Source organism: Benincasa hispida, chromosome 4 (assembly GCF_027475165.1).
Source record: "Benincasa hispida cultivar pf3 chromosome 4, pf3_genome.v1.1, whole genome shotgun sequence".
In the NCBI taxonomy this organism is placed as follows: domain Eukaryota; kingdom Viridiplantae; phylum Streptophyta; class Magnoliopsida; order Cucurbitales; family Cucurbitaceae; genus Benincasa; species Benincasa hispida.
Window position 1 is genome coordinate 62,131,522 of NC_143481.1, and position 72,089 is coordinate 62,203,610.

Consider the following 72,089-nt stretch of genomic DNA (forward strand, 5'->3'; position numbering starts at 1 on the left):
TCCAAATCTTGTTGCAAAAGGAAAGAAACTTTCATCAAAATCCACATGCCTTGATATTAAAAGCTTACCAAATTGAGTGAGACACTTGTGTCCTTTATGAATGGGGCTAGGGCATAAGTAAACACATCTCTCTGATTTGTATTAGAACTTTTGTACATTGTATGGCCGTAGGTATGGGTAGCAAGCACAGCCAAATATTCTAAGTTCTAAGAAGTTTAGTTGCTTGTTGATGAGCTTTTCCATTGGAGACTTCCCTCTTATGAATTTTGAAGGTAAGCCATTGATTATAAATGTGGAAGTCATGAAGGCATCCCACCAGAAACGTAGAGGCATTGAGGCTTGAGCTAATAGTGTTAATCTCATTTCAACAATGTGCCTGTGTCTTCTTTCAGCCCTGCCATTATGTGCAGATGTATAGGCACAAGACAGCCTTGATTTGATTCCTAAAGTGGTGCATAATTGATGTATTCTTTTAAATTCTCCCCCATTGTCTAATTGAAAGGCTTTTATAGAAGTGCCAAATTGAGTTTTCACCATGTTAAGGAAATGAGAGAAAGTAGCCAGGGTGTCACTTTTTAATTTTAGAGGGTATATCCAAGCAAACCTACTCAAGTCATCAAGAAAGTGAACATAATAACGATAACCATCAGAAGACATTACTGATGCAGAACCCCATAAATCAGAGTGTACTAAATCAAAAGGAGAGGAGGCATGTGATAGAGAGGTTGAAAATGAAAGAGCATGAGATTTTCCATACTTGCATGCTTCATAAAAATTAAAAACTTCATTGACTTTCACTGGCAGTTTACATATCTTAACTACATCATTCATGATTTTCAAAGAAGGATGTCCAAGTCGTCTATGCAAAATTTTCTTGGACAAGGCAACATTAATACTACTACTTTGAGCAATAGTAGAGCAAGCCATTATTTTACCATCCATCCTTAAGCAGGAACCATTTGAGTTCAGGATATTGCCAGTGGCTCTTGTTGCTTTTAGTCTATATAGTCCATCATTGAGTTCCCCCTTCAGCACCACCTTGCCCGTATGGATATCCTTGACAAGACGACAGTCATCATGGAATTCAATATACATTTTGCTATCCTTAGCTAGTTTAGAAACACTAACAAGATTTTTTGCTATTTCAGGAACACATAACAGATTTTTCAGATTTATCAGGCCATTGTTTGTCACTAAGAAGCACGAACCAATATGAGAAATAGGAAGAGTACTTCCATTACCTATTGTTACTTTCTCAATACCTCCATATTCGGACAAGTATGTCATGTTGTTTGGGTCACCGACCATATGATTGAAGGCTCCATAGTCCATGTACCATCCAGGATCAGCAACTGACTCAGGGGTGACCATAAAAGGACATTTTCTTTGGGCTGCCATTGAAGCTTGGTTAATCGGTTGGTGTTGGTCATCGAACGTCTGCATTGAAGCTTGATTTCAACTGTTCTATTCTCCATTTTGATTAGGAGAGAAGCCCCGGTTCAGTAGCTTATAGCAGGTAAGGGCAGTGTGGCCTTGTTTGAAGTACACTTGACATGTAGGTCTGTTGTTGTTGCCACCATTCCAGCGACCACTGCCTCGAACCACATCCATTTCCTCTTTGTCCATTGTTTTGAAAGGGAGGATGAGTATTGGTAGTGTTCTGCTATTTGTTTCCGCTAAGATTAGTACCATGGTTGTGACTTGTGGCGAGGTTGACAGAGGAGAAGGCACTTCCAAGGGAGGTCGACTTGCTAGTGTTCTGTAGCTCGAGGCGTTTTTTGAAGCTCAGCAACTCAGAGTGTAGATCTTAGCATTTTGTATCTGTTCTTCCTTGGATTGTTGCTACAATGAGGTTATATTCTTCATCCAGCCCTATCAATACTTATGACACCAGTGATCGAAGTGAAAAAGGATTTCCAGAAAGTTCTAAGTCATCAGCATGGTTTTTCATGATTCGAAGATAGTCACACATTTTCATTGAACCCTTATGAGTGGTTTGGAATACCTAGCGGAGATAGTCTTCCTCAGCGCGGGATTGAATTCCAAAGAGCTCTTGGATTGCGCTCCACAGGCTTCGGGCACTCTCATGGCCCATTACTTGTGTTGTAACTTCCACGGTCATGGAGTTGTACAGCCACCCTAGGAGGAGCTAATCAGTGGCTATCCAAGACTGGTACAAAGGGCTCACCGCGATAGCTTGAACAGAGGAGGAGCTAGAGGCTCCAAAAGCTCTTTCCTGTTGTGGATCAGCCTACGTGACAACTCTATGGGTTGGATTTGTGACTGATTCAGCTGCCCATTGCCCAGTCATCATCGGGGGACAAACATCTTCTCCGGTCAAGTATCCTTCTAATCGATAGCTTTTCAAGATGGGTAGAGCTAAGTTCTTCTAGAGGAGAAAGTTATCGCAATCCAACTTGATCGTTGTGATCTGGTTCATGAGCTGGTTCAATGGTGGGCTGCTATAGGTAGGATTGATGAAGGAACTGCTGCCGTGAGAGGTATTTGAAAAGGCGTTGGCCATGGCTCTAATACCAAGTCAAAATACAAAGTCTATTTTAAACATCAGACATAGGGAGGAAATAGGCGGCAAAGATTGAGAGGAAAATTTACTCTTTTTGTATATTTTCGATGTATATTTTTACAAGTATGTAGGTGTGTATTTATACAAAAGTATGATGAGTTTTAGGCTGTACAATAGGACAAAAGAATGATTGGACCACACATATTCCAACTGTATTATATAACAGCTTGTACAAAGGAGAGATATTGGGCTGAAGGTTTGTTGAAGTAATTCGTTTCTTTTCATTTATAGGTGGGCAGTGACCATTTTCCTTCACAAACTCACAGTTGAGAATAGAAATCCATGTGGATAGTCGAAGATCAAGGGAGAAATGTGAGACAGTGCAGACAAAGGAGAGTTGTGGGACGATGATGAGAGAGACGGACGACCAAAAATGAAACTCACGAAGGAGGGTCAGGCGACAATTTTAAAAACCGATAGAGAAAAAGATCAATGTTAATGGAACTCACAAAATCGATCAACTGTTGAGGGATGACGGCGAGAGAGATGCCTTAGGAAGGAGATGACGATTTGAGAGATACAGGGCTTGAAGGATGTGTGAAACTTGAAAGAAATCGAAGACGGAAAGAGACTAAGGCATGAGGTTGAGCGACAGTACACAAAACCTTAAAATTTTAACCTTATATATTATTATTATTAATTCAGGTTGGGTTGGGTCAACTCAAAATTTTAAAAATGTAATTCAAGATTCAACGCAACCCGAAAAAATCATACAATTTATAACCCAACTCAACCCAAAATTAAAATTAACTCAAAATTTGGGTTGGATAATCCGAGTTGTTCGGTTTGTCGAGTTATTTGAACACCCATAGTTTAGCGTTTTGATGTTCGATACCTCTTTTTTACCTTTTTCTAGGTTTCTCTTTTTCACTTGAGACTACTTTTGACTCAACATCTTCAAATTGTTCTTTTTCTTCTACTTCATTCACATGATTTTTGGCCCAACACCTTTGTTACCTACACAGGTTTGAACAAGATTTTCTCCAAATTTATGTTCAGGATTTTCTATTTGAAAGTTTCCAACTATGATTCCTTTGTTTTTTTCTACAATATATGAAATCAATACATTCTTGAACTCTTGAAAATGAATTGATAATTGACCTATACTTTGTGACATTTTTAACAATGAATATTGGAGTTCTTTTGTTATTTCTTTATATTCTCCAATGATATATGATCAAAATAATTATTTTGTTGGATTTTTTAGTATGTTTCCACCTCATAATAGGTATAGGATTGATTTTTTTCTTCTAAAAATCTTGAATAGGAATCAACCTTGGTCGTGTTTCATAACCAAAAGAATAATTTTGAGCTTTGAACGTTCTTCTTAGGTTGTAAAAATCCATACTTGATGATTCTTTAATTTCCTTCTTTCTTGATTTGAATTTTAAAGGGTTCCCCTAAATGTATATGTGGGTTGTTTGGCAACAAGCACAACATCAAAGCTCCTTCTTGTGATCGGCGTAACCAATAGTTTTCCAATCTTCCACTGGTGACATGTCAACGTTGGCTCAGGCGTTGTTTTGATACCAAATTGATGTAGCCTAAGTATTCTTAATGAATAATCTTCCAAGAATCAATCTTGTGCATTTACTGAAGTGATAATAATTGTTTCATTCAAGAGGGAAAGACTTCTATTTATAGAGTTTTATTATAAGTGTGGTAAAAAGGGAATTAACCTAGAATATCACCTAGTTACACAATATAAGCCTTGAAAAGTGTGAAATACTAGTATACTACATGAGCCTTGAGCATGAACTTGACTAAAACTGGTTTCATGATATTAAATACTGTTGGATTTTATGTCCTAAAAGTCGTAGTTTGTAAATTAATAAACATATTCTGTTTTGTTTTTCGATAAAACTGTTATTAAAATTGTAATCTTGAATCCAATAAACAAAGGTCCTGAGGCTATTTAATGTAGTTTGAGCTTTATGTAGTGACATAAATGTGGATCAAGTTCAAATATATAGCCAAAATGGTTTATAGTATATGAATAAAGTTGGGCACCTTATTCTGGGGACACTATGGATACGGCCCATTTTGTAGTTAGTACAAACGATGTGATCCTAAACCGTTCATGGAGACATGAAAATGGGGACATCCTATGTAAAGAGTTTACATAAGACTGAACCATGAAATAGTCACTTTTTACGCTCTAAACGCCATTTTATGTATAAAACTAACTATTTCGTTAATTGATGACCTAGGTAACTTAATCTTAATCCTAAGCTAACTTTGAACTCTTGTTCACTCGGAATTATCCTTAGATCTACATAGGTGAGGGCAGCTCATTATCGCTGGCCCAATAAGCCTCCCATTTCAGGGGTAAGATTAGGTGGATAGCTGGGAACATAGGGTGCAAGAAGAAATTCACTCCTACCCATTATAGGGATAGTAGATAGGTTGTTTCTTTTAGTACTGAATCTAGGTCTTGAACAAGGGGCCCATCCTCTCCTTGGCCTGAGAGGGGTTCGGTTTATAGGTTGGACCTTAAACCAATTGTTCATTAGAGGATCAGTGGAACTTAAAGAACAAGATGTAGTCTTGGGGGTAAAACAGTTTTTATGACCCAGCCGAGATTACGAAAAACCTGTGAAGGATTAGCTTACTAATCATGGTTATATCAAATGGCACAAATATATCTTTAGTGAGGGGAGTGCAACTACGGGACTATAGCGGAATGACCCGTTAGTTAACGAATGTTGATTAGCTCCGTCTAAAAGAGTTTTAGCCAGCTAATCTTGGATTGTTGGAGCTCATGATCTATAGGTTCATTAGGTTCCCGTACTAGCTCATATGGAATAAACTTAATATAGTATGATAGAATAATTCGAATTGTTTAAATTAGGTGAAGAGAGAGAAACCGACAAGTATATGTGATATAGTGGTCGGTTTTTTAGTTTAGAGATACAACTTTAATATTTAAATGTGATTTAAATATTAAGAATATGAATACGTTCATATTCGAAAGCTCGAAAATAATGGTAATGGTCAAAGATGTAAAAAGTCGAAGAGTTGACTTTTTACTTTGAAAAGTCAAACTTTGACCGACCTTATATTCAAATGTGATTTGAATTTCAAGAAAATAAATGTGGATTCATGCTCAGGAGGTCAAAATTAGTAAACATGGAAAAAATCATAAAAAGTAAAAATATTGACTTTTCGGTCAAAGTTTGACTTTGAAAAAATGACTATTTTGCCCTTTGACTAAAGTTAGTGGGAAAATCCAAACTTTTGTTGAATGATTCCACTAACAAGATAGTAGGCTAGGTGTTGGCTTATATCGGAGACATCAAGCCCACTTAGATAGTGGATTTTGAGGTGTTGGGTTTTTATGAATTTGTTTCATGCAATTTTTGTTCCACTAAAATATGGGCCTTCAATTTGGATGGATTTTTTTTGACATTTTTACCAAATTTAGTTTTCAAGGCTGAAAAAAAACCCAAACCCTACCCAAAATCCATCTTCTATTTCCATCTCTTTCTCTCTCTCGGGTTTTTCATCCATCGGGTCCTACAATCTGGTTCTGAGTCTAGAGGATAGTAGGTCAGCTCTAGTGGTGGTCCGGGAGAGTTCGGATCGAGATTCAGTGAGGAAAAGCGTTTTTCGGGAGCTACAAAGATTGTATTCTATCCTTATTAATTTACTGTTTTTCTTTCATTTGCATGCTAATTTCCTTTTAATTAAAAGCAATTAGAGTGTAATTAGATCCTTATTCCGCTGCATATGTCTCGGGTTCGATCAAGTACTACATCAAATATCAAGAAAATCTACCGTGAGCATATGATAATAGTGAACGTATCATTATAATTGCCATGAGTTCCTTTATGAATGGAGAAATGTTGTATAAGAGGAATTACGACATGACTCTCCTAAGATGTGTTAGTGCTTTAGAAATCAAGAGAATTTTAAAAGAAGTTTGTGGAACAAATAAAAATGGGTACATGATGGCAAGACAAGTCTTATGTGGTGATTATTATTGGTTAACTATGCAATCAGATTTCATTAAATATGCAAGAAAATGTTATAAACGGCAGATATATACAGATAAAGTATATGTTCCAGTTTCAGATATTTCATGATTTAGTAAAACACTTATATTAAAACAATTAAAACCCTAAACATGCATACTATATATTATAATTCCTTATAACATACTTTCAATGCATGTAACATGCTTCCTATGGTGGGATTTTAAATCTACATGGCATACTATATGCACAAACAAGATTTAATTAATTATAACATACATCACATGCATAAATAATTAAACACAAACTGATATAGTTTAGTTGGCATTTTCAAGTAAACAAAATGCCTAAATTATTACAAAATTAGCGAAAATGACTTTAAAACTCTTCTGGATTGCACGAATCGACCTGAACCAGACCTAAATCGCCCGAATCGGACCTCTAGAGCTTCAAAAGTTACTGAACCGGACCTCAACTGGTTGAATCGAACCTCCTAGACCTAAACTGGCTGGACCAATTCACTTGGACCGCCGGTTCGGATTCACGCACCCGTTCTGGGCTGGGAGGAGCAACGTTGCAACACTCTCACTCTAGCGTTGCAATGCCTCGGGTTCAGATGAGCAACATTACAATGCTCTAAAGGCAGCGTTGCAACGCTGCTTAGTAGTGGCTACTGTTGCTAAAATATGCTGCTGACTTTCTTCACTTCTTTCTTCAATTACATCCTAATTTCAACTCTTATGACTCCATTTGAATTACAGATGCTAAAGCACACATTAAGGCTCATCAATCAAGGACCAATTATAAGAATAACAACATAATTGAAGAGAATTTGATGCCAAAACTAAGAAAAACCATATCAGTTCACAATTTTCCTACAACTTATGGAAAACACCCACCAAGGTAAAATTAACACAAATTGAGTGTTTAAATCATTCTCTAATACCAATTATTAGTTTTTAAAAATATGCAACGGAAGAAAACAAAATCACTAAGCAATCTAATTCATCAATTTTAGCTCTAAAATCAGCATGCTCATCAAATAACAATAAGGTTTCAAACATACCTTTGAAAATCTACTTCAAACTCGAAATTCAGCTGCAATTCTCCCTTCTTCTGGTCGTGAACCACTACTTGAGCTTCCCTATTATCCTTTAGGAGCCTTAGATTGAATTGTGAGACTCAAAATAAGCTGGAATGAAGGGAATTTTAGGAGAAGAGTACTTGTTTTTCACTGTTGAAGAACATCTTTTTCAACCTTCAGCTCTCAGCCAAATCTCATAATTTCCATGCTATTTTTTAGCTCAATCTGTATGTTTTGTATCTAACTTTCATGCATTTAGATTGCACACAAAACATCCACCTCCTACGTAGAGGATTTTGCATGAAATTGAAGTGAATAAGTGACTAAGGAACTTAACCATCAAAGTGGAAAAATCCCACATTTGGGAATTTTAAATTTTCAAAATATTTTACAAATTTTCTCAATTATAATTCTTTAATTAAATTTGAAATTTTATTAATTTTACAAAAATTAATTCAATAATTAATTTTCTAATAAAATTAATAATTAATAATTAATTAAATAATTTAATTAATTCTATTAATTAATATCAAATATTAAATTAACTTAACACTAATTCCACCACCGCGAATCCCCATTCATGAAATTAGTATTTAAATCATATTTAAAATATTAATTAATCATCCAATTTTGTTGAATTCTATATTAAACATGTAATTATATCACATATAATTACTAATTCCCTTAATTCGAATTTGAAAGATTCAAATTAACTTATCATGCTATTCTAAGGCTTATTCCATTTATGAGCTAGTAGAGGGACGTAATGAACCAACAGATCATAGGCTCCAACGATCCGAAATTAATTGGCTAAACTATTTACACCTAATTAACCCCTATTCATTAATTGTTGGGTCACTCCACTACCTTCACTCCCTTCATTGTAGATATATTGTGTCCACTCGATATATCCATGATTAGTAAGTTAATCCTTCACAAGTTGTTTATAATAACGGTTGGGTCAATAGCTGTTTTACCCTTGAGATTACCTCTTTTTTTTAAGTTCCACTGATCCTCTAATGAACAATTGGTTTGAGATCCAATCATCAAATCAGATCCCTTTCAGGCCAATGGGAAGGAATGCCTATTGTTCAAGACCCAGAGTCAGCACTTGAAGGAACAATCTCTCTACTATCTTTGAAAGCAGGTAAGAATGAATTTCTTTTTATACCCTATGTCCCCAGCTATCTATCTAGTCTTACCCCTAAAATGAGAGACTTATTAAGTCGGCACTGTTAAGCCAACCCTCACATATGCAAATTTAAGGATACTCTCGAATAAATAGGAGTTCATAGTTAGCTCAGGATTAAGGTTAAGTTACCTAAGTCATCGTTTTGAAATAGTCAGTCTTAAATAGTAAATGGCGTTATAAAGTAAGAGTGATTTATTTCTTGGTCCGATCTTATGCAAACTCATTTCACAGGACGCTCCCACTCCCCATGTCACCACATAAATGAATTGGATCATTTCATTTGTAGCACTTTAAAACAAATTGTAAAAACTACTGAGTGGGCTGCATTCGATAGTGTTACCAGAATAAGGCTCCCAACCTTATTCGTATACTATAGATCATTTTGACTATTTACTCGAACCTGATCCACTCTTATGTCTACACATAAAGTTCAAGTAGTCATATAATAGTCATGGATCTTTTAGTTTATTGGATTTATTTCTAAAACGACATAGGCAATTCATATATTCAATAACAACTTTATTGAATCAAACTTCAATAACAACTTTATTGATTTACGAATTAAGTTTATTATTTACAAACCATGAGTTTTAGGACATTAAACCCATCAATCTTTTACATTGCAATGGTTATGGACACAAATTGCACAACTCCTACAAAAACATCTCTTTGTAAAACGAAATTAACAAAGAAGAAACCCTAAAAACACGTAAAGTGAAACTACTGAGAATTCCAAGCTCAGTTGGAGGTTGCATAAGGTAGAACAAACATCCCGATGATTTGCATCATAAGCAACGAGCTTTAATCTCATTTTCTCTGGCTAGTTTTTTACATTAAAGGAGCTAAAGCAACCTTCAGCGTAGGAAAAACCTATAAAGATTCCCCCAACAACCTTTATCTCTTTAAAACTGTTAAACATTTTTTCTTTTTAACATTATGATATTTTATTATCCCTTTCATTTATGTTCTATTTACCAGCTTTATTATGTTTATTTACCATGTCGTCGGAGGAAAGCCACCACCACGGCCTCATACTTATGCTTTAAATCAATAGTTTATTCTCATTATTGTTATTAATCATTTGTATATTTATATTTTATTTTCTATTTGATCTTCCCTTCCCCCTCCCCCCACTCATGTTGTCTTGTTTCTCACTATTAAGGACAAAGAAAAACAAGCCCAACCAGCCCATGTTAACAGGTGATGTGGCCCTATCCCAGCGAACCAATTCTGTAGAAGGGCCTCCTATTGAAGAGTGACACATGTCACTGACATTGTTTATTCATTTACTATTTTGCCCTTGTGTTTAGGGCTCTATACTATAAAACATAAGCAGTTGTATTCTTTATTGTGTGTGTTGAAAATAATCGAAGATAGACTGCAGTAGTTTGTGCTCTCTCCCTACCTCTTGCTCCCTCCTTGCCTTTCGCTCTATCCTTGCCTCTCGCTCTCTCATTGCCTCTTGCTCTCTCCTTGCCTCTCGCTCTCTCCCTGAATCTCTCTGCCTCTTTCTTTCTGTGAGTTTCCTCTTCTCTTACATTTTTCATTATCTTAACTTGGTATCATAGCAGATCTAATGGCCAACGCCAATTCCAACACAAATTTTTCCCTGCATCCCACGAACACTACTTTCAGCAGCCCTCCATTAAATCAACTCCTTAACCAAATTACCTCCATGAAACTCGATCGGAGCAATTTTCTTTTATGGAAGAATCTAGCCCTGCCGATATTTAGGAGTTACCGGCTTGAAGGCCATCTCACCAGCTAAAAGCCATGTCCTTCTATGTACCTTCAACCTGTAGGTGGAGATACAAATCCTTTAGATGCAGCAACTCTTTGTGAATTTGTTGTCGGAGTCTCTATTTCTGATGGTTTTTCAAGTGGAAGCACTAGGAGCTCGAGCTCAACCATAGCTGCAATCCTCAGTTTGAAGCCTGGATGGCAGTTGATCAATTACTTCTTGGATGGTTGTACAATTCTATGACCCCTAAAGTAACTGTCCAAGTCATGGGATGTGAAAGTGCTGAGATGTTGTGGAAAAATATCAACAAACTCTTCAGTGTTCAATCACGTGCTGAAGAGGATTACCTTAGGCAAGTTTTTCAATCCACTCGAAAAGGAAATTTAAAAATGGAGAAATATTTGAGAATAATGAAAGGTAATGCTGATAAGTTAGAACAAGCTGGTAGTCCAGCCTCAACTAAAGCCTTGGTGTCACAGGTACTTCTAGGGCTGGATGAGGTATACAATGATGTGGTTGTCACGATTCAAAGTAAAGCAGAAGTGTCTTGGTTAGATATGCAGTCGGAGCTACTTCTTTTTGAGAAATGGTTAGATCATCAAGCAACACAAAAAGTGTCAATTGGTTTCAGTCACAATGCCTCAGTTAATCTTACCAACACAAGAAGCTCTCCTTTCGATCCAAACTCAAGAACCCAGGGGAACAACAACAACAACAGCAACTGCAGTGGAAATCAGAGAGAACGTGGAGGTAACAAGGGTCGAGGTAGGGGAAGAGGGAACAAACCAACTTGCCAAGTGTGTGGCTGACTTGGCCACACAGCCTACTATTGTTATGGTCGTTTTAACAAAGAGCTTGCACCACCAACCTTTTCTCAGAATAGGGGAGGTCATGTCAATCATCAGCGAAACAAAGGGCCTTCTCAACAAAACCAATCTACCTTTGTGACTTCACATACTTCTCAACCGTACATGGCAGGTCCTGAAATTCTTACTGATCTGAGTTGGTATACAGATAGTGGTGCATCAAGCCATGTGACAGCAGACTACACCAATCTTGGTAACCCAAATGAATATGGAGGTAAGGAGTCAGTTGTAGTTGTAAATGGTGACAGTCTTAAGATTTCTCATATAGATGATACTTCTCTTGTGAATGAACATGAATTTGAAAGATGTCTTATTTGTTCCTAACATTACTAAAAACCTTGTGAGTGTACCCAAGCTTACTAAGGATAAAAATATACTTATTGAGTTTCATAATGGTTTCTGTCTCATCAAGGACAAGAACACGGGACTAATCATGCTGAAAGGATAGCTTAGAGATGGTCTGTACTAACTTGAGGATGTGAAAGTCTGTTCGAGAGGGAGTTCAACTGAAGAGTCTGATCAGAAGAATATAATGCACATAAATAATCACATACCTACTTTGAATGTATCAAGTTTGAGTCAGTCCCCTAGAATGAAAGTGTCTAAGAATGTATGGCACAAACGGCTTGGTCATCCTGCCTTGAAAACTCTAGAACTTGTCATTACTCAATGTAACCTTCCTACTATTATTAATGATAAAGTTTCCTTTTGTGACTACTGTCAGTATGGGAAATCTCGTGCATTTACTTTTCCAACTTCTGAGTCAAGATCCACTAACATGTTTGATTTAGTTCACATTGATCTATGGGGGCCAGCACCTCTCTTATCATCTGAAGGGTATCGTTACTATGTTATATTTGTTGATGACTATAGTAGGTACACTTAGATTTACCCTTTGCATCTGAAAAGTGACACTGTAGCAACCTATCAACATTTCACTTCTATGATTAAACAACAGTATAATGGAATAGTCAAAATACTTCAATCAGATAATAGGGGAGAATTTGTTAAAGTGCATTAGCTTTGTGGGAAATAGGGGACTGTTTCTTATTTCTCATGCCCTTATACATCGGCACAAAATGGTAGGGCTGAAAGGAAACACATGAATATTGTTGAGAAGGGACTTACCATGCTGGCTCAAGCATCTATTCCTCTTACTTATTGGTGGGAGGCCTTTGCCTATGCTACCTATCTCATAAATGGTATGTTGACCCCGACTCTACAAGGTAAGTCCCCTATTGAGTTATTGACAAGTAAAAGACTAGTGTTTGAAGATCTAAATTTTTTTGGATGTGCTTGCTTTCCCTGTTTAAGACAATATAATAGTCACAAGCTACACTATCGCACGGATAAGTGTGTTTATCTTGGGCCTAGTTCTAAGCATAAAGGATACAAATGTCTGACCCTGGCTAGAAAAATTTGTATATCTCGGCATGTAGTATTTAATGAAGATGATTTTCCCTTTCAGCATGCTTTCACAGGTCCACCGGCAGCTTCAACACAACCAACAGCCTCTATATCGTGGCTGCCTACTGCTACTGCCTTACCCGAATCTCTCCAACCTTCCCCTCCCTTGTGTCCTAGTGACCCTGCTGCTACCTCCAGTCCTGTTCACTTACCAAACCCAAATCCATCAGTGCTCAATCCTTCCGCAAATGCTCTTGCTCCAATCTCTCCTACATCCCTCTGCCCTCAATTCAGAACCACCCCTCTGCCCTCAAACCAGAACCCACTGCCTAGCAGTTTGCCAGCTGATCCAATACCCCACCTTAACCCCCCTTCGCCCCTTGTTGTACCCAATACCCCGCTTTCACCACCCATTCCCACACATGAATCCTCACTCGATCCTATCCCATCTCCCCTTCCCCTTCATCTTCCTATGCATCCTATGATAACCAGGGCAAAGGCTGGAATTTTCAAGCCTTAGATACTGAACACTCAGACAAAGAAAGATTGGTCTATGACCGAGCCTACACGGGTGTGTGATGCTCTTACCACACCACAATGGAAATGTGCAATGGATGAAGAGTATGCGGCCCTCATGAAAAATGGTACATGGAACCTTGTTCCTTATTCTCCCTTCTTGAATGTTTTCGGTGCCAAGTGGGTCTTTAAAATTAAAAGACACCCTGATGGAGTGATTCAACGCTACAAGGCACGGTTGGTTACAAAAGGTTTTCATCAGACTCCAGGTGTTTACTTTTTTGAAACGTTTAGTCCAGTCGTTAAAGCTTCAACCATTCGTATAATGCTTACCCTTGTTATTGCTTATGGATGGAAAATGAGACAACTTGATTTTAACAATGCCTTCTTGAATGGTAAGTTAAACGAGGATGTTCACATGAGTCAACCACTCGGGTATGTTGATCCTCACTATCCTCATCATGTATGTAAGCTAAATAAGGCTATTTACGGTCTCAAACAAACCCCTCGGGCTTGGAACAATACACTTAAAGACGAACTTCTAGCTTGGGGGTTCCAAAATGCCAGGTCAGATACTTCCCTCTATATTTTTAAGCAAGGACCAACTATTCTATTGCTGTTAGTTTATGTGGATGATGTGATTGTTACTAGAAATGATTCTGCTCTTATACATCAGCTGGTTCATATGTTAGATACTCGGTTTGCTCGTAAGGATCTTGGTCCTCTTCACTACTTTCTGGGTGTACATATTAAATATCTAAACAAGGGCTACTACTCAGTCAAGAGAAATATGTTGATGATCTTTTGTACAAGCTTAACATGTTCGATCTCAAGGCTGTCCCTTCCCCAAGTGTAATGAACAAACACCTATCAATTCATAGTGGTACACCTCTTACTGATCCTTTCTTATATCGAAGTACAATCGGGGCTCTCCAATACCTCACCACCACTTGGTCGGACATTACCTTCATGGTAAATCAACTTAGTCAAGTTTTAAAGTGTCCTACTGAAACGCACTAGGCTGCTGTCAAACGTCTTCTTCGCTATCTAAGTGGTACCAAGCACTATGGGCTTTGCATCCAACCGAACTCTGATTTATCCATTTCAACATTTTCTGATGCTGACTAGGCAACAAACTTAGATGACCGTAAATCTGTTGCTACGTATTGTGTCTTTCTTGGTGGCACACTTGTATCATGGTCATAAAAAAAGAAGTATGTTGTGGCTCGTTCAAGTACTGAATCAGAATACAGGGCGTTTGCTCATGTCTCTACTGAGATCATTTAGATTAAACAATTTCTTGGAGAGATTGGAGTTCATCAATGTACCAAACCAACCCTGTGGTGTGATAATCTAAGTGCTGGTGCGTTGGCAGTCAATCCTGTGTTTCATGCTCGAACGAAGCATATTGAGATTGACATACACTTTGTACGTGATAGAGTTCTCCAAGGCCTTCTAGATGTTCGGTACGTTCCCTCTATTGATCAAGTAGCTGACTGCCTTACTAAAACTCTTACACATAGTCAATTCTTCACGCTTTGACGCAAACTCGGCATCGTTGAACTACCGCCTCGTTTGAGGAGGGATATTAAGAACAAAGAAAAATAAGTCCAACCAACCCATGTCAACAGGTGATGTGGCCCTATCCCAACCAGCGAATTCTGTAGAAGGGCCTCCTATTGAAGAGTGACACATGTCACTGACATTGTTTATTCATTTACTGTTTTGCCCTTGTGATTAGGGCTCTGTACTATAAAACATAAACAGTTGTATTCTTTATTGTGTGTGTTGAAAATAATCGAAGATAGACTGCAGTAGTTTGTGCTCTCTCCCTACCTTTTGCTCTGTCCTTAACTCTCGCTCTGTCCTTGCCTCTTGCTATCTCCTTGCCTCTCGCTCTCACCCTGTATCTCGCTCTCTCCTTGCCTCTCGCTCTCTCCCTGTATCTTGCTCTCTCCCTGAATCTCTCTGCCTCTCGCTTTCTGTGAGTTTTCTCTTCTCTTACGTTTTTTATTATCTTAACTCTCACCTCTCTTAGTTCCCGCTACTGTTATTTATTTTCATTTTCTTTTTTATTTTTCTTATGAAAAAAAAGAAAGAAGTGAAAAAAGCTTGTGAATATTATTATCCAAGAAACTTCAAAACCTAGATTTTTATGCCAGGAGATGACCAATAAAAATAGAGTTTAATTAATTAATAAGCTAATATCAATTACTCATTGTTATTAATTTTAATTAGTTATTAAATATAAATATATTAATTAGACTTAATAAATTTTAATTTTCAACTAATATCTTCACAATTAATATTTTATGCTATCTTAACTTTAACATGAATAATTATTATTATAATGATTATCGATATTCTGATTAATTTATATTCTAGTAATTAATTTTAATTAGTTAATTACCTTTAATAAAGGTTTATTATAAATGTATTCATTTATTTTTATTTTAAATATTTAAATAATACTAAATTTATTTAATGACTACCATAATTGATCTCTTGTATTTAATTAAGTAGTTATTTAATTTTGATTTCTATATTCAAAATTGGTAAATTAAACACACATATTTAATTTACAGACATTAATTATTCTACATATCTAAATATAAACATTAATGATACTAAATATTCAAATCTCAAATATTCAATATCTATATCGGGAAACAATGTCAAAGATTTAATCGGGTTCTTTTAGAGTAGAAGTATGTTGGTTGTTATATTGGTTTTATGAATGTTTATCAATTATTAAAAAAAAAAAAAAAAAAAAAAAGATGTGATGTTATGCTACATAATGCGCTGCCACCCACACACTTCCATCCCATCAAATTTTTTTTTCCATTTTTATTTTGTAAGTTTATTTTTTTAGTTCTTTATATTTTTAATTATTCTTCTTTTCTTAATGCCATATTTCTATTTTGCATTAGTATTTATTTTGGGTGTTGTATTTCACTATCTTTTTTACTCCACATTTACTATGTTCTCTCTCTCTTTAATGTATTTGTGTTATGATATGCAATATTATCATTTCAATATACGTAGTCCTTATTGGTATTTTGTAAAAGAATCGACAACAAAATTTAAGAATATTTAAAAGTTCAATTTTTTAAAATTCTTGAGGTGAAAAGTTAATTTTTTAAAAATTCGATACCAATATGTTTTTATTAAATCTTTAATATACTCTTTTATATTGTTTAAACACATCGTTATACTTCTTAAATTGTTATTTTTATTTCACTTTATTATTGATTATTTTATTCTTTGGTTTTATAACGTTCTCATTAATGTAATTTTCATTTCTAATTTGACATTTCTCAATGCTTTTGCATATTTTTTTCAACCTCTACAAAAATATTATTTGCAAAATCTTCTAAGTCACACTTTTTTTACTTTTGAACGTTTAAAAATTAATGTCTTATTAAAAAAAAGCTTTCTAACCATTTTTTCTTACAATTTGGTTTTTAAAGAATCTAGAAATATCTAGAGTATGATCTCCCAGAATTATTGAGATGAGAGATCATAATATTTGAAAGTTTATAAGGAAAAATGAACTTAATTAATGTTTAAAAAACTTTCTTTATTAAAAAATTATTCCTATGACGGATTTGAGAAATTTTTTCACATTTTTAGGTAAAGAATTTTTCTCCAATTATTTTATTGAATCATGACTCCAGATATAATGAGAGGTAAAGTAAGACATAGTGTTTTTTGAAAAAAAATAATAATAAAAGTTTCTTTATATAACATTTTCAATTCAAGATAGAAATTTTGGCAACCGTTGTTTAACAGATGTTGTGAGGTGCTAACCCTTCACATATAAATGATTTCCGAACTCAACTCTAGCTTTTGTAAATTCCTTTTTGTCTATTTTTTAAAAAATTTTGTTTATTTCATGGTGACTTCTTTCTTTTTTGAAAAATTTATCCCTTTTGAAGATGTTAGGCGCTATTGTTTTGAGCACATGTTGAGAGGCTATAAAGTAATTTCAAGGTTTTGAAGTCTTGTACTTATTATAGTTATCAATTTTTTTATTTTTGTAAGTTGACCGTAGTTTGTGGAGGGATGAATAGTCATCTTACTTTGTTGGAGTGAATATTGCTGTATCTATTGAAAGTTGAGTAGTGTATACAAATATTACATTACTTTTATTATATGTACATAAATATAGTTGGTCAACCACGTGTGGACCAATTTTTTTTTTAATAAAACAACGATGACGTTTTATTGTTACACGAAAACAAATATTTAATGACTGCAAACTACTTTAATGTCGATCCCTGACCAACATTGAAGAATGTGTTATAAAGATATTTAATATAGGTCAAAAACCAACATTAAAAGCGATCGATATTAAACACTTTTAATATCACCTACTTCAATATCGGTCACCCATTCGACAATGCTATAATGTCAAGTTCCTAATTTTGTACTAATGAAGAGGTATGTTTTAACGAGTTGAACATCAGTATCATTTAACAATACTTTTGCAGGTAGGGTAAGTGTAATCAATACTTATTAGTGGTATATTAAACTAAAAAGAAGAAGTTTAAGTATTATTGCACATATAACACATTACAACTCCAATCCCCTCCCACACCTGACACCCACTTCTAAATTCTTTAAACAAGAAAAAAGAAACATAGCCAAAAAAAAAAAAAAAAAAAAAAAAAAGTAAAGTACAAAACAAACTTAGAAGAAAGCACTCACAAGACCACACTTTACAATACAATATAGCTTATGGCACATTGGCTTTGGCCAAACACTTCTTTTGAAACCATACTTTTACAAAACACAACCTTTATTATTATTATTATTATTATTATTATTATTATTATTATTATTAATATTATTATTATTATTATTATTTATTTAAGTGATAGTAATTAGCTCATGAAATGAACAATATTATTGTGGAAATTATAGGAGGTTTAATTTAGCATATATGGTGATGCTTCTTTCCATGAGTCTCTTCATCTTGCTCCTTTGCCTCTTCTTTCTCATGGTGCTCATGAAATGCAAAGCCACCAGCTCCGATGGCGGCGACCGCCGCTATCTCCTCCTCTAACTTGTGCCTGTGCCCATGCTCTGAGTCCTCCTTTGCCTCATGCTTCTCATACGATCTCAGCGAGAGTGAGAGGTGCAGTCCGTTTGATGAGAGTGAGATTTCTGTGAAGAAGGGTTCTGCAACTGGTATGTATCTTCTCTCTTTGTTGTTTAAAGTTTCAAAGTATGCCTGTAATTTTTTGTTAATGCATAACTTGTCTATTTGATTGTGAATGCGTTAATTCTATCACAATGAGTTTGGAACGATCTTGCTTCCACTCAGAGGTACTCTTTGATAAGAGTTCCTTCAAGTAGGATTATGATCAAGATCATTAGAGGGATCAGTGGTACTTAAGGATTTAGATGTAATTACAGAGGCAAAATAGTAATTTAACCTAGTTGTACTTACGAGCAATTTGTGAAGGGTCATCGTACTGTTGATTGGTTATATCCAATAGACACATAAATATATTTGTAGTACGAAGAGTGTAACTGTCGGTTTTTAGTAGAGTACTTGACAATTAACGGATGGTGAATAATGTAATTAAAGAGTTTAATTAATTATTCATGTAACGTTAGAGCTTCAAGCTATAGGTCTATGAGGTCCCCTTGGTAGCTCAAAAGGATTTAGTTGAGAATCAGTTTTTGGATTAATTTGAATTGTTCAAATTAATAGAGGGATTTAATTATATATGATATAATTAAATTATTTCAATTATATATGATATAATTGTCATAATATATTTGATACATTATAGCTTAATGGGAGGAAATAAATATTTGAATGAGATTCAAATATTTTTTCTATGAATGAGATTCATAGTTGTTAAATTTAATATAAATGAGATTTATATTAAATTTCATATTATAGAGAAAAGAAACTATAGTTTATATTGTATATGATACAATATTAAAACTATAGGTTATATGTTATGTTTGATATAATATAATATATATATATATAATATGATAAGTTAGTTATCATATTTATATTTATATTATTATTATTATTTGAATAATAAGGAAGAGAGTTACAACTCCCTTCTCCATCTTTTCTCTCCACCCCCTTTAGTGGGGTGGTTATTCTTTATGGTAAGAAGAATAAAAGAAAATCGTTTTCTTTTTCTTCATCAACGTTGGTGTTAAATGATTGAGAAAGTTTACAGAAAGGTTTTGTATCTTTGAGTGTTCATGTGTAAAGCTCTCAATCTTCTTCCTCCACTTAAACTTTCCCTCTAAACCAAAATAGTCAGAGGCCACCACTCCTGGGTTCTCACCCTGAGAATACCAAGGTGACACTGTGATAGTTTTCGGGTTTTGGTTTGAGATAAATTCTTGAAGAAGGTCTTTAAGTTGTACGTGACTGTTCGAGGGAGGATTCATGAAGAAAAAGGTCTTCAAAGGTGAAATTTTTGAAATCGTTTTTCTTGAATAGCATGCTGTAATTTAATTTAAATGCATATCTATTTGTATGTTTACTGTAAACTTTGTATTCAATAATTAAAGGAATTTGGTCCATCCGTTTCCGTTCAAGGTTCTCTTCATAGAGTTCCTTCAAAACCCACGGAAGACACTGCATGATGTGTTGACACATATCTTTCACCCACTTACTATAAACTACTTCTCTCATCCACCTTGATCTTGACCCATACAAACACTTTCTGAATGGAGGTCATTCCCAGGGTGACACGAAGCATCATATGAATCTCTCGGTGTAAACTTTCTAGGGACGTGAGAGTTGAAATCAATATATCATATATTTGATTTTACATTGAACAACTTCCCCTCATTCACCTTGATATTAACTTATGCAAACACTTTTCGAATGGAGGTCACGCCCAGAGTGACACGAAGTGTCGCATGAATCTCACGGTGTGAAATTCTTAAGATGTGAGAATCAAAATCAAAACATTGTTGGGATTGGTGCCCTAATTCTCCTAGAGTCTCGTAGTTTGTAAATTGTACACATTGTTATGAATAAAATAAGAGTTATTTTATTTGACATTTACTCATATCCAATAAACAAAACTCCATGGTTATTGTATGTAAACTTAATCATGTATCTGAGATATACAAGTGGATCATGCCTTAAGTGATAACCTAAAAAGGTCTGTAGTATAAGGATTAACATGGGATACCTGATCCTGGTGACACTACAGATACTGCCCACTTTGTAGAGGTTTGCAAGTGTTGTGAACTACTACAGATGGTAGATCCTGACCACTCATGTAGAGACATGCGAGCGGGGATGTCCTATACAAAGAGTTTGTATAAGCCCGGGCCATGAGATGACTAGTCTCTGTATATAACGTCGTTGATACTTGAGACTTACATCTCACCTAAATAATCATAGGTGACATGACCTCAATCCTGAGTGTTTTAGGAACTCCTACTTTTGAGGACGGTCCTTTGATTAGTATGGGTGAGAGTGGCCAGATTGCCAACTCAACATGCCTACCTTTTTTAGGATTTGTCTGATTTGGGAGCTGGGAACTCGGTTACAAAAGATGGAATTCACTCCTTCCTCAAAGCAAGGGTAAGTAGATAGATTGCTCCCTTAAGGGCTGATTCCAAATCTTGAACATAGTAGCCACAGCTTCTCTTTGGAAGAGAGGACTTAATCATAGTAGGATTATGACTTATGTTCATTTGAGAGATCAATGGTACTTAAGGAGTTAGATGTAACTATAAAGGTATACGGTTATTGGCCCAACTGTACTTACGAGTGATCTGTGAAGGGTTATCACACTATTGATTGGTTGATATGGACATATAATATATCTGTGGTAAGGAGAGTTCAACTGTCAGTCTTTAGTGGAGTGTCTGGTAGTTGTTAACGGATGGTAGATCCCGTACTAAAAAGTTTAGTAAGTTATTTACGTACCGTTGGAGCTTCGATCTACAAGTCCATAAGGTCCCATTGGTAGCTCAATGGATTCAAGTTGAAAATCAGTTCTTGGTGCTGGTTTGAAATGTTCAAATTGACAAGAGGAATTTCGATTATATATGATATGATCGGTGTGATGTATGAGATACATCAAGTGGAGGATTAATGTAAATGAGATTTACATTAAGTGCCATAGAATAGAAAAAGAACTATGGTTTATATGTTTCACGAGATGAAATATTAAAACTATAGGTTATAAATATAGTATGGTAAGTTGGTTATCATATATATTTATAATAATATTAATTATTTGATAATTATTTATTTTTCTCTAATAACCAACTGAGTGGGAAGTTATTGGTAGTTTTCATGGTAACCGTGAGATAAAAGGAAAAATGTTTTCCTAAATTTAGGATGATTAAAATTTGAGATTTTTTATTCTTGAAAAAAAAAACTCACGGAATCGTTGTAAAGTGAATAAGATTCACTAAATGATAGCTGAAAAGAGACTAAACGATCATGGAGTGACACTACACGATAGTTCACTCAGCTGGCCATTAGCTAAACGATCGCGAAGCATTTGTTAAATGATTGGGCATTCATCTATACGATAGACCTTGTCATCTCCCACTTCCTCAATTGTTTACACGATTTTTATTCCTCCAGTCTCTTCATCTAACCAAGTCCACACAAAGCCCACATTTCTGGATTCTCACACCGAGAATACCAAGGTAGCCATTGTGGTGGTGTCGTACTCAACTCGACTAAGTCAAGGTTTTTGGAGGTTGTTCGCAGTGTTCGTGATCTTGGAGATCGTTGTGTTCGAGTTCGCTGTTGATTGTGCTATGTTCGATCGTTCATGTGTTGCTAGCTTGGAGCCGAAACAAGTGTTCGTGATCGAGGGAGTTTGAACATGAGTCTTCAAAGGTATGATACTTTATCCCTTGATCTTATTGAAAGCATGTTGTAATTTCGTATTATGCATGACCAGTTAGTTTCTATTTGTGACTGGAATTGTTTATGTTCAAATACAAATGTAATTTGAAACGATCATTCCACTACTCATGGAAATCTTCATATCCGATTTCCTTTAAAAATCACTTTTGATTTTACTGTGAACAACTTCCCCTATTCACCATAATCTTGATTTATGTAAACACTTTCTGAATGGAGGTCACTCCCAGGGTGACACGAAGCGAAACATGAATCTCGATTGTGAACTTTTAGGGACGTAAGAGCTAAAAATAACATATCACATATGTTATTAATCTCCCACTGAAGCGTTTATTAAATTTCCACTAAAGTGTTCTAATAACATATCATATATGCTATTAAACTCCCACTGAAGTGTCTTAACATTTATTTGGGTATATCTTTACTCAGGTTTGTTCTGGCTAATTAAACAACATAAGTTTAGATGTTTATCCAAGTATAATGTTTATATTCAGATTTAACCTACGATGTCTAGGTGATGAATCAGTTTTAAAACCTCAAATCACTCACGCCTTGCTCATAAAACTAGTTAACAACGCTCAATTATTCGGCCATAATACCCAGGTAGGAGGTGTTCCGTAGACCGTCAACTTAAATACCTCCAGCCTTAGACAGGATTAACCTACGTGAGCATGCAACTTATTTGTTATGGGTTTTAAATGTCTAACCCAACTTTATAACAACTTATAAAACTTTAGACATGGTGTACATCCATAACATACATCAGATATCTCATGATTTAATATAACACTTATATTAAAACATCTGAAACCTTAAACATGCATGTTATATATTATAGCACCTTATAATATACTTTCAATGCATGTAACATGCTTCCTATGGTGGGATTTTAAATCTATATGACATATTATATGCACATACAAGATTTATTTAATTATAACATACACTACATGAATAAATAATTAAACAGAAACTGATATGGTTTAGTTTTGACATTCTCAAACAAACAAAGGTCTAATTATTACAATAATAACCAAAACTGGATCTAAAACACTTTTGGATCGCTTGAATCGCCCTGAATCTGGACCCGAACCGGACCTCCATTGCTCAAAATTGGGCTGAATCGAACAAAAAACCATTGAGTACCATCAAGCGCCGAGTACCATCGAGCATGCCATCAAGCATCGAGTATGTCATCGAGCATCGATTATGCCGGTTGAGTTTGGCATATCTGCTTATCTTCCGAGCATGCCATCGAGCATTGAGTATACCGATTGAGTTTGACATATCTGCTTCTCTTCCTAGCAAATTAACAAATGGTAAACAACCCACACTATTCACACTATTGTATTTTCTTGTCACCGCAAGAAGAAAACAGGAAATAACATAGAAATTAAAATTACATGGAAATCTCCAAACTTGAAAAAAAAACCACAAACCAAAAAAAAAACAATATGTAAAAATTTGTTACAATCGCACCAAATAATTCTCTCCCAACCTCAATTACGATAACACTCCTTTAAACCAGTCACCTTTAAAGTTTTTGACTACACACACCTTTTTCAACTCTCAAACTAGAGAATATAAAAGAAATTTAATTAGAGTTAGCATACTAAGTTTAAAATGTTTCTAACTGGGCGACTAAAAATTAAGACCATACTCTTTTTATAGACTTGGAGTCCATCCTCATTCTTCAATTTAACCAATATGAAAATTTTCAATTCCAATAACTTTTCAAAATCTGAACAATTCTAAACATGAAATTAGGTTTTAAGATGAAAATAAAGATTTGTATAATCAATTACTTCTTTAATTTGCTCTTTACTCGACCCACGTGAAAAAAAAAATAATGGCTATGATTAAGAGTCACATTATCACCTTTTTTGGAAAGATTTTTTTTGCTTCCCTTCAAAGAGATGTCTCATTTAGTTTGTTAAGTTTCATTTTCAATAAGTGAACAGTATTTTTTTCCCCAACAATTCTCAGCCAAATTATCCCCCTAATTTCCCACTTAAATATTGAAGATTAATTCTATATTCATTACATTGAATTTATCCCTAAATTAAAAATCACATCACTTATTTAATTAATTTAATACTTTTAAAACCTTTTTTTAAAAAAATATTCCTCAAATTCAATCCAAGTGATTAATAGAAGAAAGGAATAACATTAGGAAAAATAAAAAATAAAAAGAACAAAAAATTCTCTTTGCAAGATTCATCAACAACAATGATTTGTCTTTTGAATCATTTTTTAGAATCAAGCATATCGTTTTTATAATTATATTCGAAATGTTTTGTACTATAAATTTAGAAAATTGATATATTTTTGTATGGTCACAATTTTAATCAGTTATATAAACTTTATTTTTTAAGAGGGAGAAAATTATAATTAACTTGTGGTACATGAGTACAGGCATTGTGATGTACTTTTTTTGGTTGATTGGCTTTGTCACATTCCATGAAGAGAATGACAATAATGATTCTCTTAAGAAAATATTGACATTTTCACACATAATTATAAAAATTTATATTCATCTCAATTTTCCCATTGATATATCACCATTTTTTTGTTTATACATATCACAGTAATTACAAAAATTACAAGTTGATTTATCAAATACTTACAAAACTTATGATCAAATATTGTACATGTGACTTCAAATATTTATTTATATGAGTCGATAACACGTATGATGTTTGTGAAATTTACAGCTTTATTTTAGTACATAAGAAAATTTAAATATTGTAATTAATGAAATAATTATTTATATTGTTTTACCCAAAAGAGACAAAATAAGAATTTATGAAAATTTTAAAGGTAAAAGGCGCAGGTTCAAACATAGCTCTATTATTAGATGTCGTGAATTTTTCATTTCTATTATCTATATCACATTCCACACATGAAAAGATATACACTTCAACCCGAATAGCTGTAATGGGACAAAGAACAGTAGTGTCTGCTCAAACATATCTCCACTTTTAGATTGTGATGTTTAATATCTATCTATAGATTAGATCATACTTATACACAAAAGAATATACCAATTTGTTGTGTAAACCACTCCAACCTGAATATGATTGTTCTTTCAATACATCTCCACCATTTGATTAGTTTTATTTTTATAGTCTAGATCATATCCATCTATGAAAAGATGACTGACTTCGATTTGAATAATTGTAAGAAAAAAGTATGAATTATTAAAAAACCGTAAAAGTAAAATGAAAATATAAAGATTCTCTCTTCGTAAAAATCATCCCTTCCATAAATATATAAAAATACATGTTTATATTAGTATTTTGTTAAATAATTATTAATCTAATGATAATGACTAAAATAAATGTTTGGTAATTGGTCTGCCAATGAGCACTAGAAATAACAAAAAAACCAAAAAATGCATGGAAAGATATTGATTTTAAGTTCCTTTAATTTGGTAGTTTGCCTTTCTCCTTTGGTTAAGAGAAAGAGAAAGAAGTATATGGGTGGAATTGCCTTTCTCAAATAAAATCCATCATTCAATGGTATCCCATTTATTAAATTATATCTTATAAAAGACACATTTCTACTCACCAAACCACATTAAATTCAATTAATTGTATAACCCTATTCTATTTTAATTATGTGTACTAATCAAGTTTATTTGATAACAACGTATCATATCTTAAATCAATTTAAAAATTTTCATTATATCTTTTGATCGACCGAGTCTAAACATAATCCAATTATCATTCATCATATATATCGGATGTTTAAGTCTATATATCAACTTAAATATAATCCGATTAGTTAAATTTTAAATTTTATTACGGAAGCTATTAATTTTAAAAATGATAAAATAGCTTGTCCCATTAAAATATGGTAAATATTTAAATTAATCAACACAAGATTATGAATTTTGACTTTCAAGGACAAAAAACCCATGTGTTCTCCATTTATTATTTTTTATTGCCCACAGAATCCAAATGATCTTTTCTTAATCCATAGTCTAATTTTCTTGAAAATAAAATTCCTTTTTTTTTTTTTTAAATAAGATAACTTTTGTTGAGTAAAACTAGATAACAAATATACATCTATATATACTTTAATTGAACAACCACATATTAAACTTTATGAATTAAAATAATACCTAGTCTATTGAAAATGTATTTAATGGTTAGATTTGGTTGCAATTTAAATAAAAATAATATGAACTTTAATCTATAATATGCCCATGTGTACTAACGACCATGACAAGTCATATAGTATCGTTATGATAAACTTTAATTTATTAACATGAAATATTTTTCAGTTTATTTTGATTTTTTTAATTGATCTCAATATTAAACGTTATTTAAATAAAATCCAAACAAAAACCAACCACCATAACTATTAAATACATGTGCAAGTATTAAGTATGCCTTGTTGGTGAAGCAACTCGACAACGATCATCAATGTCAAAACATTTATCTATAATGGGATGATATTTAAAGTTACCATGGCATAAAAATGTCACTAATAAATTTACTAATTATATGTTTAAGTTAACGAAAGAGATGAAAATATACTTAAATAATTCTAAATAGCATATTAAATAAATTTTCACAATCACATTTGTTCTTGCTCGAGTCGGAGATTGAAATCTTTATTTACATATTTATTGTACAAAAAGTTGAATCTAAAGACTTGTAGAGAATTTGTAAACAATAAATTTAATGAAAATGATGTTGTATTTCATGCTAGTAGATTCAGAAGTTGGATTTTAATTTAAACAATGGTTTAAAATATTGATACTATATATTCACAAATCATAAAAACTAATTGCAGTCACTCACTAATATTTAATTGACAATAAATTATTATTAATTTAATTATGAATATGATTTACGTTGAAAATTATATAATTATTATTTTGTAATACATTACATAATACATATTATAAATTTTTAAAAAATGAAATGAAGTTTAAGATAATTATTTTAAATGACAAAACTACTAGAAATATTTTTAAATATAGCAAAAAATGTCATTGTTTATCACTAACTAATAGATATTTATGAGTATCTATCACTAATAAAAAATGACATTTTGCTACATTCTTAAATAAGTTGGCTCATTTTTTTATATTTGAAAACACAAATTTGGTAACAGTATAAAATAAAATATGAATTCTCTGCCAAACCGCTCTAAATTTCTCAAAATTTGCAAATTAAGCGGTTATTTATCATACATAATTTGTAATTCAACAACTAATTATATTAATTAGTGTATAATCCAGATTATTACTAATAAAAACTGCTAACAAATAAAGAATATTTATGTGCAAATGAAAACAAAATGTAAACCCTTGAAATCAGGTAATTTCATCTACGGTTATCGAGATCTCACCTTGGCCGCTAGCCGATGAATTTCCGGCGGGTGGGTTACCGGCTTCAGCTTCCGCCGATTCAGAAGCCGACTGTTGTTCGAGCAGTGATTGACGACATGTCGGACACGACGAGTGGGAAGCCAACCAGGTATCGATACATCGAACGTGAAATCCATGGTTACATTTGGGGAGTACTTTGATTTTCTCACCGGCGATGAAATCTCCGAGGCAAATAGGGCAATCCGTTTCTCGTATCTTTAGACCCGATTCCGACCCGTATACGGCGACTGGAATTTGGCGTAATGCGCTTTTCTTCAGCCCTGTAGCGGCGAGGCGCGAGGCTGTGCCGCCGCCTGTCTCGAAGGCGAACCGCCGGCTACAGCGAAGTGCGCAACGGACAATCGAATTCAGTCCTAAAGCGAAAATCAGGGCGCAGAGTAACGCAGCAAGAATTATCACCATGTTCGTGTCGAAATTGGCTTCGTTGCTATATGAATTTCGCGTTCTGCTTCCATTGGACGGCGCCGCCGTGGTGTCGGCGTCGAGGAGGAGGCGGTGGGGACGGGGACGGTGATGATTGGACTCCATCGTCATAGGAGATGCTAATTACTTCAAAACAACAACAGGACTGATTCTGTCAGGTAATTTTACTTTTAGATCTTGAACCTGTTTGATGAAATTCCACAGTGAAACTTGATAATTCAGAACCCTATAATTCTTTGAAGAGTGATCACAAGCGAGATTGAAAGTAGACAATTCATATCCGCTCATGTACCAATCAAATCCTTGTGTTCTCTGTTCCCACCTTCTAGCTCTTTCTTCTCCGGACCTTAATCAAAGCTCAATTGTAAAAAAGGGGCTTTGCTTTGATTCTTCCTGATCTGCCTTCGACTAGAAAGGACGATTAATGATGATTCTTTGAGAGTTAAATCAAACAGCTTTTAGGATTCTAAAGAAGTTTCAAAGCATCTTACTACTCACTCAAGAAACTAAAATACAAGAGAAGGTCAAAGAATAGTATCCATGGCTGCAAAAAGCTTGGTTTCCCATGGCGGACCTTCTGAGAGAAACCAGGATAAAACATCAAAAGAACTGAAAACCCAAGCCCCCTGTTAGAAACTGAGAACTCCCAGAAAGAATTTTCTTCTGGTGGCCAAACAAGAGAGGAGGAAGAAGATTATAGAGGGGAGGTGGGGGTATTTGAATAGAAGTAAAAGAGAGATTTTTAGTAGAATTAGAATATGGACAAGAAAATTAACAGCAAAAGATGGGTATATTATACATAAAGCTTAAAGAGGGTGAGATGGGCTAGATAATAATTAGAAGAAAATGGGATTGCATTATTAATTGAGAAGAAATGAACAGAGACAAAAATTACCCTGTAATGGTACCTGATCCCTGACTAATCAAAGATTAGACAATATAAATAAATGCTGATTCTGAGCACAAAATCTTTCTATTACTCTTCCATTTTCCCCCCCTTCTTTCTTTCAGCTTCAAAAGTTAAAGTAAGCTGTCACTTTGGTTTTGAACCAGTGGCAAATGCTCCAGCCAAAAGCTTTGTCTGGGTAAGATTTGATGTCCTAGGTTGGTTCATATGGTTTTTTAAGTTTACAATGCCTTTCCTTCCCTCACTTTAGTCAGTAATGGCCTTAATTGACATAGTACTTTGGTTCTTGTATTTTGGGTTCATTCCAATTATAGTTGTAGTTGTACATCTTTCAAATAGTCAAATTTAGTCTTTTACTTACTTTATATGGTAAGTGATCAAATAAAAGCAACAACATCCTTAAAAAAAATTAATTAAAAAGAAAGAGAGATGAATATGTTAACAAAACTTATAGATAATGCTAATGTAGACCAAAATATTTACAATATGGTAGGTTTGGCTTCACTTTCTTCAAATTAAAGGTTCTCAATAGATGGAAGAATTCTTACTTGTCATTATTAAAAGGAAAAAGGGATGATGTAACTGATTATCTTAGAAGTGAGTTAACTATTACTTCATTGGAGAATATAAAAGTTGTATAAAATAGTTAAATTTATGGTGCTATGCAACTTTCTTTGTGATGTGTTTACATTGAACAAAGTTGTATCAATTCTTCGGTGTGCTAATTCATTTGTGCATTATATATTGACTTTCCTAGTTGGTTCGGTTGTTAGAGGCTTACAAACTTGATTGTTCTGTTGTTGCCCATGGACTTGTTAGTTCTAATCAGTAAAATTTTCCTTGTCTAAAAAATAAAGAAAAACAAAAACAAACAAACAAAAACAAGTGGTATGAATCGAACGAGCTTGGAGAGTCATACTCACTGATTGTCCTCCTTAATTTAACTATTAGACATTGAAGTGAAATTTTCCATAGAAGGGCAGTTTAAGTTCTATAAATTTTAAGATTTAAAATAAATGGTAACACTTTTTTACTTTATTTTGTAGCAAAATTGTGAGAGGCAATTGAGTTTATTGGATGGATGATCTAAATTTTGGGAAAAAAATGAGATTTGTCCCACTTTGTTTTTTGTTTTTTGTTTTTTTTTAACCATGTTCTAACGTCAAATTCTGTGAAATTATCAAAAATGAAATTTGTACACATGGAATGGGCGTTCTTGCTCTTGCAGTCCCTTTCCTCTCACAGATTGCTCTCTTCTCTCCCTTTCTCTCACAATCTCGCTCTTTGGTCTTGTTCTGCAATGTAATTTGAAAAGAGGGAGAGAAGAAGAAGACAATGACGATCGGAGCTGCTCGTATAGATTCATCGGAGCTGGTGGTGGTCTTGTTGATGTTGGTCACACCGGAGAAAAAGAATACTAGAGGAAGAAGAAGAAGAAGAAATAAGAGTAATTTTGTAAAATTGCAGATGGATGAGATAACGAAAGGCCAAAATTCTTAAGTTTACAAAAGTAGGGTAAATTTTACTTTGGACCTTGAGAATGAGTTTTTTAATCAACTTTCTCAACGTAATTTAAGGGGGAAAGGATGATCTAGAATCTTCTTTTCAAATCTAAAATTGTATATGAAAAACATGTGGAAATATAAGATCAATAATGATAATATTGGTAAAGTTAACATGCCAACGAAGATAGCTGGAATTTTTGTAATAGAAGTATATAATGGGATAATAATGACTTAGTTGACAAAGTTTAATGGTAAATTTGAGTATAGCTCAATTGATTAGGACATCATATATTCTCGACCAAGAGATTGACATTTGATAGGTAATTGAACTATAAAAGAAACTAAATTTTGATTATTTTTTTTTTTTGGTCATTTAAAAGTTAAATTCTCTCCGCTGTCTAACTTTTAAGAAATAAATAGAAAGAAGATAAATTTATTATGTGATTGTGACATGCAAATTACTTTCTTAAAGATGATTCCATGCCTTTTGAAACATTATTTTGCTACAAGAGTTTATACAATGTGTAACTTGTAAGGTTCATCAATTGCAAGGTTTTGGTAAGCATCTACTCATGGAAATTAAAAAAAGAAAAAAGAAAAAAATCAAGAGATTTTATCTAATGAAAAAAAAATAAAAATAAAATGGCCTGTGAAGTGAGAAGACAAAAATCAGATAAGGATAAAGGAAGTCAAAAAGTTCTGAGGGCTATTACTTCCTCAAGTTTACAAGTCTTGAATGTTCCAAAACTTGAATAACAATGATTCTATTCGATGATCTTTTGGTTTTTGAAATTTATATCACTTTAAATATTAAACTATATTTTCAAGCTTTTTAAACTTGAAAGAAATCATCAATTATTAATTTCTTATTTAATAGTCTAATGACGTATTTAAAACTTCATGATTTTGAGGAATTTTAGTTCATGATAGATTTTCAAATAAATTTTGTTGTTTCTTATAATAGGACGATTTTAAAATTAGAAATGACTTCAAATCTCGTTTTTACTTAAAAAAAAGGTTTTTTGAGAAGAAAGAATGCTCGGATTTTGTAGGATTTCATAGGAATTGAAAATAAATTTTGTAATTAACCTTGTCAGATTCTAATTTTCAATTAAGATATTATAGTTAAAAGTCTATATTAGCAAATTCTTAATTTTCTTTTCTTTTTCACTAACCATTCAAACACTTGATCTTAGGAGTGTTCATGGGTTGAGTTGGATTGGGTTGAAAAACTTTTTAGATCCAATCCAATTGTTCGGGTTATAAATTTCTTCAACCTAAATAATCCTTATTAAAAAATGAACCCAACCCAACCATAAAACATTTGAGTTGGGTTGGTTCGGGTTGATCGGGTCATTTGTTTAAAATTTTATTCTAAAAAGAAGCACAAGTAAAAATCTTATTTAATTATTTTCATATATTGAATTAAGATTAATAACTAAATTTCAATTTAAATAGTAAAAATTTTCTTTCTAAAGTACAAAGAAACTACTTTTAAGAGTTGTTGAAAAATAAATTATTAAAAAAGTATTGAAATTAAATAAAATTAAAATCAATATATGTATAAATAATTGTATTATAAGTAATAAAAAGACATATTTTAAAGGTAATAATAAATTCGGGTTGGTTTTGTTTATATTATGTGAACCCTTGAACCAATCCATAAAATTTTAATTTATTTGAACCCAACGAAACTCAAACCGCGCGGGTTGGGTTGGGTTCATTAGATTTTTTGAATTCTCCTACTTGATTTTAAATACATTCATTTCAAATCCATCTCGTTTCAAACAAAGTGATCAATTTATGGTGTGTTTAAAAAGTAGAGTGTTTGGCAACTATTTGAAATAATGTGAAATATATTTTAATTAATTTTTTTTAATAAAAAATATCTAAATAAAAATGATTTTTTTAAAAAATATTTTTCTCTCGAGTCAATCTAAACGAATGCTTAAAATCATATCTCGAATTTCAAATCCCAAGAATTAAAAACATCTTTTTAGAAACTCATAATTAATGAGACAATATTTTGTTGATAAGGACGGATGTCATGTGGGAAAGGGAAGATATTTGATGAACGGCTGTGGGGCTTTGTTAATGAAACTAAGCCAAAAGGCACATGGAGGTCACGTGGCTGAGGGAAGCTCATCCTTTCTTTTGATGGGTCCTCCCTAATTTGTTTACTTCCAAACAATAAAACCTCTTCGCCCTTTAATTTTAAATTTATTATAGAAATACTCAAGTAGAAATTAAATTTAAAACTTATTAAAAATACATAAACTATAATGACATTATATTCCTTTTATAATTTACCAAAGTTGATCTAAGCAATGCCTCATCCAATATTCACTTGGATTTTCCACCCACTTAAAAATAAGTAAATCTCTAACTTGGTTTGACGAACTCCACTAAACTTCTTCATCATCATGAATAAATTACTTTTGCCCATTTTGATTATTTTGATTGGCTTTCAATGAAACTTGATTTTACTTTGGTCATAGTTCAATCCTTGCAACAACTTGCCATGATTCTTATGTTCATTTGTACATATGGCCTATCTATGGTTATATTATTATATAAACAATATTTTTATATACTTTTGAATTTACTCTTTATAATATAAGCTTTATGTAGTAGCCCTATACATACATAACAAAGTATATGGAATTTTCTTTGCAGTTTTCATATGCTCTTGGGGCCACAAGATTCACTCCTTAATTATATGCTTTATTCTATTTAGGACCACTTAAAATAAAAGTAGGAGGAAACAACCTCAACCTAAAAACATTCAAACACAAAATAGTGTAGTCATATTTTGTAGTAGGGAAAGGAAGTAAATCATCCTCATCTTTAAACACAATTGAGAGAACCAATCTATTGAACAATCTCTTTTTCTCCGGCCTACACTTATCCATAATTTTGATTGGAAGTGAAAACTTGTTATGAAATTGGTTTTGATTTTATCTTAATTTAATTTAGCAAAGTTGTATTAAGTCCAATTAATTTAGATTTATTGAGTTTAGTTCGATTTGAAAGGTTTATTTAAGTTTATGTTATTAATTTTTTTTAAATAATATATACCCAAAAGTTGGTGCCATTCATTGAAGCCCAAAATTTATCTTTCCTTATGTGAATCACATTTTGGGCTAACAAGAGAAATAACATATTTTAAAGTTTCATTTTGAAAAAAAACAGTCAAATGTTTTTAGGTTATGGAAAATAGCAAAACTATTATCTAACCTCCTAACAAACGAAAGTGTGTAATGTAAACATTTCAAAATAAAAGGCTGACCTAACAACGCCAAAAATATCTGGCAATTAAGATCATGAAAAAAACTCATTACAATGTATCTTCAAGATTCATTAGTGTAATTCTTGTCCCTCCAACTATCTCCACAATGATATGATATTGTTTATGTATATCTAAATCCAACGACCCCTTATTTTAAATATTAGTTTTATGTTATTCTTAGCTAATGTAAACTGATCTCTCTTAGCTATAAAAGCGAGCTCTCAGTATTCTTTAGAGATACATGCAAAAAAAAAAACTAGGATTGTACTCATCTGTGATCTTTTTTTCAAGAAATACTCTTCCCGTGGATGTAGGCTTTGTGTGGCTGAACTACGTTAACTCTCTTGTGTGTCTTCTCCTCCCTTTCGTTCATCACCTTTTCTCTTGTTCTTTCTTATCTTTCACCTCCTTACAACAAATAACAACCATTAGAGAGAGTTTTTTCTTTCAGAGAAATTTTGCTCTCTGTAAGTTAGTGAAAGAAAGAATTGAGAGAAGTTTACCGTGTGAGAGTGAACAAACAGGTGAAGATCTCTGCATGCCATCTCGTCCACCCACGTGGAAAAGGATTAGCTTCTTGTCATGGCTGCTTAAGCAAAACTCGGGCCAAAAGCTTTCTAGTGGGCCTCTTCCACACTTTCTTGCAAAAGGGGTTTCTCATTTAGGCCTGTGGTGGTGGTCATCCTAAGTTCAAAGCCCAACAAAAGTGGTATCAGAGCATTCTATCAGCAAGAAAGTAAATCTTGGAAGTTCAAGATTTTGATTCTTACCTAAGATGGCAATAGCTAAAGTGGAGATTGAAAAGTTCGATGATAAGGATGATTCTGCCTTGTGGAAGGCAAAAATCAGAGCCTTGCTTGGTCAGTAAAAGGCTCTCAATATCCTCTTAGATCCATCAAAGCTTCCAGATACAATGATTGCACAGGAAAAGGAAGACATGAAGTCATAGCTTATGGAACACTCGTTTTGAATCTGAGTGACGGTGTCCTAAGACAAATTATTGAAGAAGAGACATCATACAGAATCTGGACTAAACTTGAAGAATTATATGCTAAGATGAGTACAAGAAACTTGTTACAGAATTTAAAAGTCTTGGAGAAAATTCGGGTGAAGAAAATGAAACATTTGTACTTCTTAAATCCCTACCTTAAGCTTACAGAGAAGTCAAGAATGCATTGAAATATAGTAGAGATTCAGTCCCAACTGACAATATTATTTCAGCCATTAAAACCAGAGAAATGGAAATACAATCATCTAAAAATGAGCAGCCCTATGGAGAAGGTTTGTTTGTTAAAACTCAACCTCAGTCAAACCAATAGAAGAATGGAAAACAATGGCAAAATGAAGATAAGAAAGCTAAACGGAAATTGAGATGCAAGTACAGCAAGAAGAAAGGTCATATTATTCAAGATTGCTTCATTTTTAAAAGAAATAACCAAAAAAGGAGAATAATGCCAAGGGCAAACAACCTGAAGTATCTATTGTCCAAGGCTCTTTCATCTACTATGATGTCCTTGCTTCTACTCAAGATCAAGTTAATTTGGTGAGTCCTTTGGGGAAACATGATTGGATACTAGACTCGGGATGCACCTGCAACATGACACCTTTCAAGCCTTGGTTCAACACCTATAGAGAAGCCAATGGAGAGTTAGTGTACATGGGAAACAATGAGGTTTGTCAAATCATTGGGATTGGATTAGTTTCATTAAAGCTAAAGGATGAAACTGTGATACTCCTTAGAAATGTGAGGCATATTCCAAATCTTAAACATAATCTAATTTTTCTTGGTATGCTTGACTCCTTAGGCTTTGAATACAGGGGTAAAGGTGGCTATCTAGAAGTCCTAAAGGACTCTAAAGTAGTTCTAATGGGAGAAAGGTGAATGATCTATTCATTGACAGATGAGTAAAAATTTTAAATGAAGCCAATGCAATAATCACTTCTGAATTGGCAGAGGTAGACTTATGGCACAAGAGGTTGTCTCACATAAGCTTTAAAAGCCTTGAAGCTTTGTCTAGACAAGGTATTTTACCCAGAGAGATCAGTAGCAAGCTGTCATTCTGTGAGCATTGTGTGCTAGGAAAAGCAAATAGACATTCTTTCATTAAAGCCCAACATACAACTAAGGGTATCCTTGACTATATCCACTCAGATTTATGGGGGGGGGGGGGGGGGGGGGGGGGGGCTCAAGATACATTTTATCCTTCATCGATGATTTTTCAAGGAAAAGCTGGTTGTATTTTCTTAAAAAAAAATGACCAAGTTTTTGGAAAATTTAAATAATGGAAACTAATGATAGAAAAACAGACATCTAAAGAAATAAAATATGTCAAGACTGACAATGCCTTGGAGTTTTGTGGAGAGGGTTTCAACTCTTTTTGCAGAGAACATGGCATAACAGACACGGGATAGTCAGACACACTCCTTAACAGAATGAGGTAGCTGAAAGACTAAATATAACTATCATGCAGAGAGTTAGGTGTTGGGGTTGATGCTCTAAATCTCGTAGGGTTCTATAGTTGTAAACATTATTGAACAAACTCATTGTGTATTTAATAAAATATATGATATTTTAGTTGCATCAACCACAAACCAATAAACAAACATCCAAGGTTATCTTTGTAACTTAACCATGTATGTAGAGACATATGGGTGGATCATGTAGTAGATGGATAAGGTTGGGTACCTTATCCTAGTGACACTATAAGTATACCCGCTTTGTAGGTGTTACAATTGTTGTAAAGTGCTATAAATAATTTAATCCTGATCATTCATATATAGACATCAGAGCGGGGATATTCTATACAAAGGAATTTGTATAAGACCAAACCATGAAATGTTTAGTCTCATTATATAACACCGTTCATGAAGGATCTCTTACTGAAGAGTTCAATGAGTGCGTTCGAATCGCTCCAATTTGACAGTGACAGAAATACATCAAATACGTTCAAAAGCACAGTTATGCAAACAAACAGTAATTATTGGCATGCTTTGAACAAGAAATTACAAGGGAGAGAGTTATGCAAACAAACAGTAATTTAGGCGCAGAGCGACTATCGTATAGGCTCTCGAGATTAAGCAATCGATTACGATTTTAGACCAACGCGCTCTTCGATCTTTTTTTCAGACGATCGATTCAAAATTAAAAAAAATTATTTTAATTCATCGGTTACAATAACCGACGCTCTTCCCATTAACGCACGTCCGAATGTAATTTTGGGTTAATTATCATATAATTAACCAATTAAAATATTAATAAATATAATCATATTATATTTTTAACCTATAGTTTGATATCACATATCTACTATAATAATTTCTCTTCCACTTGATATAAATCATATTTATATCTAATTTCCTCCATAATAATATATCTCATACATTTAACCAATTATATCATATATAATTATTTAGTCCAATTATATCATATACAATCGAACTTCCTCTTGTCAATTTGAACATTTCAAATTAACCCAAATACTGATTCTCGACTTTATCCAAGCTACCCAGGGGACCTAATGGACCTGTGGCTCGAAGCTCCAACGGTTCGTGAATAGCTGACTAAACTCTTTAGCCACGAGATCCACCATCCGTGAATTGTCAGGCATTCCACTAAAGACCAACAGCTGAACTCTTCTTACCACAGATATATTTTTGTGTCCATCGGATATAACCAATCATGAGTATGATGACACTTCATAGATGCTCATAAGTACAACTGGGCCAAATTACCGTTTTTCCCCTGTAGTTACATCTCACTTCTTAAGTACCGCTGATTCCTCTAATGAAAAATACAATATAGTCCAACTATGTGTGAACACTTCTCGAGCCAAGAGAAAGTGTGTGGCGCCACATTGTTCAAGCCCCGGAATCAGCCCTTAAGGGAGCTATCTATCTACTTACCCCTGCCTCAAAGAAGGAGTGAATTCCATCTTGTGTAGCTAAGTTCCCAACTCCCAAATTAGACGAATCTCCAAAATGGTAGGTTTGAATTGAGGACCTGGCTACTTACACCCATACAGATCAAAGGACCACCCTCAATGGCAGGAGTTCCCAACTCACCCAGGATTGAGGTCATGTTACCTATGGTCATTCTAGTGAAGTGAAGTCTCTATCATGAACGGTGTTATATAACGAGACGTTAATACTTCGTAGTCAGATCTTATACAAACTCTTTATATAGGATGCCCCCACTCGCATGTCCCCAACACGAATGATCAAGATCAGATCATCTTTGACAAGTCACAATACTTGTGACCATTCCACAAAGTGGGCCACATCCGTAACGTTACCAGGATAAGGTTTCCCTCCTATATTCATATACTACAGACCATTTTGGTTATCACTTAAGACATGATCCACTTGTATGTCACCACATACATGCTTCAGCCACATACAGATAACTAGGGATTTTTTTTATTGGTTTGTGGTAAAGCAAATAAAATAAGCAACTGAGCAAAATACAAGATGTGAAGTAAATATCATATATTATACAACACAAGCATTCGTACAAACTGTTTACAAACTACAGGACACGAGACTTTAGGGCATCAACTCCAACAATCTCCCACTTTTCCTATAGCAAAGTGGGGTGTACAATAAACTAGGGCATAAAAGCCCAGTACAAGAAAATCTCCCACTTGCCCTAGTCCAGCCGCGGGCGAACTTGTAGACCCATGCTCCGTAGGTGACTCTCAAACACCTAGAACAAACTGAGCCTCTCCCAAATCTTTCATTTGGAATTGGGTTGCTAGCCAGTCCTTAACTGTAGTCAGTAGACCTACATCATTCCCAATGAGTAGGATATCGTCTCTTCAAGATTGCCTTTCAGAAAGGCCATCTTGACGTCCATTTGCCAGATCTCATAATTATAATAAGCTGCAATAGCCAGAAGGATGCAGATCGACTTTAACATGGCAACAGGCGAGAAAGTCTCTTCATAGTCGACTTCCTCTACCTAGGTATAACACTTTGCCACAAGTCGAGTCTTGAAGGTCTGTACCTTCCCATCAACACCCTGTTTGCGCTTGTAGATTCATTTACAACCTATAGGTCTTACCCCATTAGACTGATCTACAAGATCCCATACTGAGTTGAAGTACATCGACTCCATCTCGAGATCCATGGCCTTGACCCATTCATCTCGATCAACATCCTCCATTGCCTTCTTATAAGACAATGGATCCTCAACGTCGCCATCTGCTACCATAGCAAGGATTTTTGTGAAACCCAGATAGCGAACGGGTGGGTTCGCAACCCTCCCACTACGTAGAGGTTCCCTCAACTCTTAAGGTGGAACCGACCTATTGAATGAACTCCCATCAACAACTCTTGCTGATGTAGCAGGCTCTTCAACAACTCTTGTTGAAGTTTCAGTAAGTTCATTGGAAAGCTCACGCAACACGACTTTGCTTCATGGACTGTGCTCCCTTATATGATCCTCCACCCGGAAAGTAGCGTTTGTTGAAACAAACACCCTATTTTTCGTCGGATCATAAAAATAACCCCATCGTGTGCCTTTAGGGTAGCCAACAAAGAGGCATAACCTCGACCATGGTTCCAACTTCTTGGAATGAGCCTCAAGCACATGTGCAGAGCAACCCCAAATGCGGAAGTGACGTAAACTAGTTTTATGCCCATTCCACAACTTCAGAGGTGTTCTTGCAACAATCTTGGAGAGAACACAGTTGAGTATGTAGATCGCAGTCTCCACTGCGAAACCCCAAAACGAGTCTGGTAAGGAAGCGTAACTCATCATCGAGCAAACCATGTTCAACAAGGTCCTATTTCTCCTCTCTGCTACACCATTCAGTTGAGGTGTACCCGACGCTGGGAGTTGGGAAACGATTTCATGTTCTATCAAATAGTCCTGAAATGCCGAATCCAAAAACTCTCCACCTCGATTCGATCAAAGTTTTTTAATCTGTTTATCCAATGCGTTTTCAACTTCAGCCTTGAACTCTTTGAATTTTTCAAAGGATTCAGACTTCCGTTGCATAAGATATACATACCTGTACCTTGAGTAATCATCAGTGAAACTGATAAAATACTCATAGCCACTTCGGGCTCGCACATTCATAGGACCACAAAGATCAGAATGTACTAACTCAATAGGCTCCTTGGCTCTATAACCTTTTCCAGTAAAAGTTCGTTTAGTCATCTTATCCACAAGGCAAGATTCGCACACTAGTAAAGAATTTTATTCTAACTCACTTAGAAGTTCACTCTACACCAATCTCTTAATCCTATTGAGATTGATGTGCTCTAAACGAAGATGCCAAAGTTGAGTTACGATAGTTCTAAATAATTCAGTATTATGGAGGGAATCGATGGCTAACGGCCTTAGCACATATAAATTCAATTCAAAATTTGTTGTGCAAATAAAAACACCATCTTTATAAATAAACACTTTATCCACATTAAAAGAGATAGTATATTTACATTGCAATAAACACTTTACAGAAATGAGGTTCCTTTTTAGTTCGAGAACAATATATACATCATTTAAAATAAGAAACCTATTCTATAAAGCTAACTGGAGTCCTCCCACCGCCACAGCTGAGACGACATGCCCGGTGCCTACTCGCATCATCATTTCACCAGCCTTCAGCTGTCGCCAAGATCTAATCCCTAAAAAAGAAGAACAAACATGGTTAGTGGCGCTCAATCAATTATCCAGGCTGAATCATAATTCTCCACTAAACAAGTTTCAAAAACAAATAAATCACATTTACCTTTATCGGGCTTGGCCTTAGCCTTGGCTGCTTTCTTCTCTTTCAGATACCGAAGACAGTTCCTCTTCCAGTGTCCATCTTGGTTGCAATGGAAAGGATTTCCCTTAGCAACCTGTGGACGCCTCCTTGGGGCGATAGGAGGTGGGTTAGCAGGTGCCTTCCCTGTTCCCTTACCACCCTCCTTCTTCTTCCCCTTTGCAGAGTTAGAAGTAGAAGGTATAGACTTCATTCCTGAGGTCGAATCTCTATGGAACGTCCTAGAGGATGAAGCAACATTTGCCTCACCCTTGTTCTTCTCCTTACTTTTCAGTAAAGATTGGTAGGTCTGCAACTCGTTGAGGAGAGTTGTAAGGTTATATTTCACTTTGTTAAGAATCACATTGCTAACAAAGTACAGGAAGCTCTCCGGCAAAAAATGCAAAATTATGCTAACCTGGCTGCCCTCATCGATGGTAGACCCATTCAACTTCGCCACGTTAAAGTGGACCATCATGTTAAGCACATGTTCACGAACAGAGGCGCCTTCTTCCATTTTGGAGTTGAATATGTATTTAAGAGCCTCATGCACAAGCTGTTCAGATAGTTGTCTAAACATCCCCCGCAGAGACTTCATGATCTCACGCGCTAAGACCATAGGCTCATGTTTCTTGGCCAAGACTTCAGAATGACTTGCCAAGATGTAGGTTCGGACCTTCTCATTCGCCTTTTTCCATCGCTCGAATGCCTCCCGAACATTTCGAGCGGCATTAGGAGCTGGAATAGGAGGACAAGCCTCTGTGAGAGCGAACATGAGATCCTCGATGATCAAGATCGTCGTGATCATGTGTTTCCATGTTGCAAAATTATCGTCTGTAAGTTTTTCAGCGCTTAGTAATGCCAACGTGGCTGTTGCCATTTTGAAAATGTTGCTGAAAAAATACGAACGGAACTTTATTCGATTTTGCTAAACCACTTTTAAACCAATCAATTTTGCAAAACAGTTTCAAGTACCCGAAGATATAGACTTCTATTTTGCAATGATGCCCCAATGAGGCAGGACAAACGTCACCGGTGGGGTGATCAGTTGCCCCTTCGCTGGGATGAGACATTCTCAACCATGAGCTAGAACCAACTCTTGGAACTGAACCTAACAACCACCATTTTTCGGTCCAGAACTGTTAACCTTTAACAATTCCGTTTAAGTGTGACCCCTCGCTTTCGGTTCCAGAGTCCCACCCTAATGAGCCCACCGTAGGGAAGAAGCAAATTAGAACAAGAGACTAAGTTACCTTATCCTCTTACAGGAGATCAAATAAAGAAATGTGCAAAACTGCCATCCTTTAGAGGGACACTCCCAGGGTGCCTCGAGGCGATGTGCAGTAACTTTATTCAACCTAATGAGGGAGACCGAGGGGTATGCTGTCGCACTTCCCGCGACTACTTACTATGAACACTTTCTCCATCCACCTTGATATTAACCTACCCAAACACCATCCGTTAGGGGGATACGCCAAAGGTGTTGTGAGGCCGAGGGTAGATCTCACGGTGTAGACTATTTAGGAGAAACGTGAAAGGTTTAAGTGAAGCATTTCATGCCTCAAGTACCTCCCACTGAATGTTCTACCTAGGGATTCATTAAACTGGACAATCTGACTACTGATTTTAGTCTAAGTCGTCTTTTTAAACTCTGCTCATAAACAACGTTTGTCTATGAAATATGAACAAGTTCAAGTAGTCACATTTAAACACTTTAATGGACTGTCCTTAACATGCATGCATGCATCAAATCTATCTAATTCACCTTTCTAGGTAAGTTCCCAGGTAGGAGTGTTATGTTTCCGTCAACTTAAATACCCCAGCCTAGATAGAACCCGCCTTAGACAAAAGGTCCCTTATAGATAGATTTATTACACTTTAACCTTTTATTAGCCAATTTAATCCTATTAAACTGATTAAAAGATTAAAGTGTTAAGGTTTCTAATCGTATTAGAACCATGATCTTAGGTCTATGTGATCAAAGTTTTAAACACTTTAAAACCGTGAACTAAACCTAAGTGTGCATGCATGTCTTTCTTATTTCTTTTAGTTCTAATTTCTCTTTGACTTTTAAAAAGAAACAACTAAAACCATTGCGCACAACGAGGCGTTTATAACAATTATAAAGTAACCTATGTATCATGCTTCATGCAATTTTTGGTCATTACTATATATAACTTTTATATAACGTGTAACAACCAAGCAAACATGCTATCATTCGCCCTTATACTATAACAATTATAATATAAAGATGATACATGTCAATTCTTTTTCTGCATGCATAAATATAACTTTTATATTATATGATGCATGAGCATGTTCTTACATAAATTAAATCATGCTTCTCTAAATTATAACAATTACAATAAAGAGATGATGCATGAACATTGCATAACCTAAGGTGGGATTTACTATATGTGCATACCATATGACATATAAAAATCATACATCACATGTAATAAATAAAGGATTAATAAACCGGGATGAGCCTTTACAAAAAAAAAAAAAAAAAGGGAATGAAATAACCCTATCTATTACATTTTTCATCGAGCAAACCGATTCACAGGCGAACCGGGTCTTGAACCGCCAGAACGACTCCATCGTGTAGTAAACACCATAGGTAGACGATCGTCCAACACGCACTAGATGATAGAAGCAAAATTAAACGATCGCGTAGACGGAAACGAGGCTGCGAAGCTTGATCTTCTATGCGATTGCTTAACGCAGCGATAGGTAAACGATTTACCTTGCATTACTAAGCGATCGTTTAGTCAGTTACTAAGCGATGAAGCTTGCTGTCCTAAACGATCATCCAGTGCACGCACGCGTTAAATGATACGCGAGCATCCCATCGTCTACACGACCCGATACTCTGCGATCGCGTACCCAATCGTCAATACGATGCGATCAATCCTTGATCGCATATCCCATCGTTTAACCGATGCGATCGACAATGATCACGTACCCCATCGTCTACAAGATGCGACCAATAGCAATCGCATACTCCATCATCTGCATGATGCGATCACCTCTTGATCGCCTCCTTCCTCGAAGAACCGCAATGCTTGCTCCCATCTTCTTCTTCGAACGACTCAAAACTTCAAACATACTTTAAATATAGACTCGATAACGATTATTAATGCCCAAAAATGCAGGGGCCTTTACAAACAACCACAAATGTAAATGATTTAAACAAATTGATGCTAATCATCCACAAAAACATCCATTAATTCGCACATCCATAGCAATTTAACAATTAAACAGTGTAGAAATGCACCCACCAAGAACGTAAATGTCATTTCGTTGAAACGTATGAAATCGGAGTATCAGAACCTAGCTCTGATACCAATTTAAGGATCTCTTACCGAAGAGTTCCATGAGCGCGATCGGATTACTCCAATTTCACAGTGACCGAAATACATCAAATATGTTCAAACGCACAGTTATGCAAACAAACAGTAATTATCGGCATGCTTTGAACAAGAAATTACAAGGGAGAGAGTTGCGATACCAGTTGAAGACGGTCTTCAAACTTAAAAACTCACTGCAGCGGAAACCTGATCAATAAACACCCAGCAGATGCATCGACTGCAGCAGCAAGAAAAACCGCACAAACACGAACGCCGTGGGGACGACACCACCAGAAAAGAGCCCCAAGTATTCTCGGAGTGAGAACCCAAAGCGTGGTCTTTGGTATCATATAGCAAGAGGACGGAGGAAGAACAGATCATGTAGGTGATAAGCAAGTGGGGGGGAAAAAGACGCTATCATATAGCAAGATGCTTATCATTTAGGAGAAAGTACACGATCGTTTAAAGAATAGAAGGCGGTCATTTAGCAAACACGACACACTATACGATCGTATAGGTAAGCTAACCGATCGTTTAGGACTTAGTGTGCGATGGTTTAGGCGCTAGGTAGACGATCGTTTAGGCGCAGAGCGACTATCGTACAGGCTCTTGAGATTAAGTGATCGATTACGATTTTAAACCAACGCGCTCTTCGATCTTTTTTTTCGGATGATCGATTCAAAATGAAACAAATTTCATTTTAATTCATCGGTTACAATAACCGACGCTCTTCCCACTAACGCACGTCCGAACATGATTTTGGGTTAATTATCATATAATTATCCAATTAAAATATTAATAAATATAATCATATTATATTTTTAACCTATAGTTTGATATCACATATCTACTATAGTAATTTCTCCTCTATTTGATATAAATCATATTTATATCTAATTTCTTCCAAAATAATATATCTCATACATTTAACCAATTATATAACTAGTCCAATTATATCATATACAATCGAACTTTCTCTTGTCAATTTGAACATTTCAAATTAACCCAAACAGTGATTCTTGACTTTATCCAAGCTACCCAGGGGACCTAATAGACCTATGGCTCGAAGCTCTAACGATCCGTGAATAGCTGACTAAACTATTTAACCACGAGATCCACCATCCGTTAATTTTCAGACATTCCACTAAAGACCAGTAGCTAAACTCTTCTTACCATAGATATATTTATGTGTCCATCGGATATAACCAATAATGAGTACGAGAACCTTTCACAAATGCTCGTAAGTACAGCTGAGCCAAATTACCGTTTTGCCCCTGTAGTTACATCTCACTCCTTAAGTACCACTAATTCCTCTAATGAACAATACAACATAGTCCAACTATGTGTGAACACCTCTCGAGCCAAGAGAAGGTGTGTGGCGCCACATTGTTCAAACCCCAGAATTAGCCCTTAAGAGAGCTATCTATCTACTTACCCCTGCCTCGGGGAAGGAGTGAATTCTATCTTGTGTAGCTGAGTTCCCAGCTCCCAAATCAGACGAATCACCAAAATGATAGGTCTGAATTGACGACCTGGCCATTCACACCCATACAGATCAAAGGACTGCCCTCAATGGCAGGAGTTCCCAACTCACTCAGGATTGAGGTCATGTTATTTATGGTCATCCTAGTGAAGTGAAGTCTCTGTCATGAACGGTGTTATATAATGAGACGTTAAAACTTCGTGGTCAGGTCTTATACAAACTCTTTGTATAGGATGCCCCCGCTCGTATGTCCCCAACACGAATGATCAGGATCGGACCATCTGTGACAAGACACAACATTTGTGACCATTCCACAAAGCGGGCCGCATCCATAGCATTACCAAGATAAGTTTTCCCTTCTATATCAATATACTACAGATCATTTTGGTTATCACTCAAGACATAATCCACTTGTATGTCACCACACACATGCTTGAGTCACATACAAATAACCAGGGATTTTTTCTTTATTGGTTTATGGTAAAGCAAATAAAATAAGCAACTGAGTAAAATACAAGATATAAAGTAAATATCATATATTATACAACACAAGCGTTCGTACAAACTGTTTACAAACTACAGGACACGAGACTTTAGGGCATCAAACGCAAAAGTTCATAATAGAGACTTACATTTCACTAGGATGACCATAGGTAACATGACCTGAATTTTGAGTAAGTTGCGAACTCTTGCCTATGAGGGTGGTCCATTGATTTGTATGGGTGAGAGTGGCCAGATCGCCAACTCAACAAGCCTAGCATTTTGGAGATTCGTCTGATTGGGGAGCTAGAAACACAGCTACACAAGATGGAATTCACTTCTTCCTCGAGGTAGAGGTAAGTAGATAAATTGCTCCCTTAGAGGTTGATTTTGGGTCTTGAACAATGTGACGCTACACCCTATCCTTCCCGAGAGGGGTTTAGTCATAGTTGGACTATGATCTATTATTCATTAGAAGGACCAATGGTACTTAGGGAGTTAGATATAACTACAGAGGCGAAACAATAATTTGGCCTTGCTGTACTTACGAGCAATTTGTGAAGGGTCGTCGTATTGTTGATTTGTTATATCCAGTCGACACGGAAATATATATGTAGTGCGAAGAGTGCAGCTGTCGGTCTTTGGTGGAGTGCTCGACAGTTAACAGAGTTTAATTAATTATTCATGTACCGTTGGAACTACAAGCTATAGGTCCATGAGGTCCCCTTGGTAGCTCAATAGAATTAGTTGAGAATAAGTTTTTGGATTAATTTGAATTGTTCAAATTAATAGAGGTATTTAATTATATATGATATAATTATGTTGATTCAATTATATGTGATATAATTGTTATAAATATTTTAATGAGATTCACAATCTCCTCCACAACACCACGAACGAACTCCTCTAAAGCACCACGAACGGCCTCCAGAAAACCTCGACAGTGTCGAGTTGAGTCTAACACCACCAAAAAGGCGGCCTTGGTATTCTCGGTGTGAGAATCCAGAGGGTGGGCTCTGTTAAGACTTGGTGTGAGGCAGACGAACGGAGGAAAGACAGTTTGTGTACACAACTAGGCAAGTGGAAGAAGTCAGAGACCTATCGTATAGGTCGATGCTCAATCGTTTAGATAAATCTATGCGATCATTTAGCTCGACAGACTCTACAGATCGTGTACCTTGGGCCAGTGATCGTTTAGCAAAGCTATGCGATCGTTTAGTAAACACTGCACGATCGTTTAGCTAGCACCTGTACAATCGTTTACCTAGCCCAACTGTCGTTTAGTAAATCTGTATTTACTTAACGACTTCTGTGAGTTTCTTTTTGACGGAGAGAAAACTCAAAATCTTTTCAAAACTTTTGTGAAAAAAACTTTTTTCAAAATAGGAAACTGATTTCCTTTTAAACTCACGATTACCATGATCAATAACCGCCCACTACATTTGGTTATTTAAAAGAATAAAATATTAATTATCTAATAATTAATATTATTATAAATATAAATGATAACCAACTTATCATACTATATTTATAACCTATAGTTTTAATATGTCATCTCATGCAACATATAAACCATAGTTCTTTTTCTATTCCATGGTAATTAACGTAAATCTCATTTACATTAATCCTCCACTAGATTTATCTCATACATCATACCAATTATATCATATATAATCAAAATACCTCTTGTCAATTTGAACATTTCAAATTAACACAAAGAACTTAATCCTTCAACATGAATCCAAGCTACCAAGGGGACCTCAAGGACTTGTAAATCCGAAACTCCAATGGTACGTGAATAACTGACTAAACTCTTTAGTCATAGGATCCACCATCCGTTAACTGCCAGACACTCTACTAAAGACCGACAGTTGAACTCTCCACACTACATATATATTATGTGTCCATTTTAACCAATCAGCAGTGGGATAACCCTTCACTGATCGCTCGTAAGTACAACTGGGCCAATAACCGTTATGCCCCTATAGTTACATCTGTCTCCTTAAGTACCACTAATCCCTCTAATGAACATAAATCATAGTCCTACTATGACCGAGTCTTCTCTTCCAAAGAGAAGTTGAGGCCATTATGTTCAAGCCCCAAAATCAGCCCTTAAGGTAGCAATCTCTCTACTTATCCCTACTTTGGGAAAGAAGTGAATTTCATATTGTGGATTGAGTTCCCAGCTCCCAGATCAGACAAGTCCCCAAAAAGGTAGGCATGTTGAGTTGACAATCTGGCCACTCTCACCCATACTAATCAAAGGACCGCCCTCAAAGGTAGGAGTTCACAAAACACTTAGGATTGAGGTCGTGTCACCTATGGTCGTTTAAGTGAGATGCAAGTCTCTAGTATTAACGGCGTTATATACAGAGTCTAGTCATCTCGTGGTCCAGGTCTTATAAAAACTCTTTGTATAAGAACCTCCACTCCACGTCTTCACATGAATGGTTCGGATCAACCATCTGTAGTAGTTTACAACACTTGCAAACCTCTACAAAGCGGGTCGTATCTGTAGTATCACCAAGATCAGTATCCCACCTTAATCCTTATACTACATACCGATTTATGTTATCACTTAAGGCATGATCCACTTGTATATCATATATACATGCTTAAGTTCACATAAGATAACCAAGGAGCTTTGTTTATTGGATATGAGTAAATGCCAGAATTAAATAACACTTATTTTATTCATTGAACAATGTGTATCTTTACAAAACAATGAGACTATGGGAGAATTAGGACACCAATCCCAACAATCTCCCACTTGTCCTAATAACTCGGGAGACTAATGTACAATACAATATAAAAATGTACAATATACAATAAACTAGGGCATACCCTAGTATCATCTCCTACTTGCCCTAGACAAGATGCCGCATGTCCCGCAGACCCAGACTCTCCAGGTGACCTTCGAACACTTTAGCCGTTAGGGCCTTTGTAAAGGGATCAGCAATGTTGTACTTCGATGCGATCTGCTCAACATCACATTACCGCGACACACAATCTCCCTGATCAGGTGATATTTTTGTTCAATGTGCTTACCCCGATGATGACTCTGAGGCTCCCTCAAATTTTCCACAGCCTCTCTGTTATCACAATAAAGAGTGATAGGAAAATCCATATTTGGAACAACTTCCAAATCTGTAAGGAACTTCCTCAGCCAAACAGCCTCTTTAGCTGTTTCACAAGCCGCTACGTATACAGCTTTCATAGTGGAGTCCGCGATGCATCCTTGGTTGATGCTTTGTCAAACTACAGCCCTTCCATTCAGAGTAAACACTGACCCTGATGTCGATTTGCGAGAATCTTGATCGGTCTGAAAGTCAGAGTCTGTGTATTCTGTAAGGATCAGATTCTTATCTCCATACACAAGCATGTAGTTTCTCGTTCTTTGAAGATACTTGAGGATCTTTTTGACCCCCATCCAGTAATAAAATCCTGGATTGGACTGATATCGACTGACAATCCCTACTGCATAGCAAATGTTGGGTCTGATACACAACATTGCATACATCAAGCTTCCTACAGCAGAAGCATAGATAATCCTTTTATCTCCTCAACCTCTTGAGGTCTCTTAGGACATTGATCCTTAGACAGAACGATTCCATGCCTGAAAGGTAAAAACCTCTATTGGAATCCTATATCCTGTACCTGATCAACATTTGATCAATGTACGATGCCTGAGATAGGGCTAACAGTTTGTTCTTGCGATCCCGAATGATTTGGATCCTGAGGACATACTATGCCTCACTCAAATCTTTCATTTGGAACTGGGCAGCTAGCCAACTCTTAATGTCGGTCAGATATCCGATATCATTTCCAATGAGGAGGATATCATCCACATACAGTACCAGGAAAGCTACTGAGCTGTTGATGATCTTCTTGTAAACACAAGGCTCATCAACGTTCTGGTCAAAGCCAAACGACTTGACAGTAGTGTTAAATCTGATGTTCCAAGATCGAGATGCTTGTTTCAGCTCATAAATGGACCTATTAAGCTTGCAAACTATTTGCTCTTGATATGGAACTACGAACCCCTCTGGTTGAGTCATATAGATGGTCTCCTCAAGATTACCAATAATAAAGTGAAGTTTTTACGTCCATTTGCCACATTTCATAATCATAAAATGTGGATATGGACAGGAGAATCCGGATAGACTTTAGCATGACAACAGGTAAGAAAGTTTCCTCATAGTCAACTCCTTCAATCTGGGTATAACCCTTTGCCACGAATCTAGCCTTAAAGGTTTGCACCTTTCCATCTACACCTCTCTTTCGCTTAAAGATCCACTTACACCCAATAGGTCTTACCCCATCATGTGGATCAACAAGCTCCCAGACGTTGTTGAAGTACATAGACTCCATTTCCTGGATCATGGCCTTAACCCATTCATCTTTGTCAACATCCTCCATTGCTTTCTTAAAAGATAATGGATCTTCGACCCCATCATTCGTAATGAAGTTTTGGGCTTCAGTCAAACCCATGTAGCGATCCGATGGGTTCAAAACCCTCCCACTACGTCGAGGCAGTCTCAACTCTTGAGCTGGTTGACTAGACGTCCCGACCTCAACAACTCTTGTTGATCTATCGACCTGTTCAACAACTCTTGTTGAACCCTCAACAGTCTCGGTCTCACTAGAGATCTCACATAAAACGAGCTTACTTCGTGGCTTATGATCCCTCATGTGATCTTCTTCCAAGAAGATAGCATTAGTGGAAACAAACACTTTGTTCTCACTTGGATCATAGAAGTATCCTCCTCTCATTTCCTTGGGGTAGCCAACAAAAAGGCAAATCATTTAACATGGTTCCAACTTCTTTAGGTTAGTCACTAGCACATGTGTCGAACAGCCCCAAATTTTGAAGTGGCGTAAACTACCTTTACGACATCTCCATAACTCAATAGGTGTTTCAGAAATATTTTTCGAGGAACGTTGTTCAAGATATAACATGCAGTCTGCACTGCATAACCCCAAAACGAGTCTGGAAGATAAGCATAACTCATCATAGACCGAACCATGTCCAACAAGATCCTGTTTCTTCTTTCTGATACACCATTCTACTGAGGTGTACCAGGGGCCGAGATTTGGGATGCAATCCCATGTTCTATCATATAGTTCTGGAATTGGAGGTCCATATACTCTCTACCATGATTAGATCGTAGTGTTTTTATCTTCTTACCTACAAGTTTTCAACTTTAACCTTATACTCCTTGAACTTGTCAAGGGCTTCAGACTTACGTTGCATTTGGAAGAGATACCCAAACCTTGAATAATCATCTATGAAAGAGATGAAATATTCATAACCACCTTGAGCTTTAACATTCATCAAACCACAGAGGTTTGAATGTATAAGCTCCAAGGCTTCCCTGACTTTGTAACCTTTTGCAGCAAAAGGTCGTTTGGTCATCTTGCCTTCGAGGCATGATTCACATACCGGCCAGGAGTTTTCTTTTAAACTCTTTAGAAGTCCACTTTTCACCAACTTCTTAATCCTATTGAGGTTGATGTGACCTAACTTTAGATGCAAAGATGGGCATTTTCCTTTGGAGAAACCTTTGGTCTTTTAGCTGTTGTTGTCGTACTGAACATTTCAGTGTTAAACAAGGCTTTGATGACTAACGACCTTAGTACATATAAGTTATTTTCCATCGAACCAGAACCAATCTCCAATCCATTCTTGAAAATAAACACTTTATTCTCAGAAAAGGAGACGGTATAGTCTTGTTCAATGAGACAAGAAACCGAGATTAAGTTCCTCTTAATATGAGGAACTACAAAAACATTATCCAATAACAAATAACGTTTCTTGTCAACAAATAACTTTAGCCAGCCTATAGCAACAGCTGAAACAACCTCACCATTACCAACTCGAACAGTCATCTCTCCTTATGGCAATGTTTGCAAGGAACTAAATCCTTGGTAAGAGAAACTAACATGATTGGTAGTAATTGAATCAAGGATCCAAGCAGAATCATCATTCTCTACCAGACATGTCTCCAAGACCAATAAATCATATTTACTGTCTTGTCTCCTCTTTTGGAGAGTAGTGGGATGGAGGTCGTTTGCCACGAAATTCGTATCACATGATTCTTTCCACTGTAAATAATCGGTCATTGTTAAAAGCTTTAAACGGAAATACTAATGAGTTGCTGAAAAGAAAAAACACATTGACCTACATTAGGTTTTAAGCAAATACCCATTGTAAAACAAAACAATATCCAATAAGGTTTTAGCAAAACTAACATGAACCCCGTGAGACATCTAGTTTCGCAATGACGTTTCAAAGATTTAGGACAAAAGCCACCGAAGGGAGGTCAGTTATCCCTCCTCTGAATTGAGAAGATCTCAACCAGTCATTAATACCAGAACAACTCTTGTTCCTATAACGACTAGCCATCATTGATTTGGCCAAGAGATCATTAACTTACTTAACAATCTCCCGTAAGTGTGACCCGCCATTTTAAGCCCTAGAGGTCCATCCCAAAAGGCCAATCTGAAAGGAAAAAATCTGATTGGGGCAAGACCTAAAGCGACCCTATCCATTTCTGAAGTTCACCTTGATATTGACCAACTGCACAAAACCCATCTGAAGGGGGTTGCTCCAAAGGTGATACGAGAGCGTACAAAATGATCTCACGGTGTGAACCAATGAAAGAGACCATAGGACGTGTTAACACACACCCTTCACCCACTTACTATAAATACTCTCTCTGTCCACCTTGATATTGACTCATGCAAACACCATCCGAAGGGGGATGCATCCTGGGGCATCTCGAGGCCAAGCATGAATCTCACGGTGTGAACATACAGGGAGAAACGTGAGTGGAATCATAGACATATCTGATACGCCTCCTCCTCCCACTGAGTATTTTATAACCTAGGGTTTAGTTTACTTAGAAAAAACACGGCTAAGGATTTTAAGTAAGTGACTTTTAGGTTTTCCAAAGAGTAACTTTTACCTTGGATAGTTGAACAGCTTTTGATCATCATCCATTAAACTCTTTAACGGAGTCCTTGACCAAAATGTCGCATGCTTATTGAAAATCTATCTAATTCACCTTTCCAGGTAGGTTCCCAGGTAGGGGTGTTATGTTTCCGTCAACTTAAAAACCCCAGCCTAGCCAGAACCCGTCTTAGACAAAAGGTCCCTTATAAATAGGTTTACAACAAATTTAATCTTTTATGCCAACCAATTTAATCCTATTAAACCGATTTTAAAAGATTAATCTAGGTTACTAAACTCTTTAGAACCACTGAACTTAGGTCTATCTCAATCCAATTTTAAAACTCTTTTAAAAAATGAGTTCATCATAAGTTCGCATGCAACTTTGAATTATCGATTTTAGGTCTAATTTCCTTTTTATAATACCTATAAACGGAAACAACCACAATGCGAAGCTAACACATGCAAGGCATTCATAACGCTTATAAACGGCCTAAGTGTCATGCTCAATGCTTGTCCATTCATTGCTACTTCTTTTATATAACACTTATACAAAACCGCAATGAAACAAGCAAAACATGCTTCCGTTTACCCTTAGACTATAACATTTATAATAAAAGGATGATGCATGATAATGCTCATTGCATGCAAAATATAACTCTTATATTTCATGATGCATGCGCATGCTTTCAAGTAATTTCTTCATGCTCGATTATAACATTTATAATACATGATGCATGAAAAATTGCACAACCTAAGGTGGGTTTATAACTATATGACAAACACTTTGACATATAAGAACCATACATCACATGTATAAGCCATCAAAGTTTATGAACCGGGTAAAATTACCTTTAAATTCAAAAGGAGAAAGCTAATTATTACAAAGACAAGGAGTCTCTGGTTTAAACAGGTGAACCGGGCCTTGAACCACTCGGCAAAGCATCGCTTCTTTAACCATCCATTGTGTACTAAGCACCCCACAATCGTCTACACGATAAAACAAACCCTTCGTTCTATCGCTTACCAGTGCTCCCTAAGGTAAACGATCGTTTAGCAACACTACACAATCGTCTAGAAAAATTTAAACGATCGTTGAGGTTTTACTAACGATCGTGTACCTTTACTAAGCGATGAAGCCTGAAGTACACGATCGCTTAGCGCGGTCTGCACGATGACCGCCTTTCAGATCGTCTAAGCGACTACGATGTCGCGAAGCACCATCGCCTAAGCGATCACTTAGCTAGCGTCTCCGTATCGTATACATGTGATCGCATAGGTAGTAACTAAGTGATGAAGCTTGCTAACTACACAATCGTCTAGCGCGCGCCTTCTACTAAATGATGAGCATCGCATGCTCCCACAACGATCACCTACCTCCAACGCCTACGCGATCGCACAACCAACGCTACACGATATGGTATACGATTTACCCTATCGCTTAGCATTAGCTAAAAATCTAAACGATCGCTTAGTGAAATCCTAACGATCGTTTACCTGAGGCTACACGATCCGATCAACGCTTAATCTTCTTCTTCGTTGAGAACTGCATCGCCATGCACCGAAGCTTCATCACGAACGACTCGACGAACTCAAACTTTTTGAATTACAGACTCGATTGCGAAGTTATTTTCGCCCAAAAATGTTGAGGCCCTTACAATTAACACTTTGTAATAACGAAAGCTTTAACAAAAAGGCAACCTGAAACGTTCATCATATTCATCCACAAATGTAGAAAATGGTTAACTACAAATGTAGAAACCCACCACTACTATAAAAATCGTTCGATTCATATCTGTAATTTGGAATATCAGAGAACCTGTCTCTGATACCAATTGAAGGAAATCGACACTCGAGATTTTCGTGAGCAGCGGATGCAAGACAATTTCAAATTATAATCATGAATCAACAATAAATTTATAGTCGACTTCAATACAAACGGTTATGCAAATATACAGAGAAATTACAGCATGAACAATAAATGTACAAAGAGAACTCTACGCACATATGCAAAGACGTCTCCACGCTCCGATGCGTGACTCTGATCGAAAAACCGCATCCACAAGCGCTCGATCTACACGACTGCAACACTGTACGAACATAGCACGAACACTTCGTGCTCGTCCTCAATGATCTCCTTGGTCACGATCTCCTCCACAACACCACGAACGGACTCCTCGAAAGCACCATGAACGGCCTCCAGAAAACCTCGACGGTGTCGAGTTGAGTCTGACACCACCAACAAGGCGGCCTTGGTATTCTCGATGTGAGAATCTAGAGAGTGGGCTCTGTTCGGACTTGGTATGAGGCAGGCGAATGGAGGAAAGACATATCGTGTACACGACTGGGCAAGTGGGAGAAGTTGGGGACCTATCGTATAGGTCGATGCCCAATCGTTTAAATAAAGCTATGCGATCGTTTAGCTCGACAGACTCTACACGATCGTGTACCTTGGGCCAGCGATCGTTTAGTAAACACTGCACGATCGTTTAGCTAGCACCTGCATGATCGTTTACCTAGCCCAACCGCCGTTTAGCAATCTGTATTTACTTGACGACTTCCGTGAGTTTATTTTTGCTGGAGAGAAAACTCAAAATCTTTTCAAAACTTTTGTGAAAAAAACTTCTTTCAAAATAGGAAACCGATTTCCTTTTAAACTCACGGTTACCATGATCAATAACCACCCACTACATTTGGTTATTTAAAAGAATAAAATATTAATTATCTAATAATTAATATTATTATAAATACAAATGATAACCAACTTATCATACTATATTTATAACCTATAGTTTTAATATGTCATCTCATGCAACATATAAACCATAGTTCTTTTTCTATTCCATGGTAATTAACGTAAATCTCATTTACATTAATCCTCCACTAGATTTATCTCATATATCATACCGATTATATCATATATAATCAAAATACCTCTTGTCAATTTGAACATTTCAAATTAACACAAAGAACTTAATCCTTCAACATGAATCCAAGCTACCAAGGGGACCTCATGAACCTGTAGATCCGAAGCTCCAATGGTACGTGAATAACTGGCTAAACTCTTTGGTCATAGAATCCACCATCCGTTAACTGCCAGACACTCCACTAAAGACCGAAAGTTGAACTCTCCACACTACATATATATTATGTGTCCATTTTAACCAATCAGCAGTGGGATAACCCTTCACTGAGCGCTCGTAAGTACAACTGGGCCAATAACCGTTATGCCCCTGTAGTTACATCTGTCTCCTTAAGTACCACTGATCCCTCTAATGAACATAAATCATAGTCCTACTATGACCGAGTCTTCTCTTCCAAATAGAAGTTGTGGCCATTATGTTCAAGCCTCAAAATCAGCCCTTAAGGGAGCAATCTCTCTACTTATCCCTACTTTGGGAAAGAAGTGAATTTCATATTGTGGATTGAGTTCCCAGCTCCCAAATCAGATAAGTTCCCAAAAAGGTAGGCATGTTGAGTTGGCAATCTGGCCACTCTCACCCATACTAATCAAAGGACCGCTCTCAAAGGTAGGAGTTCACAAAACATTTAGGATTGAGGTCGTGTCACCTATGGTCGTTTAAATGAGATGCAAGTCTCTAGTATCAACGGCGTTATATACAGAGTCTAGTCATCTCGTGGTCCAGGTCTTACAAAAACTCTTTGTATAAGACACCTCCACTCCACGTCTCCACATGAATGGTCTGGATCAACCATCTGTAGTAGTTTACAACACTTGCAAACCTCTACAAAGCGGGTCGTATCCGTAGTATCACCAAGATCGGGTATCCCACCTTAATCCTTATACTACATACCGATTTAGGTTATCACTTAAGGCATGATTCACTTGTATATCACATATACATGCTTAAGTTCACATAAGATAACCAAGGAGCTTTGTTTATTGGATATGAGTAAATGCCAGAATTAAATAATACTTATTTTATTCATTGAACAATGTGTATCTTTACAAAACAACGAGACTATGGGAGAATTAGGACACCAATCCCAACACTCCTGTCATTGAGGGCGGTTCTTTGATTTGCATGGGTGTGAGTGGCCATAGCGCCGAATCAAACCTACCACTTTGGGGATTCGTCTGATTTGGGAGCTGGGAACTCAGCTTCACAAGATGGAGTTCACTCCTTCCTCGAAGCAGGGGTAAGTAGATAGATTACTCTCTTAAGTGCTAATCCCAATGCTTGAACAATGTGGCGCCACACACCTTTTCATGGCCCAAGAGGTGTTCACACATAGTAAGACTATGTTGTATTGTTCATTAGAGGGATCTGTAGTACTTAAGGAGGAAGATGTAATTACAGGGGCAAAACAGTAAGACCTATTGTAATTACGAGCATCTGTGAAGGGTCATCGTACTGATGATTGCTTATATCCAGCGGACATAAAAATATATCTATGTCAAGAAAAATTCAATTGTCGATGGTTATATCCAGTGGACATAATAATATATCTATGGAAAAAGTTCAACTGTCGGTCTTTAGTGGAATGATGAACAGTTAACGAATGGTGGATATCGTGACTAAAGAGTTAAGTCAACTATTCACGTACCGTTGGAGCTTCGAGCCATATGTCCATAAAGTCCCCTTGATAGCTTGGATACAAGTTGAGAGTCAGATTTTGGGTTAGATTGAAATGTTCAAATTGACAAGAGGGAGTTCGATTATATATGATATAATTGAACTAGTTAATTATATATGATATTCTTAACTTTATGTATGAGATACATTAATTTGGAGGAAATTGGATATAAATATGATTTATATCTAGTGGAGAAAAAATACTATGATTGATATATGATATTAATTCATAAATTATGAATATGATGTGATCACATTCATTGGACATTTAAAAGGGAAATGGGACCGCGTCTCTTCTGTTTTAATAACGGATGAGTAAGTTGAAAGATCACTTTGAGACGCATAAATAGCTCACGTGTGTTAAGCATGAGATGTGCGGACATTGTGTTGAAGTGTGTCATCGCTTAGAAAATTTGTACCTATACGACAATGCCTGCATGATCACTTACCTATATGATAGTGCTAAGCAATCGCTTAACGATTACACCCACACCCACTATTTACTAAATGATCGTTTACCTTTTCCTAAGTGATCGGTTAGCACCCAATATTTACTAAACGATCGTATAGACGATCGCTTAGTTTTTTTTTTCTACACGATCATTTAGACAATCGCTTACCTTTTCCTACACGATCATTTAGACGATCGCTTACCTTTTCCTACACGATCGTTTAGACGATTGCTTACCTTTTTCCTACATGATCGTATACTTCACCTAAACGATCAAGCATTTTTTCTATATGATAGACGAGCCCATCTCCCACTTATTTGATCGTTGTATACGATCTCTCTTCCTCCTTCCCTCTACCAAATCCGAACAAAGACTACCCTTTGGATTCTCACTCCAAGAATACTGAGGGCTCTGAGTGGTGGTGTCATCTCTGTTTCCTTCTGTTCGTTTGGAGACTGTTCGAGGTAGACGATTGAGTTTTAGATTTGCTGTGAAGAAGAAGTCTTCAACTGGTATGATCTCTCGATCTCTTTAGCATTATGAATGCATTTTAGTATGTTTGAATGTATATGTGACTGTCACAATGAATTGGAAAGATCCGTTTCCTCTCGTAGGCACTCTTGAATAAGAGCTCCTTCACCCTCTACCAAAAGGGTGCAAACCAATTGCCTCTAAGTGGATCTTCAAGCTAAAGGATGGTATCTCTAAAGATCAGAAGTCTAGATACAAAGTAAGACTTGTTGCTAAAGGTTTCACAAAGAGACAAAGTATTGACTACTCATAAATCTTCTCCCCTATTGTAAAGCACTCCACTATCAGACTTCTCCTATCATTAGTGGTGCAAAATGACCTGAAATTGGACCAACTGGATGTGAAGACTGCTTTTTTGCATGGCCATCTAGAAGAAACAATTTATATGAAGCAACCTTAAGGTTATGAAAAAAAGGGGAAACAAGACGTGTACTGCCTATTAAACAAATCAATTTATGGCCTTAAGCAGTCACCAAGGTGTTGGTACAGAAGATTTAACGATTATATAACCAACTTGGGTTTCCAAAGAAGCTCTCGTTATATGTGTGCTTTTGTTAACTCCACTACTTACAATGGAAAAGTATACTTACTCTTGTATGTGGATGATATGCTCTTCGCAGTGAACTCTAAGGCAGACCTATGTTATTAATGCATGCAAGCACATATTATAACACTTATATTATATGATGCATGAGCATGCTATAATTAAATCATGCAACTATATAATATAACATTTATAATATAAATGATGCATGAATAATACATAACCTATGGTGGAATTTACTATATGGTATACATTATGACATATATAATAAAATTAAACCATACATCAAATGTATAATTTAACCAGTAAGTTATGGACTGGAATTGGACTCCTAAACCATTAATTATATTAATTTAATTAATCAAAAGACTAACTATTGCATAAATAATAGCTTAATCAGTTCAAAACAGGTGAACTGGGTCTTGAACTGTATGAGTCGAACTGCCCAGCACTTAAATCGCCCACAAACCGCTCAAACCAAGCGAATCAGACGTGAACTAGCTAAACCACGAATCAAATCACGCAGACCGAAAAAATATTTTATCTCGAAGCATTGCAACGTTAAGACATAGCATTGCAATGCTACGAAAAAAAATTTCATCCGTCTATCGCAGCGTTGCAATGCTACTGTACAGCTGCGATTTGCGTCGTTTCTTCTCCAATTTGGGCCTCATTTTCATTAGTACGTCATCGAAAACATCACAAACGACTCAATAATTTAATAATACAGACTCGATTACAATTAATGCCCAAAAATAAAGGGCTCTTACAAACAAAATATGTAAAATTAATGTAGTAAAAACTACAGACCAATCCCGAAATTATCCACAATTGTAAACCACATTCATCAGTTCATCATTATGAACAAAACATAATGATACACACCAAAATTATGTAAAAAAAAGTTGAAAAAAATAAATTGGGCCAAGAATCTAGCTTTAATACCAAATGAAGGAACAGTGAAGTTCCGCAACAGAAGCGGAATCGTCCCAGTTTTATTTTTCATAGAATCCCGACTTTACATAACAAAAAAAACATTTTTGAATTATAATTTTACAGCATGCTGAAAAATGAAAGAATTAGGGGTAAGGATAACAACTTACCTTAGAAGCCAATAAGCCTTCATGATATCCCTCCTTCCAGTCATGAGCTCTTCAAAACTCGAACAAAAAATACAGAGCCACCACCACAAGAGAACCTCATGTATTCTCCTTAGGGGATGAGAATAAGTAAAAGTGATGGGTTCTACTATGATTTTGGGAAGATGAGGAGAGTTTTGAGAGAGGAAAAAGAAAAACCCTTTTTCTTCTCTGTGATCTTGGGAGTAATTTTCAGAGCATTCACAGAGAGACCCTCTCTACTGTGAAGAAGACGAAGCAGTCAAAAAACTAAACTACCCCTCTATGTTTCACGATGGTTAGAGAGAAAAATTAGGGAGAGAGTTATTTTCATAACTTCCTCAATTAATTTAAAATTAAACTAAATTTAATATAAATATAAGTCTATATTATTGACGACATTATATAATGAGACTAGTAATTTTGTAATCCGGTCTTATACAAAATCTTTATATAGGATACCACATATCTTCACATGAATGATCAGGGTCAGATCATTTGTAGCACTTTACAATACTTGTAACATCTACAAAGCGGGCTTACGTACTGTCACGGGATAAAGTACCCAGCCTTATCTATCTACTACATATCGTTTAGATTATCATTTAAACATGATTCACCCATTTGTTTCTACATATATGTTTAAATTACATAAAATAGTCTAGAATCGTAGTTTATTGGATTGAGTGTATGCTCATAAAATAACAATTATTTTATTAATAAAAATTTGTTTATACAAAGTTTACAAACTATGAGAATATAAGAGAGGTGTGGGACACCAATCCCAACAGGTTCGTCACGATATTAGCACCGACCACGAAATTTATATAGTTGAAAAAAAGGAAATTGAACCTGAAGTTAAGATCCTCGATTACTCGTAGACCTTCATTCTGGAAAAAAAATTCTTCTTTAGTCAAGCTTCATTGTTCTTCAAAAAGTTATTAAAGAGAAATCAACCGTGCTCTTTGGAAGGTATCGTTCCACCAATTAAAAAAGAAAAATTGGTGGAACAATAAAAAATTATGGATGTTTATTTGAAAACGATTGGGAAAACAACAAAATATTATAATCGATTCAGACCAAAGGAAAAACAAGAAGGTTATGAATGATTGGGAAAAAAAAAACAACAAAAATATGATAATCAACTTTTTTAAAAAAAAAAATAAGCGGTTAGAGTTCAAACTATTAAAGATATAAAAAAGCAAAGCAAATAAGATAAAGTGATATAAATTAGAAAACCCAAAAATACGTTAAAAGAAGGAAAAACGAAAAATAGTTACATAAATTGAAATTATTTGATATTTGAAAATAAAATCTAAAATACACAAAAATATGTGGATAAAAAAAATAATTAGATAAATTCATATTAAAAATAAAGATTTGATCAAAATTCAAGATTCAAATAAACTAATCTCGATTTTTTTTGTAAAGGCAGATTCTGTTTATTATCAAATCTATAGCCATCAAATTTAATTACCCTGTATCTATAGATGATGGAGGGTATTTTAGAATTTCGAGAAAGTTTAAACATATGGAAAAGAATCAGTTTGCTATAATTCAAAACAATTCCATATTTTGCTGTTTTTCCAAACGAAAGTGTAATTAATGTTATAAGTTTATATTTCGATGAGCTATATACATGTATGTAGGGCATGAGGACCATTCATTAAAAAACACCCTACACTAAAAGGTAGAGAGAGATTAAGATTTTTTGAAACAAAAAGAAAAGAGAAGCCTCCAATATTGTTTGGTTGTAGCCACATAGAGAGAGAGTTGTGAAGTGGTTCCTTTCTTTTACCGTGAGAAAAGGATTCATGGTGGCTCGAAGTTCTTGACATTGTGGTGTGGAAGAATTCATCTAATGGACGGATCTACATCAAAATCTTCCAAAAAAAAAAGGGGGGTTATGTTGCTCCTTTTCTTTCTTGTTCTTAATTTGATCTCTTTAGATCTTTTGTTTTACTTCAATAATGTTTTGGGCATGTTTCTATTAATTTCGGTATCTAATACTATTGTCTAGCAAAGGCTTAAACCCTTTACAATTGGAGTAGGCCTATTAATCGAACCACTATAAATTATTGTATCTACATTCTTAAATTTATGTTTCTTACACCTTTTCAAGTACTATTCATCTGTATTCATTTTTAAATTGCTTAAAACACTTCTAAATTACATAATAAAGTGCTAAATTAGAAGGGTAACAACAAAAATATACCTTACCCAATGTTTATTTGTTTATTTTAAATCACATTTGAAATCTTAATGTAACCGATTGTCAAAATTGAATTTTATGAAGATAAATGTTTAGGTGCATCTAGGTACCAATTATTTTTGTGCATTCCACCAAATTGTACAATCATAATTTTTCGTATGGTAAATTATTCTTACTTATTTTTAAAATATTTTATTTTCTTTTATGTATGTGATAAAAATGGATTACACAAAGATAATGCATTTTGATGTGAGCACTCGCTATGTTTTAATTTTATTCTACATGTACCTTGATAATTTTTTAGAAGTATAGAAATAACATTGATACAAGAATTATCCTAGAGAAACAAAATCTAGGGAGATTAGTAATGAAAGCAAATGATCGGTCTAACTTGATACTTTAATAAATTTAATGGTACAACTACAATAACTCTATCATGTATGGCCAATACAACCACAATTCAACAGTTTATGTATTCAAAATTTCCTTTAAAGTTAAATGGTTGAAATTATAAATGGAAAATTGAAATGAGTGGCAACTTAAATAAGCTATTTTGTTGGTGTATAACTCATATTTGATATCATCTGAATATAGCAAAAACTTCAAATATGGATTTCTAATTATTTTTATGCCATATTTGTCATAACCAATCAATTGATAGAGATAGATAGAAAGAAAGATAGGGAGAGAGAAAAGCAACTACCAACTAGTTGATCTGCGGTAATTGATGGAGGTAAGTAGTAGGGAAGTAGAGTGGTGGTCGACGGCAGATGGTGTAAAGTTGGTAAAAGAGAGATGTTGGGGAAAAGAATGATAGAGAGAGAGAAAAGCAATGACCAAACATGCAGCGATCGACAGAGATAAGTGGTGGGGGTGGAGCGATGACCTGTGAAAATGATGTTTGGTTAGTGAAAGAGAGATTGGGGTGGGGGGTGATATCTGTTGCGTTCAAAGAAGAAGTTTTTTTTAAAAAGAAAAAAAAAGAAAAAAGTCTAAGTGTATCGATATATAGTATACCAACTCAATCAAGTACATCATTATTATGTTTATCAACAATATATCAATCAAGTATATCAGTAGTATATCTGTCAAGTGTATTAACAGTATATCAGTTAAGTGTATCAACATTATAAATGAGTGCATCATTATCAAATTTATCAACAATATATTAAGTCAAGTGTATCATTATTAAATATACCAATCAACAAGTTAATTAGTCGTATAAAAGTGTCGAATGATTGACTAATTTATCAGCAGTCTATCAGTCAAGTACATCATTATCAAGTATATCAAATATTAGTTAATTCAAGATTATAGTAGCGGAAGATCAAACTACCAACTTCTAAAAGAGTCTCCGTATAGTTCTACCACCCAAAAAAAATATTTTATAGACTTATTAGGTATTCCATTTAAGAATGTCACATCTTATCTAAGTTCTTTACCCATCTCTTTCAAATAAAAACGTTAGGCAAAAGAGTTAAGTGAACCAAAATGTCGAGTGACATTTTGTCTTGTTGATTTCTTTTCTTTTTAATTTTTTGTGAACATTATAAAAAATAATTGAAGAGAGAGATTGCATGGTGAAAGAGACAAAATAGATGAGGTCATAAAAAATAAAATAAAATAAAATGTTAAAAAAAAAAAAGGATTGAATAAAGTGACCAACAACAAGTGAAATTACTTGCATAAAAAGATCATAAAAAAATAGACCGAATAATTTATTTACTAAACAAAATACAAAAGGGGCCATTTCAAAAAGGTTTGAGAACTCAATCGGAAAGAAAGGCATCTAAAATTGGTGCATTTTTCTATTTTTAAAAATAAGTCCAAAATCTTTTACTATTATTTAATTTTATTAATTAGTTGGTGTGGGTCCCTATAACCAACCTCTTACCCGCGGAAGTGGGAAACTATAAACGACGATAATTTCCATCATTATTTTTAAAGACGTAATATAGTTAAGGATGAATATTTATGAAAAAAACTATTAAAACAAAAAATTTAAATTATTTATTTAAATAGGTATTTTCAAATATAAGGAAATGAGTCAACTTATTTATAAATATGTTTATTAGCTGTATTGATAGATATCTATCGACGTCTAAGTGACATTTTGCTATATTTAAAATTATTTCCAGCAATTTTGTCATTTAAAATAATTGTCTTTATTTAAATTAATAAATAAAAAATCTATGCTTATCAAACAAATTAAAATTATTATTGTCCAAATTATACTCACATTAGTGATATTTTGTTTCTTGTTTTTTTATGTTTCACTAATGTCGATAAAAATTTAATACCATATTCTCATAAAATAGTTCCTATAAATATCATTCGTTTTCTTTTATATTTTAAAAACTATTGAAAATATTTTCAATTATAATAAAACTGTTTATCCGTAATAGATTGTGATAGACATCTATTAGTGAGTACTAGACTGTGATAAATATCTATTGGTAATAGATGTTTATCACGGTCTATAGCAATCTACTACCGAATGATAATAATATTTTGTTATATTTATAAATAAATTTGTTCATCTATCTTTATTCGTAAACAATCTTATTTTAAACACTTTACTTGTTGAAAGTGTTAATTTTATTACTCTTACTTCTATTTTAAAATATATTCTTATACCCTTTTAGAATTTTTAATGTATATTTCGGCTCTCAAACTGAAAAGAGATATTTTTGTCCTTATGATTTTGCCATCGAAAATCTATTTACTTTAAATCTGTCACACTCACTTTAAAATCTATTTACCAAATAATCCCAATCACTTTATGTAACTTCTATACATGCTCAAGTTAGCCAATGTTCAAAAAACAAACAAACACAAAGCATTTCAATTGACAAAGAATAGACCCATTATTTTCACCGAGGACTTTGCTTCAATGAAAATTAAAGTCATTAAAAAGGGTGGAAAATGTAAATCAAATCAGTTAATTAGATAATAAATCATTAAATTCTAATTAATTGTGAAAGATTCGGGATTGATCTTATTTAGATAGTGATTGATGGTGGTGTATAAACTATTAAAAAGAAAAGAGTCATCAATCCCAAAATAGCTCAATTGAGATGTATAGATTCACAGGCTTGTGTGTCTACATAGTAAGGATGGTAACGATTTGGTTCGATTTAGTTTGATGGTCAAACCGTCAAATCGAATCGAACCGAATTTTTTAAAATGTGAAACCGAATCGAACCGATTTATTGGTTTAAATCGAACCAAATCGAACTGCATATATGTGGTTCGGTTCGGGTTCAGATTCGATTTTGGCATTTTTTAAAAAATCTATGTTATATTCTTTATTAATTAAAAAATGGTTCGGTTCGATTTTAATTCGCTTTTGTTCTTTAAATTAAAAGCGGTTCGGTTTTAAATTCAGTTTTACTCTTTTTTAAAAATATATATATAAATAAATAAATATATATATATATATATATATATATATATATTAGTTAAAAAGCGGTCCGGTTCGGTTTCAAATTCGGTTTTCAAAAGTGAAGCCGAACTGAACCGAATTAGGTTTCAAAAAATTTTCAAATCAGATCGTATCGCATTTTTCGGTTTCACTAAGTTTTTGGTTCGGTTCGATTCGATTTTTAGAAACGGTTTGGTTTTTCCTGTTTGAATGACCACCCCACCCCTACTATATAGATTGATCTTGTTCATAGATTAACAAAAATGTGCAAAAGTTATATTTGCCTATGTCGTTTTACAAGTCTCTTGTTTTCTACGTATGACACCACCACTCCCTTGGACAAAATTCACTAATTTCATAAAATTAATTTGAATGCCATATTTGGACTAAGACATTTTCGAAATGTCCCTAATAATAAATTAGTTAAATTACAAAATTGGTCCCTATGATTTGGAGATAGTTAGAATTTACCCCTATGATTTATAGTTAGAATTTATTCTTTATGGTTTGATAAAATATTCATTAAATAGTTCATCTGGTAGGGATTAGTTATAAGAATTTTATCAAACCACAAAGACTATTTATGAGGTCTTATCAAATAATATGGACTAGATTATTCTAATTTTTAAAACTATAGGGATTAAACTCTAACTTTATCCAAATTGCTGGGACCAAATCTATAATTTAATAGCAAGTATTTTTCCTGGTGTGGGTGAAACCTGTTTCAATGGAAACTTGACGACTTCCGCCTACATGCGTCTTGTCTTTGTTGCTATATAGAAAGTTACTCCACATATTGTTTGACGTAAAATAGATAGTGGATGGATAAGACATCAATTAACATTTTAAACATTGATGGTTCGATCTTCTATTTCTACCCTTGTTGAACTATTAAAATTTAGAGGAGGAAGAAAACCTTGTTGTGTAATGTGTTCTATTCTTAGAACTCCCTACCAAAGAAGGGTTAAATGGTAACTTCATCTTTGTCTCCTTGATGGGCTCTACATGGGCTGGGTTCTTCTACTTCTAAATTGGGCCACATCACTGAGGCCCAAGTTAAGTTGCGAGATGTATTGGGCTTCATACATATAACTAAGTTTATGAACCAAAAGTAAAGATTCTTGTAGCTGCTGCCATAAGCCCAAGTTTCCTATTTTAAATTCATTTATTATTTATTAGGTCATAAACTTTCAATTCTCTCAGTAATAAGTAAGTTATTGTAATTAACTTAGTTGACTTGATAAAAAAAAATTATGTGACATAATGCCACAATTAAAATGTGCTAAGTGAACTAATTGTAAGCAAGCAGGCTTGTAGGGTGGTTTGAATTTTTTAGGGAATTTTTCTCACTCTATCAGCAGTCCTAAACCCACCTTGTTAGCCTCCCCCTAAAGAAACTAACCACTATTATTTTTATAAGTTAATTTTAGAGTAATTTAACTAGATAACATCATATTTCAATATTTTTCCCCCCTCATTTTATTTATAAAATCACAAACTTATTAATAACTATAAACATTGCTTCACTATCACTCTAGATTTATTGATAGTTCAAATAAGTTTAAAATTTTTTTTTTTTTTTATCTCTATAACTTTTATAGAAATAAAAGTGTACTTTTAAATTTGTAATAAATTTAGTCTTAAACTTTAAGGGGGCATTTGACGTGCAGGTTTTGGAAGTCTGAATTTAGCAAACCTGTGTTTAGAGTGCAAGCTTAAATAATTCGGGAATAAAGTGTAAATTTATAAATATTTAGTTTGTGAAATATTTTCTTCTATTTAATCAATTGTTTGATTTTAGATTCGTTTAAATTTGTTATCTTAATTATTTTAATATAGTTAAGTTTAAAATAAATAAAAAAAATTAGAAGAATATTTAAAAAAAATTGAAATATAGATTTTGACTAAAATTATAATCTTATTTAATATATATTTTTTAATAATTTTATATTTTAATTTTACTAGAAGTTGAAATAAAATTTCATAGACTTTTGTCACTTTAACTAATTTGAAAATGTTCAATTTTTCTTTTTACCATTATATGCTATCTTAAAATTGAAATAAACTAGTATTTTAATATTAAATTCAATTATTGAAAAACTATACTTTTTTTATCAACTTGCATTTGAGGAATAAAAAATCATAAAGTTTTAGTTTTAGTTTTTATTTGGTCGCTAAGTTGTTTTAAACATTTTAAACCTTTACATTTAGAAAATGATTCTAAGTCCTCAAAAAAAATAAAAATGTTATGAAACTAAATTAGGGTTTTCTACACATATACCTATACAATTACAATCTAGTAGCGTGTTTGAAATGACTTCGAAAAAAATATCTTTAAAAAAAATTGTTTTTATTTAAACACTTTTGATAAAAACTCATTAAAATAAAAAACACACATGTATTGCAATACTTTAAAAGTGTTTTTATATACAAATTTGTCTAGTTTGTTATATATGTTTTTATTAATGTTTTTCAAGGTTGGCTAGTATTGGTCACCGGAGGTGGTGTCGGAGGTTGGCCGATGGAGTTGGTGGCCAGAACTTCGCTAGTATGGGGGAAGAGGGTTGCTAAAGGTCGGTCGATGGTGATCGGAGTTGGCCAGTGGCAGCCGAAGGTTGGTCGACAACAATCATCGAGGTGGCGACCAGAGTTGGTTTGCGGCGTTCGCCGAAGGTGACGACCGAAGTTGACTGGCGACAGTCATCGAAGGGTGGCAGTTGGAGTTGGCCGATGGTAGTCTTCAAAAGTGCTGTCCAAAGGTTGGCTGACGTACTTCCTAGATTAAATTATTTAAAAAAAGAAAAAAAAAAAAAAAAAAAAGGTAACCCATGGGAAAAGGATGTAGGAAGCCAAGGCTTCTTAAAGTAAATCTCAACACAAGAGCCTCAACCAGTCAACGGAGCTAGGCCCCGGGACCCTGGATCCGCTAGCGATTAGCACCAGGGAGTGAGACATTTAGGCCCCAACGTCTAATCCATACCCCAAATAAGGGTTAGGCTTAGGATTTCTAACCCATCCAATCCCAACCCTTGAAACAAACATCCCCTACAGAGTTGTTTAGGTCTCCAACTTCACTTGTGTGGAGTGGACTGTTCCTACTCCACTTATATTAGTTGGTGTTTTCAACTATTATTATCTACAATTAACTACATTATTAATATTTCAAATCCCTCTTTGTTCTAATGTTTAGTATTTATTACGGTGTTTACTATTTCTTACTTGTTTTCTCTTTCCCAAATAGTCAATACCGTAAACATAAATTATTATAACCTACCAACTATAATAACCCACTAATTAAAATAACTAATTCATTGCCCGAAACACCATCTAAGTGTCAAAATTTATTATGTACCTATTAATTATTCGTTAAAATAATTTTATTTCTCCCTAAAAATTAATTTTCAATCAGTTTATCGATTTATAAAGACTAATTTGCTACCAAATGTAAAATACAAGAACTACATTGTTATAAATTTGAAAACATAAGAACTAAATTGATACGAATTAAAAGTTTAGTAACTTAAAAAGTATTTCTAGACCTTGAAATTAGGGTTGGCAACGGGACTTCGGCAGGCAGTGGATTCCCCATCCCGTTTCCATGGGAATTTGTTATCCAATGCCTGTCCCATTTCCCATTTTCGTGGAGTCGGGGTCAGGATAGGGAATTTCCATACGGGTATCAGGTCCCCATAGGAAAAATTGCCTATTTATATTTTCATTTTAAAATGTAATTTTATCTAAAATCAATTGAAATTTGGTCTTTATATTGAAATGGTAAGTATTTTGGGTAACGAATTAGTATTATTATTATTATTTATTAGATTATTATAAATTTAAAAAATAATACATTATTATTTATTAAAAAAATATCTTATATTTTTTATTATAAATTTAATAAAAATTTAAAGTTAATTATATTATAAAATGAAATTAAAAAAAAAAAGTTAAAGAATATATATATATATAGTAGTAGTTAAGGTACAATTATATAAATATATATTAAAAATAATAAAAAAAATATTCGGAGTTGGGATCTCTTTTGTATCCCTAGTTTGATTCCATCTCCAATCAAACCAAGGATTCTTCGCCCCAATCGGGACCACAGAGATCCGATCCCAAAGAAATTTTTGGGATCCCTACTTGAAGTATCGTATCAAAATTCACAAACTTGGTGTCATACCAAACTAGTTAAGAACATGAGTTTGTTTTCTTTATTATGTATATTATTAAAATATTAAAAAAAAAAAAAAAGAAAAGAAAAGGGTGATTAATTAAGGAGTTGGTTTAATTGAATGAATTACATAGTTTTTAGGGAGAAGAAAGTTGAAAAGTAGGAGGGAGGGGAGGAGAGGAGAGGAGAGGAGAGGAAAGAGGTTAAGGGAAATGGTCCTACAAATTATAAAGGCTTAAGTGCCATAGAAATAAATGCACATGGCTGATGCCTTTGTAGGACCCACACCCTTATTTCTGTGGCCCTCAGATTGCTGCTAGCCCACAGCCCCTTCCCCTCCCCGCTGTCTTTGGGGTTCCAATTTCAAGTGAATCAAATCTCACTCAACATCAGTCACATTCCTCTCCCAAGCCCACTTTCATGGATTTCTTTTTTAATTTTAGTTTTTTCAAGTGGACTTTTCTTTTTGGATAAACATTATTGCCTTTTCTTTTCTTTTTCCTTTTTCCCCCTCACATGCCCTTTTGTGGATATCCTCTCTCTTCCTCCTACTCTTCCATCACCATATTACTTAACTATGGTTTATAATAATCAAAAACACTAACTATTATAATTGTAGGTCCAAATACCATATAAGCTATAGTACCTACGGATGGACAACAAAACCGTTTAAACTAAATCAATTTACAAAACCAAAGCGAACCGAACTGAACCGATTTATAAGCAAAATCGAAAAAATCGGTTCGATGCAGTTTGTTGGACTGTTAAAACCGAATTTAAACGGTTCGATTTGGTTCGGTTTTAATTTTGAAAACCAATTTCTAAATCGAACCAAACCGTTTAAATATATATATATAATATTAATATTTTAAGATAAAATATTCTTTTAGACTAAAAGACCGCCAGTTCCCTCATTCGTGCGTGCTCGTTCGATTTTTTCTAGGGTTTGTTTGTTGTCGCCGCCACCCATCAGCGACTTCTTCTTCTTTATCGCTTTCGCCACCTGTAGCTAGCCCGGCGAGGCGAGCCTGCAGCTGTTCTTTGTCAGCCAATAATCCAAGTTTCCATTCGTGCTCGTTCGAAATCGACGTTCGTCTTCTGTCTTCGTCTTCGAGTTCGAGTCCCGTTCTTCGTCAGCCAGCAATCCAAGTTTCCATTCGTGCTCGTTCGAAATTGATGTTCACCTTCCGTCTTCGTGCCAGTTCCCTCGTTCGTGTGTGCTCGTTCGAAATCAATTTATGAAACCGAACCGAACCGAATAGAGCCGGTTCGGTTCAATTCGGTTCGACGCACAAACGGTGTGGTTCAATTCCATGCATAAATAATATCGGTTCGGTTCAGTTTGGGCTCCAAACCGAACCGATTCTACCCCTAATAGTACCTCACTCCATCCAATAGAAGCCAGGACCCTAAACGACACTGTCTTTAAAAACTAACCTTATTAACACTATTTATATTTATTGGTTGTACTTTCTATCAATTACGAGAACTAGACAAAAGAAAAACTCCAATTTAAAATCTAATTAAATTGAAGTTACATGTGGATAGATGATTCAAAAGAAAAGGCCTAATTCATCGCTTAATTTCATCCTTAATTCCATAGAGTTATTTTTGACAATGACAATTAATTTATGAGATAAAGAAAAGCCAATATTTTTTACCCTATATGCACATGCATGTTTGGCCAAACCAAGGTGTAATCTGTCTTTCATTTTCATTTAAAATATATTAATTTGTTTCTTTTTATCTTCTTAATTTAATATATATATTTATATATTGTAAAACAGTAAAAACCAAAAGACACTTTGAAAAAGGTTGGTGGCTCTTTATCACATATATTGTCTTCATGTCTCCCCCACATTTATATTGCTATATATGATATGATATGATATGATGAATATTTTTTATTTTTCCTCCAAAATCATGCACCTTCCCCATGCACAAACAGACACTTTTGGAAGATTTTGTTTCTAAGCATCAATCAAATGATTTTCTTCTCACATGCATTTTGATTATTTCTTCCTCACAAAATCAACTTTATTTAATTTCCCTTCCTATTAAATTTATTTTCTTCTTCATTCATGTCTAATTATACCTACCTTTGTTCTTTCTTTCTTTTATGTCATCTATTCATTTCAATATGCTAAAGTTGACTAATATGTGAAGAAATAAACATTGGACATATCCATGAAAAAATTAATAATATGGCTTGAAAATGTTTTCAAACACATTGAAAGTTTTATATT

General features: G+C 34.9%; 1 protein-coding gene across 1 annotated transcript; it reads right to left on the minus strand.

The window, feature by feature from the left end:
• Window positions 1–23,204: 23,204 nt before the first annotated feature.
• On the minus strand, window positions 23,205–30,586 carry LOC120075828 (RING-H2 finger protein ATL74-like). Its single transcript, XM_039029516.2, has 2 exons — window positions 27,616–30,586; window positions 23,205–23,552 (listed from the first exon to the last, which is right to left on the minus strand). The coding sequence occupies exons 1-2, from the start codon at window positions 28,187–28,189 to the stop codon at window positions 23,359–23,361; spliced, it is 768 nt and encodes a 255-aa protein (XP_038885444.1). The 5' UTR covers window positions 28,190–30,586; the 3' UTR covers window positions 23,205–23,358.
• Window positions 30,587–72,089: the final 41,503 nt, after the last annotated feature.

Bases quoted from the DNA above. Each gene is read 5' to 3' on its own strand.
- LOC120075828 (XM_039029516.2), bottom strand. From the start codon at position 28,189: ATGACGATGGAGTCCAATCATCACCGTCCCCGTCCCCACCGCCTCCTC. The intron at 23,553-27,615 runs GTGAGATCTCGA...TTAATTTGCTAG, and splicing joins TTCATCGGCTAGCGGCCAAG to GAAGAGAAGCAGATATGTCA.